This window comes from Ovis aries, chromosome 8 (genome assembly GCF_016772045.2).
Source record: "Ovis aries strain OAR_USU_Benz2616 breed Rambouillet chromosome 8, ARS-UI_Ramb_v3.0, whole genome shotgun sequence".
Taxonomy (NCBI): domain Eukaryota; kingdom Metazoa; phylum Chordata; class Mammalia; order Artiodactyla; family Bovidae; genus Ovis; species Ovis aries.
The window spans coordinates 40,107,569-40,179,657 of record NC_056061.1 but is presented as its reverse complement, the minus strand read 5'-3'; the positions used below and the strand labels follow the sequence as shown (position 1 = coordinate 40,179,657).

Here is a 72,089-nt window from a genome sequence, read left to right as displayed (position 1 = left end):
TTAGCCACTAAGTTGCGTCCAACTCTTTTTGCGACCCCATGGACTATAGCCTGCCAGACTCCTCTGTCCATGGTATTTCCCAGGCAAGAATATTGAGTGGGTTGCCATTTCCTACTCCAGGGGATTGTCCCAACCCAGGGAACAAACCAGCATCTCCTGCTGGACAGGCAGATTCTTTTACCACTGAATGACCTGGGAAGCATACCTGGTTCAAAATTGGGAAAGAAGTACATCAAGGCTGTATATTGTCACCTTGCTTATTTAACTTATATGCAGAGTATATCATGTGAAATGCTGGGCTGGATGAATCACAAGGTGGAATCAAGATCGCCAGGAAAAATATCAATAACCTCAGATATGCAGATGACACCACCCTTGCAGCAGAAAGTGAAGAGGAACTAAAGAGCCTCTTGATGAAGGTGAAAGACGAGAGTGAAAAAGCTGGCTTAAAACTTAACATCCAAAAAACAAAGATCATGGCATCCAGTCCCATCACTTCATGGCATACAGATGGGGAAACAATGGGAAAAGTGACATATTTTGGGGGCTCCAAAATCACTGCAGATGATGACTTCAGCCATGAAATTAAAAGCTGTTTCTCCTTGGAAGAAAAGCTATGACAAATCTAGACAGCATATTAAAAGCAGAGACACTACTTTGCTGACAAAGGTCCATCTAGTCAAAGTTATGGTTTTTACAGTAGTCATGTATGGATGTGAGAGTTGGACCGTAAAGAAGGCTGAGCATCGAAGAGCAGATGCTTTTGAACCGCGGTATTGGAGAAGAGTCTTCAGAGTTCCTTGGATTGTAAGGAGATCAAACCAGTCAATACTGAAGGAAATCAGCCCTGAATATTCACTGGAAGGACTGATGTTGAAGTTGAAACTCCAATACTTTGGCTACCTGATGTGAAGAACCAACTCACTGAAAAGGAAACCATGATGCTGGGAAAGACTGAAGGCAAAAGAAGAGGGAGACAGCAGAGGATGAGATGGTTAGACAGCATCACCTACTCAATGAACATGAATCTGAGCAAACTCCGGGAGACAGTGGAGGACTGAAGAGCCTGGTGTGCTGCAGTCCATGAAATTGCAGAGTCAGACACAACTTGGTGACTGAACAACAATAGCTATTTTCTACAAATAATTTGAAACTCAGATTCCTTCTCTGAATGTTTCTATCAACATCCATTTCCTATTCATGCAGCCATGCCTTCCCTAACAAGTCTCAAGTTTTATAGTCTCTTGCTCCATGCCTTGCTACTGCAGCTGGAGGGCAGGTTTGTAGGCTCTGAAAACAGGCTACCCTGTTCATCTTCCTGGCTCCTCCTTTAAGCAGGGTGACTTACCTAAACTTTCTGTGCAGTGGTCATGTCATCCTAAAAATGGGGACAAAACAATAACAGTGCCTAATTCACAGAAGGATCAAAGGAATTTTTAAAAAAAATTTTTTTAATTCCTTTTACAAAGAAATGCCTAGCAGATTATAAACCCTTGCCCTTAGATATGGCTATAACTTATAAAAATCAATGGGATTTTAACATTTACAAAGAAAATGTAAAGTCTATAGAATATAGAAAAAACATGTCTTGATTTAAAAAATAAAAATAGCCATTCACACGTTGCTCTGTGACACACATTGGGTAAGTGCTGATACTTAAGTTATTCAGGGCCATCATGAATAAGAGAGTAACTTTTGCCCCTCCTTCAAGGTCATTGTACTTTAGAGAAGCAAACACCTTGACTTCAGGCCTTTCCATGGGCACAATTTCTTGCAACCATGAAATCATCCTTTTTACCAAATCATCCTGGGTCACTGGCCTCAAGAACCCACTTCCACAGCCAAGTTATCTACTGGGCACAAATTTATTGCTTTCTTCCACTTAGCTAAGATTGGAAAAGACCCTGATGCTGTGAAAGATTGAAGGCAGGAGGAGAAAGGGACAACAGAGGATGAGATGGTTGGATGGCATCACCAACTCAATGGACATGAGTTTGAGCAAGCTCCAGGAGTTGGTGATGGACAGGGAAACTTGGCATGCTGCAGTCCATGGGGTCGCACAGAGTCAGACATGACTGAACGACTGAACTGATTGAAGATGGATCTACTGTGCTGATAGTCTACAAAATTTCATTTTCATTCAGAATCAAGTACTTTAGGTTTATAAAAATATAAATGCCATGTTTTAAAAACAGGAATTCAGGAAATATTGAATTATAATATCAGAAAACAGACTGAACCACCCTTGGTTATCCAAAAAGCCAACATATCCAAAATTTGATAGCTCCCTTGCCTTTTGCTTTATGGAGTGAATGAAGGAGTAATTTCCTAAGTGATGATACTACATGACATATAATTTCGGTGACAGAACACATCTGAAAAGGAGAGAATCCAAGAAATCTTGGTTTGGAAAACATGACATCAGAAAAGAAGCTGATATTTACAAAGATTTGCACCTTGGCCATGACCTGTAAAATGTAATTCCTACTATAATAAAAATAAACATTGCTTTCTGTTACAGTACAATTTGAAATTTTCCATTATACATAGACAAGGACTTGAAGATGACAGATAAAAAAGAAAACAGATGGAGATATTGGAGGATATGACTGTGAGAAGATCATTTTTTTCCTTCATTTTTATTTCGTGTGGTTTAGAAAATAAATTTTAAAACAAAATTATAGGAAAACATTGTTTTCTCTTTATTAAGTCAAATGTTGCTTATGGCATTCACTATAAAGGATTGAATATAAATTTAACTGTAAATATTTTAACAATGATCATTAAAAGTCCTCCTAACTGAAAACAGAACTGAGAACATGAAATAGTATTGAATGATTCAGAGTTAAATTCAACCCATAATTCCAGTGGCTTTTTAGACTGTAAGTACCTCCAAGAGTCTATTCATTCAAGAGAAAAAGTGAACTGTCAAATGTAGAAGTGCATGTTAATTGCTTCAGAAATAAAAATAACTTGATAAAATAAACATCTTCAGTTCCCAACTATTAACACTGAAATATTCATTTTAAATGTCCTAAATTTCCCTGTCTTTGGTTAAAGCTGATCTTGTCAGCAAATAAACGTGGAATATAAATACAAAACTTGAAAACAAAACAATAAACTTAAGAAATACCAATCCAATGGAAAATGTGGGAAACACTCAACAGATAAATTACACATCAGCAAAGAAAAGTATCTTCATTGCTACCTCTTAAATTAAAATGAACGTTTCAGCCCCGAACTTCTTTCTCAGCCACATAGTGAAGTTCTTTTTTTTTTTTTAATGAAACAAAAGATGAATATTTTTAATGAAAAAAGGTACAATTCACAAAGAAGATAGACATCATAACCATTAGACACATAACAACAAAGAAACAAAGATACATAAAGCAAAAATCAGAAGAAATATAAGGGAAAAGAAAAAGCATGTAATCACAGTGAGACATATTAACGTTTCTCTGAGAACATTTTATCAAGTGCAGTGAAGTTCTTTTCCAGAGTCTCAAGCAGTCTTATCTCCTTCCACAGCCATTTGCCTACCAAGGATGAATAGGAAGACTAGTGAATATATCTGCTTACTAACGAAATTAGAATGAAGGCCACCCATCAAATACTGTCAGCACAGTGCTGCAATGACTGCTACAGACAGGGCGGCCCTACAGAGATGGTAAATGACTCTACCTGGGGCCTTAGGGAAGGCTTTACAGGTAAGATGGGAAATGAGTTTCCTCTTAAACTATTACCCACAGATGATGGCTCATAGGGAGTCTGTGGAGACAGATTTTGAGGTCATCTCCATAATTAATCAGTGTGTGTGTAGTGGATGGAGGTGCAATTACAGTTTAAGGGCACACATTTTATATTCCTGGAACATCCTCAAGCTATGCCTGATTACCTGCAGTTTCCGCAGTGTGCCCTGTTCTAATGCCTGTGCCTTCGCTTGCGCTCCCCCCTCTGCCTGGTACACGCTCCTGGGTCTGGCTTCACTGCCACGTGGCACTGCCAGTTCCAAAGATGGAAATGTGAGTAGAGACAGACAACTCTCCCCTTTCTGTTCCAGACCAAAACAATTAAGGAAATGTAAACATAGAGACTAAGGATTCCAGCACTGGAAATGAACCACTGAAATAGCAGAAATTTCAAGAGGTATCTGTCAGATGCAAAGCAGACCTGTCCAGACTGAAGAACAGCACAGAATTTGGTTGTCCAATCTCCACATAAAGGAAGAAGCCTGACCTCTGAGAAAATGAAGTGGAAAAAAAAAAACCTCACAAATAATTCCTTGATTGGAAGAGCAAAGCAGGTTGTGGGATAGCGGGAGGTGAGGGAACAGGTCAGCCTGGTTGGTTCTGGGTGTTGGGAGAGAGGGTAGTGGAGGCCGGTAGAAAGTCCCCAAAGTAAGGGCAGCTCCAAGGAGCCAAAAGCCAGCAGTGGAATGGGAACACACCAAGCAGCTGAAACAGAGCTTGAATCTGGGCCAGCCATGTTGAGGGGTCAGAAGCCAAGTAGACAAGGTCTCTACCATTACTTCATGGCAAATATATGGGGTAACAATGGAAACAATGCCAGGAGGAGAAGGGGACGACAGAGGATGAGACGGTTGAATGGCATCACCAACTTGATGGACATGAGTTTGAGTAAACTCCGGGAGTTGGTGATGGACAGGGAAGCCTGGTGTACTGCAGTCCATGGCGTTGCAAAGAGTTGGACATGACTGAGCAACTGAACTAAACTGAACTGATCTACCACCTGTGACACTTGTTTATTTTTTCCCAGAGAAAAATTTTTCTTAATGTTTTTAAATAAAAAAGTTTTGAAAATAAAAGTAATATTAAAGTAAAGGAAAACCAGAAATGTATAAAATACAAAGCTCCCTCTAATTTCTTGTTCAGCATATATATGTGTGCGTGCATGTGTGCTAAGTCACTTCAATGATTTCTGACTCTTTATAACCCCGTGGGCTGTAGCCCTCCAGGCTCTTCTGTCCACAGGATTCTCCAGGCAAGAATACTGAAGTGTGTTTCTACGCCCTCCTCCAGGGATCTTCCTGACCCAGGGACAGAACCCATGTCTCTTTATGTTTGCATGTACCCACCTAATAAATTTTGAAAAGATCACTTTTTATGACCTGCATTATATTACTCCAAACTTGTTTTATGCATATATATCTCTACTCACATATTTAATAAATGGGTTTATACTATTTTACAATCTGATATTTTCACTCAAAACATATTTTGAAAAGCCTTCCATGACAGCACATTTGGATCTTTTTCAAGACTGTAGAGTATTTGTTGTATGAATATAACATGACCTATCTAATTTGTAATATACAAATATATAAGCTTTCCCCAATATTTCTGTAAATATAAACAATGCTTCTGTGGTATATAGTGAATATTTCTAATGGATAAATTTTTCTAAGTAGTGTCATTTGCTCAAAAAACATGCATATTTTCAATTTTAATAGATATTTTCAAATTTACATTCCCACCCACAATATATACAATATAGGAGATCCTTTCCTCACACCATTGACAATAGAGGAATATCATCAATCTAAATGTCTAACAGCAGAGAACTGCTTAAGTCAACTTTATCATACACACATGGGAAAATTGTATGCAACAACTTAAAATTATGGTCTGAATGAATATTTAGTCATTTAAGAATATGCTGATGATATATTTTTAAGGGAGAAAAAAGAACAGTGTAAGAAAATACTACTCCTATGCCTATATTATGATGCTGTTCTTATGAAGCTCTTCTGAACTCTAATTTCTTCACCAATACAATGAAGTCCCATTTTGATAGAACCAAAGTGAGATAATTCTATTGAAAAAGATAAGTAAACCACAGAGTTTCTGACAAATGATGTGTCTCTAGTTGAAGTTAATGGTGACATTTTCCCCAGATCTAATGCAGACCAAACCCACCAGCATTGTTAACTAGAGGGCCAACCAGAGACCTAGTGAATGCACACAAGTTTTGCTCTCTCTGTTGGCTACCTGACATCTTTGACAAACATGGGGACCTTGAGGACTTGAAGACTCAGCATGGAACAGTCTACACAGATTTGCAGAGGGTGTGGGTTTTCCCTCAAGAGCTCTCCCAGGCTCCTTTTCTTCACATTTCCAACCTACCACTTCTAAGAGCATTCAACTGTGCCACAGAACTTTGCCTAACCACCCAAGTCTCAAATTATTGTTTCTTTTTTTTTCCCCATTCTTCTATACTTCTGAACATTCAATTTCTCAATGCCTTGCACAGATACTTCACTGCCATGTATGTCAGCTTTGAGTCAGGCAGATTAGTCTAGATCTTTGTCCTACCTGAGTCCGTGACCTTAGGCTGGTTACTTACACCCTCTGAGCCTCAATTTCTTCATTTTAAAAATGGGGACCATTAAATTTATCTTAGAAAAGATTATTCATGTAGAGTACTTTATATAATGTCTACCACAAATAAGACTGCAATAAATGTTAACACTGTTATTATTGATATTATTTCTAACATACTTAAAGGCATGTGGCCAGATCTTATCTCAACAAGATTAAGTATACAATACTTGTTTTAAATAAAGTTATCTAGATTTATATACCTTTTATAAACTTGGCCCAGTACTATTTTCTTTAGGCAACAACATTTTGTACAGGTTCATGCTCAATATCACTGTATTAAAATAATGAAACACAAGAGATTACAAATGGAAAGGCAAATGCTTCTTTGGGCTAGAAGATGGGGGCTGGGAAGCTGAAATAGGACAGGACACGCAGAAGAATATGCATGTTTCTCAAAAAACAGCGTGTCATGGACCTGAATTATTAACCAGACTGACTTGAGTCAGGAGAATTAAAATCTTCACAGCAGGATATAAAACATTGAGAGCTGAGATACATACATATATAAATAGATGATAAATATAGATATAAGTATCGAATGTGGACTATATGCCTATATGTATATCTTAGCCCAAGCTGAACTCTTCAGCATTTGTATCACATTACGAGAGTTCCCAGATATCCTAGTTTCCTCTTAATCAACCAAGTAAGTGTCATTCAGAGTTTAGGTCTCAGCAAAACGTCTGGGCTAAAATTTGACTTAATGATGTCACAGAGTCTCAAAGCAGTTTGCACTGAGTGAAGCAAAACATCGCCTCCAGTCTCCAGGGTGCTAACCCTCAGCGGAGAGGTACTCAAGCATACGGTAACATTTTCAGCAGCAGGTCTCAGTTTCAGAATGATTTCAACAACTTCAAAGCCATCCTTTGTTTCACGTAGCCCTATTTGCATGTTTTTAGCCCAATCATAGGAGAAATGAGCTGCCTGTTTTTAAACAACATCCCTGCTTTGTGACTGGTAACAAGCTGCATCTGGGCAAGACTGCTAATTGGCAATTTTAAAGACACGTGGGGCCAAGAAGGTCTCCTGAGCAGTGATCAACAGACCTGATGTCTAACGGGAAAGGGAACACTGGGGATTCATAGTAGAATGTGTCTATTTTGTCTACTTATCTATTTTATTTATTTTAAAGGGATGAATTTAAAAGAGTAAGCCTCACAAAGATTCCGTTTCTTACAAAAAGCACAACATTTTAATGTCCTATACTTAGTATGAAGTTGCAATATATATAGTATGACATTATTTTAACCCCACTAAGTGCTTTGATGTGGAACTGCTCAAGGAACTTAAATTCATTAAGCTTACCCAATGTTTGTTTTTTCTCAGACTCAGTTAAATTGATATTTCAAATATAAGAAGAACTAGATTTATAATTAGACTTCAGTGTCACATTGGGTACTGATGAAATATGTCTATTTACTAACCATAATCAACTGCAAAAATAAAATTGATGCACTCAGATCATACTCAGAAGTTTAATTTTCCTTTTAGGGTTCAGTTCAGTTCAGTCGCTTAGTTGTGTCCAACTTTTTGCAACCCCATGAATCACAGCACGCCAGGCCTCCCTGTCCATCACCAACTCCCGGAGTTCACTCAAACTCATGTCCATCGAGTCGGTGATGCCATCCAGCCATCTCATCCTCTGTCGCCCCCTTTTCCTTCTGCCCCCATTCCCTCCCAGCATCAGAGTCTTTTCCAATGAGTCAACTCTTCGCATGAGGTGGCCAAAGTACTGGAGTTTCAGCTTTAGCATCATTTCTTCCAAAGAACACCCAGGGCTGATCCAATGAGTCCTTATGCAAGGGAGGAGAGCAGAGAAAGAGAAAGCAGAATCCATTTACCTATATAGGGCCAACATTCCTGGGGTCAGCTTCTGAGTACCATAGCCGCCAAAAAATATTCCACAGTTTTAACATTATAACACCCAGAAAATTAGTAGAATAGAAAAGGTTATATACCTATTTCCCACAGCATTTTGGCCTGGATTTTTGTAGATCCTTTCTCTACTTTAGTAGAAAACTCTGGAGAGGTTATGATACAGGAGGGGGTATCCATCCATACACCCAGTACCATCTTTTACCTGAGGGAAAAGTTTGGGGTCAAGGCTCATTTTTATTTGTGTTAGTTAAACCTATTGAAAGTTTTTAAAGACATACATTGTAAATTCATGTAAGGTTTCCATGAGTGATCCATGTAAACTTTATTTTAAAAGAAAATAATGTTTGAACATAATTTTGAAGGTATAATAACACTGAAAGCATTTATTAATATTAAAATGAATTAGGGAAAATATACCCTTATATATATTAATATAATCAGAGATCACTATAGTATAGTTCTATATTTCCTTTGGGTTTATTTCTCCATAAGTGAGATTTTTATTTTAAAACTATAGGTCACATTAATTTGCAGGGCCACAACTTTGTATATTCAAAATTTAGAGAATAAATCTCATTGTAAATTCAGTATATTGCTTTCTGCTATCATTGTCTTCTTACCACCTAAATGTGGAATATAATTATCTGTTTTAAGGTTAGAAAAGTGGAAGCTGAAATTGAACTATTTTAAGCATAACTAAATTACTGATTAAATTTACTCAAGAAATAACATTTGCTGGAGACTCTATTTGATAAAATATTTCAATAGTCTCCATCTGGAAAAACCTTCAGGAGAATTCATGGCTGTCCTAGGGTTCACCAAGTCATCTGCCTGGATGCAAAGAAGTGAATGAGAAGACCTTTAAGGATCCCTTTGAGCTCCTTGAGTCCATAAAACGTCAACAGTGGAAGCAAACCGTGAATTTCTTACATCTACTTGGAATCACACAGAACGACCTATTCTTATTGAGGACACAGATTCTGACCTCTCTTTACAATGGATATGCCTCTAACAGAGTCAGCAGGTCTCCCTGCTATTATACTAACCTGTGATGAGTGCCTGCTATTATTAACAATGCATACAAAGGCATAATGTTATGGGCAAAAGGGTGTAAAAGATGGACATACTTCCTACCCCAAAGAGGTACAGAGAGTGGGAAAGTTTAATAAAGTATCTATTTTCAGCTTTGCTACATGAGCAAAAAGCTATACAAAAGATACCAGAGACATTGAACAACTAAATTTCTCCTTTATATAAATATACATACAAACAATCCTCTAACCTCCCATAGGGGAAAGTTGAGCAGAACTACAAAATAAACATATAGTTACATACATCACACATATTTACACATATATGTAGGGATATGTATAAACACACACACACAAAACAGAGAAAGAAGGCCAGATGCTCAGAGTAGGAATCCGTATTTAGTCAAATTAAAATTGTTTTTCTTAGGGAACCCTCCTACACCATCAGTGGGAATGTACACTGGTGCAGCCACTATGGAAAACAGAATGGAAGTTCCCTCAAAAAACTAAAAATAGAGCTACCATATGATCCAGCAATCCCACTCCGGGGTATATATCCAGAAAAAACAAAACTCTAATTTGAAAAGATACATGCACCCCAATGTTCACAGCAGCATTGTTTACAGTAGCCAAGACATGGAAACAATCCAAGTGCCCATCGACAGATTACTGGTTTAAGAAGATGTGGCGTATATGATACAATGGAATATACTTTTTCTGTTTAAAAAAATGAAATATTGCCATTTGCAGAAACATGGATGAATCTAAAGAATATTATACCTAGTGAAGTGAGTCAGAGAAATTTAAATGCATTATGATAACACTTACATGTGGAATCTAAATAATAATGCAAATGACTACATGTAAAACAGAAACAGACTCACAGACACAAAAATGAACTTTTTCTTGGAAAGGAAAGTGAGGGGACAGATAAACTAAGAGTATGAGATTAACAAATACAAACTACTATACACAAAATAAGCAGCAAAGATTTACGGTATAGCACAGGGAATTATTGGAGAAGGCAATGGCACCCCACTCCAGTACTCTTGCCTGGAAAATCCCATGGACTGAGGAGCCTGGTAGGCTGCAGTCCATGAAGTCGCGAAGAGTCGGACACGACTGAGCAACTTCACTTTCACTTTTCACTTTCATGCATTGGCGAAGGAAATGGCAACCCACTCCAGTGTTCTTGCCTGGAGAATCCCAGGGACAGGGGAGCCTGGTGGGCTGCCGTCTATGGGGTCGCACAGAGTCGGATACGACTGAAGTGACTTAGCAGCAGCAGCAGCAGCAGCAGCACAGGGAATTACATTCAGTATCTTTTAATAACCTACAGTGGAATACAGTCAGAAAAAAATAACTTTGCTGTACACCTGAAACTAATACAATGTTGTAAATCAATTAAACTTAAATAAAAAAGATTGCTTTTCTCTTTATATTACCATATTTTCTAAATATTCAAAATCATGTGAGGTTTACTTTGATAGTTACAAAAAGCTTACTTGATAATTACACAAATTATTAAAATATAAAATAAATTTAAATCTGGACTTTAAATTTTTTCCATATTTTTTAAAACTCATCTTCTTGGAATTTGAAAGCATATTTCTAGTCTAGAAATAAAATAAAAATATTACTAGTGGAATAAAACCTGCATTTTGGATATCATATCTAATCTACCCTATTAGCATGATGAAAGGAGAACAGAAAGTAAAATTACAATTTGTATTCTAGTCCAAAATTTTTCTGGGCTTCCATACACTATGATGATGAGTACTTTAAATGCATGAATGAACCAAAATTTAACATGAAATCACAAGTGCTTCTATCACAAATATAACCAGCTGTGTTTAGAATTTATGTCTTGATATTTTCAAAAACCAACAAATTTAAATGCACCATAGAAGCTAATTACTTCCACAACCTACTTCCTGTGGCCAGTGACAGAGAAAAATTTGCAAATAAAGCCAGGTTTATTTACTCTGTCTTATTCAACAAATCTTTAAATAATATTTGTTCATGTCACTCAGTATTCCCAGTCACTGAACACAGGGAATTCAAAAAGTAATGTGATTAATTAACAAGAAAGAAGACAATCCAGTTTCTAAAATATATAAAACACTTGAAGAGACATTTTGCAAAAGAGATTCAAATGGCTGATAAGCAAATTATAGTGTTCAACATGATTACTCATCAGTTCAGTTCAGTTCAGTCGCTCAGTCGTGTCCAACTCTTTGCGACCCCATGAATCGCAGCACGCCAGGCCTCCCTGTCCATCACCATCTCCCGGAGTTCACTCAGATTCACGTCCATCGAGTCAGTGATGCCATCCAGCCATCTCATCCTCAGTCGTCCCCTTCTCCTCCTGCCCCCAATCCCTCCCAACATCAGAGTCTTTTCCAATGAGTCAACTCTTCGCATGAGGTGATCAAAGTACCAGAGCTTCAGCTTTAGCATCACTCCTTCCAAAGAAATCCCAGGGCTGATCTCCTTCAGAATGGACTGGTTGGATCTCCTTGCAGTCCAAGGGACTCTCAAGAGTCTTCTCCAACACCACGTTTCAAAAGCATCAATTCTTCGGCACTCAGCCTGCTTCACAGTCCAACTCTCACATCCATACATGACCACAGGAAAAACCATAGCCTTGACTAGACGGACCTTAGTCGGCAAAGTAATGTCTCTGCTTTTGAATATGCTATCTAGGTTGGTCATAACAAAGCCTCATTACATATTCAGCCAAAAGACTTAAGATTAGACAACTGGCCATACCAAGTACTGGTGAAGCTTTGGACCTGCTGCAAGGCTCATTAATGGGGGGACAGTAAAATGTACAATCACTTTGGAAAACTATTAGGTAATTTCTAATAAAGTGAAACATGTCTCCCTATGATGCAGCAACCCTATCTCTAGAGAAATGACTGCATATGTTCTAAACCAAGACATGTACAACCAATGTGAATATCAGCTCTCTTGATAATAGCTCAAAATTGGAAACTCAAAGGAAACAATAAATAAGAATCTGAAAAGCAAGCAACTGATACAGTGATACAAATGAACCTCAAAAATATTATGCTGAGCCAAAGAATGTACACTGAATGTTTCCGTTTATATGAAATTCAAGAAGAGGCAAAGTTAATCTATATAATAGGGATCAGAATAGTGGTTACCTAGAGCAGGGGCAGGAGAAGGCGATGGCACCCCACTCCAGTACTCTTGCCTGGAAAATCCCAAGGACGGAGGAGGCTGGTGGGCTGCAGTCCATGGGGTCGCGAAGAGTCGGACACGACTGAGCAACTTCACTTTCACTTTTCACTTTCATGCATTGGAGAAGGAAATGGCAACCCACTCCAGTGTTCTTGCCTGGAGAATCCCAGGGACAGGGGAGCCTTGTGGGCTGCCGTCTATGGGGTCGCACAGAGTCGGACACGACTGAAGCAACTTAGCAGCAGCAGCAGCAGAGCAGGGGGCATTTTCAACTGTTGACCAAGAAGGACAAAGAGAGAAGTTTCTGAGATGACTGCATATCTCTGAAATAGTCTATATCATAATCTAGGTACTGGCTACATGGGTGAATACAAAAATAAAAGTAACTGAGCTGTACACTACTTACTGTGTGTTTGTTTTACCACATGACAATCATGCCTCAACTTTTTAACAAAATTAACATTAGGTCCCTCCCTTCAAGAAATTAGGGGACTAACTGGGATTTTCCAGGGAAGATTACTGGAATGGGTTGCCATTTCCCACTTCAGAGGATCTTTCTGACCGAAGGAACAAACCCACATCACTTGTGTCTCCTGCGCCGGCAGGCGGATTCTTGGCCACTGCGCCACCTGGTAATGTCTACTCAGTGGCAGTGCACTCTGAAGACATATGAGAAAAAAAAACAACTCTTGCTTACATGTTCTTCAACACTTGTTTTTTAAAGAGAACGTTGAGTTGATTTTTTTTTAATGTGTTGCATCTATTCTAGATATGATACGTGCTGAATTCTGTCTATATGGAAATCTGCTCTGGTCTGAGTGTGTTCATTCATGTATTCACTCAAAAGTTATTTATGGATCATTTCCTCTGTTCCATATCAAAGGAAGTGCAGAAATATAAAAGGCCACTCTACTCTCAGACAGAGGGAAGACCAACATATAAAACTCATAGCTTTTCTTTTTCTTTTTTTCTTCTTCATGAAATCCTTCTTCTCTATAGGGGCAAGCACAGCTAACACCCAGGAGAGAGCTCCTTGGCGCAATCCCAAGGTCCTAAAAAGGACGCATGAAGTGGAATGGAGGAAAGTATGTTAAAGGAGAATCACTTTGCTTATAAAATATATTTTTTAACATATTTTTTTTTAAAAAGCAAAAACTTGAAAGAGTTGATCTGTTGCTCTCAGCCACAGGGACTTTTAGGATAACTTTCTTTCTCTTGTTATCTCAGATTTTATAATCATCATGTCCTCAGATACAAGAATCAAATCATTTTCAAGAACCCAACATCATTATTTAAAAAGAAGGCACTGCCACTGTAAGCAAAAATGGCTTATGTAAACGTCAGTATCTTTTTAAATAATCTGATTTTTTCTTTCCCTAGGAATCATCTTTTTTCAGCATCTACGGTGGGCAATGTTGTCTGCCAAAGAAGTAAAAATATAGTTACCAGATTTGCTTTTCTGTCAAAAATGATTTGGCTGATCATTTTTACACACTTGCCATTGACGTTTTTCATCTTTTTTCTAGTCTGCACTCCAGTCACAGCCTTCTGGCAATATGATGTTTTTGAGCACAGATTTGATACGCAAAACCCATCCGTTTTTCCGGTGATTCACAATCTGTAATTTTAGAAAGACTTGGTTCTTTATCACTTGTCTCACTTTAATAAAAGATCTTTGCTAGTATTCTCTGAAGTCCTTTTGGAAACAAAATTCCCTAAAAGATTTCCAGTCTGTGAAAGTGACAAACTCATTTAAATAATTATTTCAGAACAACATTTCAGTTTATGGTAAGAATGCTGCTCTAATATTTAAAGTGGCTTAAGGAAATTCAACCAGTGAATATAAAATTAAGCATAACTGTCTCTTCTCTGAGAGGGCACACAGGCTGCAGGGAAGCTGGCAACTTAGAAGACATGGAGTGTGTGGCTTTTGTCCAAGGAGCCATGCTGAATGCTCAGAAGGCTTTGCACTTTGTAGCCTATATTTATTAACTGGATTCTCAAGCTTCCTTTTCCCTCTTTCTTGTGGTAACCTGCTTATCTATGCCATCACATTCACCATTCTGAGGCTCCTGATCTTTCACAAAAGTCCATACACAGTTTTACACTAAGAAGAACATTTGAGTTTTGAAAATGTGGAAAACTCAGAAGCTAAAGTTGTACAAGCTGACTCGTTTTGGATAAAATATTGACTGTTCAGTTGATTATTTGAGAAAAATGCATCTGCGGATTCAAGGGCACAAAAGGGAACTACAGGAGATGCAGGTGGGCTTCCCCCTAGCAATTTTCCAGATAATTGAGGCTTGATTGTTGTTGTTTAGTTGCTAAGTCATGTCTGACCCTTTGCAACCCCAAGAACTATAGCATACCAGGCTTCCCTGTCCTTCACCATCTCCCGGGAGTTTGCTCAACTCATGTCCATTGAGTCAGTGATGTCATCCAACCATCTCATCCTGTTGCTCCCTTTTCCATCTGCCCTCAGTCTTTCCAGGGTCAGGGTCTTTTCCAATGATTCAGGTCTTTTCCAATGAGTCGGCTCTTCGCATTAGGTGGCCAATGTATTGGAGCTTCAGCATCAGTCCTTTCAATGAATATTCAGGGTTGATTTCCTTTAGGATTGACTGGTTTGATCTCTTTGCTGTCCAGGGTACTCTCAAGAGTCTTCTCCAGCATCACAATTTGAAAGCATCAATTCTTTGGTGCTCAGCCTTCTTTATGGCCCAACTTTCACATCTTTTCATGACTTCTGGAAAAACCATAGCTTTAACTATATAGACCTTTGTCGGCAAAGTGATGTCTCTGTGTTTTAATATGTTATCTAGGTTTGTCATAGCTTATCTTCCAAGGAGCAAGTGTCTTTTAATTTCGTGGCAGCAGTCACTGTCCACAGTGATTTTGGAGCTGAGAAGAATCCCCTAAAACACCTGGGAAAGTTCTCAATTAACTAGGGCTCTCCAAAGCAGGCTCTTCCCAAATGATCTGACTCACTCAGAAGGGCAGCAACTCCAGGGCCTCAAGGGGAGACACATGGATTAGAGAGGAAGCTGCCCCAGGCCTCTTAACATAGGAACCATCTCCCTCTAACTGTCCTCCTTCTCTAACAAAACTCCCATCTCGAGAAGGGGAAAGTGCTGTGACCTAGGGCAGGGATGGATCCTGTCTGGGGAGTCCCCAGGGTGGAAATTCCGGCCCTGCTCTTGGGGATTCAACTTCATCTTCATGGAAGTTTTCTTGCCATTTAGCAGGAGGTAGGCATAGCAGTCAGTCACTCCAGCAAGGCCAGCTGCTTGGCCTGTTTCTTTCCTGGATCAGTACATTAGAGTAACAGCAGTCTTTTTCAACTGGTTTTCCACATTCTGAAAACCACAGCCATCTTTCTGCCTCACTCACATTTGTTAAAAAACTCACGTGGGTGGCCAGCACAGATGTAAATTACTCTGTCTCTAATTCCATTTTCTTCATCAAATTCAACAATGACTCATTATGGGTTGAAATGTTTATTCAGAACTGGTGAAAGATTACAGCTGGTAAGGCCAGAGGGCCTTTTTCATCACAATGAGAAATAAACACTAAATTCTGATGGTAACAAGCCATGTACTGCCTTCAAACAGGCATTGCAAGCATCTGATTTCAGGAAAGTCTGAAGTCCTTTTTCAGGTTAAAGTGAACCAGAAATGTAACAGCTCAGGGCTGCGTGCAATTTTAGATTGAGTGTCCTCATTATAGGGTAAAAATAGAAATACCCAGATATTATTATTGTGTTGTTCTGAGGTAAAGTGGGAAATAAGCCTGTGGGACTTCAATGTCTTCTGGAATTCTAAGAATGAGATATTTATGAAGACCTTAAGTATACAAAACAATGAAGAAGATAAATGATGTGTTAAATTGTACACTACACTGAAAAAGTAAACAGGGATTTGGGATTTTGCAAAAATACAAAATAGACTTCTGGGAAAGAGCTTGAGTCCTAGAGGAGGAAAACAGCTTAATCTCTTTTCTCCGTGCCCTCTGCCATGACAATGAAAGTAACTCAAGACTGCAGCAGAGAGTTACACTACTTTTAAATTTTCATACTGGTATTTTTATCTCTAGCCTGCCCTTTCTCAAAAATGATCATTTTCCTCTTTGACTTTTAGATGATAAGTATTTATATGTGCAAATACTGTTTTTGAAAATCCAAGGAAAACCACAATTCAAACCATCTTCTTCAAATTCTTGCCAACTTTGCCTTGTTTCCCTTTTCAAAAAGGGACCTGTACTGATGAACCTATTTGGAGGGCAGCAGTAGGGATGCAGAAGGAAGAAACTTGTGGACACATTGGAGGAAGGAGAGGGTGGGATGAATCGAGAGAGTAGCATTGACATGTATACATTAACATACGTAAAATAGATAGTCAGTGGGGATTTACTGTCCAGCACAGAGCTGGGTGCTTTGTGGCAACCTAAAGGGGTGAGATGGGGTAGGGGACATTTGTATACCAATGTCTGCTTCATGCTGACGTGCAGCAGAAACCAACACAACATCGTAAAGCAATTATCCTGCAAATAAAAATAAACAGAATTTTTTAAAAAGAGAGACCAGAGCTTCTTACTCCTAACTGACAATGGGCAATGAGTGTAGGGAATAGATAAATGATAAATTACATGGGTGTTCCAACCTTCACCTTTCAACAAAAGTTTTCTCATATTGTGGTGTCCAATTGCTTTGTTTTACTCTTTGATGTTTCAAATAGGCCAGAAGGAAATCTAGGCCAACCCCCTGTCTCCCCAGATCTTGAGCTAATATAGCAGACTGTGTGCAAGGAGGCTATTCATCTTTCATACCCAAAATTGTTAGCAGTGCACTCCAATGTCTGATTGACAGGGTGTCTTTTTAAAAAGACATTCTATCACAATCAGCTGGGAGGAGAGAAGCCCAGGTAAAGTTCATTATGGTGTCTGGCTATTCAAAACCCTCTCAGTCAAAACTGCTACATATGAGCAGGAAGAGGGTCAGTGCAGTTCAGTTCAGTCACTCAGTTGTGTCCAACTCTTTGCGACCCCATGAACCGCAGCACACCAGGCCTCCCTGTCCATCACCAACTCCCGGAGTTTACTCAAACTCATGTCCACTGAGATGGTGATGCCATCCAACCATCTCATCCTCTGTTGTCCCCTTCTCCTCCTGCCCTCAATCTGTCCCAGCATCAGAGTCTTTTCAAATGAGTCAGCTCTTTGCATCAGGTGGCCAAAGGATTGGAGTTTCAGCTTCAACATCAGTCCTTCCAATGAACACCCAGGACTGATCTCCTTTAGGATGGACTGGTTGGATCTCCTTGCAGTCCAAGGGATTCTCAAGAGTCTTCTCCAACACCACAGTTCAAAAGCATCAATTCTTCGGCACTCAGCTTTCTTTAGAGTTCAACTCTCACATCCATACATGACTACTGGAAAAACCATATACTTGACTACACGGATCTTTGTTGGCAAGGTAGTGTCTCTGCTTTTTAATATGCTGTCTAGGTTGGTCATAACTTTCCTTCCAAGAAGTAAGTGTCTTTTAATTTCATGGCTGCAATCACCATCTGCAGTGATTTTGGATCCCCCAAAATTAAAGTCAACCACTGTTTCCACTGTTTCTCCATCTATTTACCATGAAGTGATGGGACCAGACGTCATGATCTTAGTTTTCTGAAGAGGGTCACATTCGCCAAAATCTTAACCAATTGGGTGGATTAATTCTGCATAGAGAAGTTAATAACTGAGCCTTGAAAATTTGTAAGGATCAAGTGTTTACTTGATTATGTTTTTTATCATAAGTGTTAAAATCAGATACCTGAGCAACAGAACTAGAGAAATAACTTTGACAACTTTAAATGCTGTTAACATATAAGTGACATATCAATATTGCTTTCAGGACATGACTATAAATATGAGTCAAGAGGTTTAAGTGATGACAGACACTAGTCAAAAAGTCAGAAAGTCAGACTAGACTAGAAAGAAAACAAGAACAAATATCATAATCCTTTTCTTACTTTTCCAGTATTCTTAAGTATATCCATTACGTGCAGAAAACATACCAGCATCACAGACAGAGGTAACGTGATAGCCAAGGCCATTTACTAAAAGTGAGCTCTGGTAAAAGATGCTGAAGCCTATTTCCCTCCCCTCAAAGCAAATCTTCTACCACTCCTTCCTTGCTAGGTCTCCTCTCCCTTTATCATCAGAACAACCAACTGAGCTGCCATAATTAACATAAGATGTTGTCAAGAGAGGAGAGAATATCTGGTGCATATCTTTAGGAATCTCATTTAAGGAGCTGACCTTTCTTTTCTGAGCCCTTGAGATGGCTGAATATGAAGGTCCAGTTAATCAGCATTTGAAGCCTGTATCAGCATCTCATCACCAAGGATACTGTGCAGGACCATGTGTGTGTACCTCAAAGGCCAGCACTGATTCATCAAAGATGAGGCAAACAGCAAGGCCACAAAGACTCTCAAGACAGAGCATGATGTTAGAGAAGCTCTAGAGATACAAGATAGTCGAGGTCCTCTAAATCTGTGAAAATAAAGAAATCAATTCTCCCTAGGGGGACAGAAGCAATGTAGGAGAAAAGAATATAAGGCAAACTACTGACCCATACTCAATAAATACATAAACCCTGGGTAAAATGCGTATTTCCAGTCTGTATACATTATTCCCTCTCTCTACACTAAAAAAAAGAAGTGCAAGTGTTAGTTGCTTCAGTGATGTCTGACTCTTTGCAACCCCATGGACTGTAGCCCACCAGGCTCCTCTGTCTATGGGATTCGCCAGGCAAGAATACTGGAGTGGGTTGCCACCCCTTTCTCAAGAGGATCTTCCCAACCCAGGCATGAGAACCCAGGTCTCCTGCATTACAAGCAGGTTCTTAACCACCTGAGCCACCAGGAAAAGCTTTCCTCCAGATTCCTAGCTCTCCTTTTATGTGCAGCCCAATAACCATTTTCCTGTAAGATTCATTGTGGCATATCACTTCACTCTGCAATTTATCTTTATGGGAACCCTTACTGTAGGTCATATTTGTTTCCAGCCTCAAAGTTAAAGAGTCTTGCTTGTGTGCTGAGCATGACAAGTAGAATCTAGGTGTGGTGATGGTAAAGCAACCCACCACCCCCACTGTGGCCAAGGCCAGGGCTTTGGACCAGGACTTGCATCTGGGATAGGTCCTCCCCCATCAACTTACAACATGAGTGACCATCAAGTAGATACTTAGCACTCTAACATCCAGTTTTCTCACCTGCGACCTGGGGATAATAATTTTTTTAAAAGCTACCATAAAGACTTCCCTGGTGGTCCAGTGGATAAGACTCTACACTTCCAATGCAGGAGGTACAGTTTCCACCCCTAGTTGGGGAACTAAGATCCCGCATGCCTTGTGGTGCAGCAGAGGGAAAAAAAGGCTATCATATAGAGTAACTGGGAGGATAAAATGCAATAAGAAATGTAAAGTACTTACCACTGTGTCCAATAAATAATAAACACTGTAAATATATGCCGCAAAAATATTATTATCAACATTAGCATGATGAACTCAGTGGTTCACATATTTGTAGTACTCTGCAAAGGAATATTCCCTGGAGAAGGGCACGGAAACCCACTCCAGTATTCTTGCCTGGAGAATCTCATGGACAGAGGAGTCTGGCAGGCTACAGTCCATGGGGTCCTAAAGAGTTGGATACGACTGAAGTGACTTAACATGCATGTACAAAAGAATAAGGGCTTCCCACATGGTGCTAGTGGCAAAGAACACACCTGCCAATGCAGGAGATACAAGACACGTGGGTTCGATCCCTGGGTCAGGAAGATCTCTTGAAGAAGGGCATGGTAACCCACTCCAGTATTCTTGCTTGGAGAATCCCATGGACAGAGGAGCCTGGTGGGCTACAGTCAGTCCATAAGGTCACAAAGAGTCGGACAGGAATGAAGCAACTTAGCATGCATGCACAAAGGAATAAAACATTTTACTTTGGGGTTTCCTACAGATTATTTCATAAAAATTTACCATCATTAGAGTTAGATTGAAATCTCCCTAATCAAGCTGACAAAATTGGTAAATGCACTAATGATAATATTTTTAAGGAATTCCTTGCAGTCTGGTGGTTAGGACTCAGCGCTTCCACTGTTGGGGATCAGTCCCTGGTTGGGGAGCTAAAACCCTGTAAACTGCAGCGCAGCTAAAAATATTTTTTTTTCTTTAAAGGCACGCAGTTTTTCTCTCGTAAATTCACAGGACAAGCAAAGATATGTAAACATACACATTTTTTAAATAGAAGTAGTGTTAGAGAAAAATAATCACACTTTTGTAATTAGCATCATCTCCTCAAATACATAGCAATATATTAAGTCTGTACAGCAAATTTTAGTTTTAAAAGAAATTTATTCTCCAGAACAAGTTAAATGTGTCCAAAAGTTTGCTCAGCAAACTATCATTTGCTCTCTTCTTAGAAATCACTTTTATTTAATGGTCTGCTTCTGTCCAGTACTGGCAAATAATAAAAATCCCAAGTGATAGAGTCTGATTATATTACACTAAGTATCAAGTTAAATAATTAAGAATTAATCTTCTTTCTTATGTCTTTTATCTCATCAGTTCAGTTCAGTTCAGTCGCTCAGTCGTGTCCGACTCTCTGCGACCCCATGAATCGCAGCACGCCAGGCCTCCCTGTCCATCACCATCTCCCGGAGTTCACTTAAACTCACGTCCATTGAGTCAGTGATGCCATCCAGCCATCTCATCCTCCGTCGTCCCCTTCTGCTCCTGCCCCATATCCCTCCCAACATCAAAGTCTTCTCCAATGAGTCAACTCTTCACATGAGGTGGCCAAAGTACTGGAGTTTCAGCTTTAGCATCATTCCTTCCAAAGAAATCCCAGGGCTGATCTCCTTCAGAATGGACTGGTTGGATCTCCTTGCAGTCCAAGGGACTCTCAAGAGTCTTCTCCAACACCACAGTTCAAAAGCATCAATTCTTCCACGCTCAGCCTCTCTCATAACTCATCACAAATCAAGTTTGGCATTCCTCTTAAATTAATATTCTTTTACAGAATTCTCTTTCCTTTTAATTAATTAAACTCTCAATTAGTAAAACAACTTTTATTTTACTTATAAACTGTATTGTCATTTCTCAAAAAAATTCAAAATTATGAAAAATGTTTATAAATGTGGAAACAGATATGAAGTAGGAAGGATTTAAATTTACAAAGATATAAATACAATAATAACATGAAAAAAGAATTACCACAGGCCCCAAAACCATTTTTTAATCATTATCACAGTTATGGTAGAGAAACATAAAAATGATACATTGCTATGATAAGGGATTTTTGTTTTATTCCGAAGTTTACAAAAATTAGACATTTTATTTCTTATTTTGATATATTCTCACAGTTAAACTGTAGGGGAACTTCATTGCTGGGGGAATGAAACTGAAAATGTTTAAGTAACTTCCCAGTAAGTGGTAGAAGCTGACACTTGAACACAGCTACACCTTGCTAATATGCTAAATAACCTCTAGTTCACTTATGAACAATTAACAAGGGTATTCCATACAGAGTGTAAATATTTTCAAAGCACTAAAATGCAATTAAATGCCTTAAGCCTAAAACTAGAACTATTACTAATTTTATTTCTGATGACAATAGAGACTCTTACAGTGTCTCCAGATCACCTTTAGGAAACTAAGTAATATTACAATGTAGGTCCAATACTGCATGGTGAATTGGGGAACCAGGACCCTGAATTCCTAGACTCTGCTTTGAATTGTTTGACTTTAAACAGTGAACCTGCAAAATGAAGGCAATGGACCCAATTCTGGCTAAAATACCATCCAATGCGATAGGATGCTTCAATGGACTAAAATCCCCACTATCATTAATAGAAATGTGCATTCTAAACTGCTGCATAAACCAATTTGATCTTTATGCAATGCAAAATACACCAAGATTGAATTATGTCCTTAACAAACAATTATATGCAACTAAAATCTGACAGAGGTTGCTGTTACTGGTTGAATTATGTTTCCTCAAACTTCATTTGTTGAAGTCCTAACACCAAATACCTCCGAATGTGACTGTATTTGGTGTAGTGGTGGTTGTAGTGGTAGCTCAGTCGCTAGGTCGTGTCTGACTCTTGCAAGCCCCATGGACTGTAGACCACTTGGCTCCTCTGTCCATGGATTCTCCAGGCAAGAATACAAGAGTGGGTTGCCATTTCCTCCTCCAGAGAATCTTCCCGACCCAGGGATTGAACTCACATCTCCTACACTACAGGCGGATTCTTTACTGCTGAGCCATTAAGACAGGGCCATTCAGAGTGGGCCCTAATCCAATGAGACTGATGTTCCTATAAGAGGCAATCAGGACACAGAAAGGCGCAGAGGAAAAACCTTGTGAAGACACGGGGAGAGGATGGCTCCCTTCAAGCCAAGCAGACAGGCCTCAGGAGAAACGGCCATGACAACACTTTGCTCCCAGACTTCTAGAATCTAGAACTAGGAGAAAGGTGTGTTTGTTTCAGCCACCAAGTGTGTGGTATATGACAACCCTAGAAAATGAATACAGTTGGTTCTTCTATAGCAGCTATATAATCAAAGCATTCCAATATACATAAATACTGTATGCAGGTCAGGAAGCAACAGTTAGAATTGGGCATGGAACAACAGACTGGTTCCAAATAGGAAAAGGAGTACATCAAGGCTGTATATTGTCACCCTACTTATTTAACTTATATGCAGAGTACATCATGAGAAATGCTGAGCTGGAAGAAGCACAAGCTGGAATCAAGATTGCCGGAAGAAATATCAATAACTTCAGATACGCAGATGACACCACTCTTATGGCAGAAAGTGAAGAGGAACTAAAAAGCCTCTTGATGAAAGTGAAAGAGGAGAGTGAAAAAGTTGGCTTAAAGCTCAACATTCAGAAAACAAAGATCATGGCATCTGGTCCCATCACTTCATGGCAAATAGATGGGGAAACAGTGGAAACAGTAGCTGACTATTTTTCTGGGCTCCAAAATCACTGCAGATGGTGACTGCAGCAATGAAATTTAAAGACACTTACTCTTTGGAAGGAAAGTTATGACCAACCTAGAGAGCATATTAAAAAGCAGAGACATTACATTGCCAACAAAGGTCCATGTAGTCAAGGCTACGGTTTTTCCAGCGGTCATGTATGGATGTGAGAGTTGGACTATAAAGAAAGCTGAACGAGGAAGAATTGATGCTTTTGAACTGTGGTGTTGGAGAAGACTCTTGAGAGTCCCTTGGACTGCAAGGAGATCCAACCAGTCCATCCTAAAGGAGATCAGTCCTGGGTGTTCATTGGAAGGACTGATGTTGAAGCTGAAACTCCAATACTTTGGTCACTTGATGCGGTCAGCTCAAAAGAGCTGACTCATTTGAAGAGACCCTGATGCTGGGAAAGATTGAGGGCAGGAGGAGAAGGGGACAACAGAGGATGAGATGGCTGGATGGCATCATCAACTCGGTAGACATGGATTGGGGTAGATTCTGGGAACTGGTGATGGACAGGGAGGCCTGGCGTGCTGTGTAGTTCATGGGGTCACAAAGAGCTGGACGTGACTGAGGGACTGAACTGAACTGAGCTGAGTAGAAGGAACACTAGGAATCTAATGAAATGTGAAGGTCTGAGAGGTCATAGCTTCTCCATAAACATTGAAATAATCCTTCTCACAACAGCCCACTCGGCACAAAAGCCCTCTAGTGAGCACTGCAGAGGGTGAGCCTGCACTGCATCGGCCACAGCAGTGTTCTGCAAGGAGAAAATAAAAATGGAAACAGTAACTGCCAGCATAAGGAAATAGAAACCACACAAAAGGCACATACTTTCAATAACCTCTCAAGAAATGTGAAAGTATGTTACAGGGAGTGAAAGACCTCCTGTTTGCACAGCCACCAAATCTACCACCCACATCAATGGACTGGGCTCTCTGGAACCTAAATTTTTTTGACTAGCTGATTACTTTTATATGATTTTCCCCTTCATTTTCCTTGAGACAGTAGCATTAAGACAAAGAAACCTTGCTCAGCAGGGTTCTCATCTCTTCCTCCTATGAATTCCCATTGCATTTTATTTATAATTATTAGGGCATTTATTAAATTCTGCCCTATAGTGAGAGGGATTTGTACACTTCTCTTATTCCAACAGGAAGCAAGGACTTCATTCATTCCTTGTCATAACTCTTACCTCTACCTGTGTCAGAGACTTGCACCCAATTAACACTCGAGTAATATTTATCAAACGGAAGTGACTGATTTACCATTCAATAAACCACTGAAGTGTTATTTTGCCTTTTAGGTCATAGACAAATAGTACCTCAGTAGGAAATTGAGTACAGAAGACTGTGTTCACACCAAAAGTCAAGAGAAATGAATTTAGAGAGATTAAGCAGGCATGGAGCTCCTTAAAATTCAAGGAACTTGCATTTTATCCTAGGGGTGATGAAATGAATTTAAAGTAGGGGAACAACAGTTTCACATTTGCATTTTTTAAGAAAAATGAGTCTGGGTGTCAGTTGGAAAATGAATTATAGTCATGATGGAGGTTGGAAGCTGCAGGCAGGGCTGAATTAAAGAACAGTCAAGAGAGGTCTGAGTGTTTGGGTCTTTGTATGGGAGACTAGTGAAATCATTGTCAAATCAACCAAAGTACAACCAGGCAACATATATAGATGAAGATTTAAGACTTTTTGTTTTTACTGAAATATTAAGCATATTACACTGAAGTATGTAAAATGCTTTATTTTGAAATGAATGGCTTGACCTTCATGTTTTTGTACATAGGTATATACTAATGCAATGTCCACCCAGATCAAAATAGAGAATACTTCAAGTAGCTCTCATTCCCTTTCCTAATCAATAACTTATTAATTACAAGGGAAAAAATAGTAATTTTACAGACAAAATATGGCAGATCCCACCTTAACCAAGCTGTCAAAGTTAACATCATCCAAATGACAGACTGACAGTATGCACTTCCAGATATGATGCACTGCAAAGGGCAAAGATGACAACAAATTCTTTGACACTCTCCCATTGGGAGGTATGGCCAGTGCTCCCTACCCCTGAAACCTTACCCATGCTTCCTACCCATGCTCTGTGACTGCACTGACAAAAGAAGTGATGCTCTGACAGTTTCTGACAATTCTTTCTTTGTGCTGTAATATTTGCTTTTGGAACCCAGTCAGTCACCATGCTATAAGAAGCCCATGCCACAGAGAGAGCTTGCCTACAGATGTGTTGATCCAGTCTTAGCTGAATTCTCAGTCAACAAGCAGCAGCAGCTGCCTGCCCTGTGTGTGGGCCACCTTGGACGTTTCACCCAGGTCAGCCTTCAGATGACACCAGTTCCCACTGTAATTACACGAGAGATCACAAGGGACAACTGCCCAGCTGAGCTCCAACAATCTGCAAAACCCTGGAAGATAATAAGCAATTGTTTGGTTTTTTTTAAGCTGTTAGTTTTTTAATATAGTCATTTATTTGCCTGTGCTAGGTCTTGGTTGCGGCACATGGAATATTCATTGAGGAATGTGGAATCTTTAGTTCTGGCATATGAACTCTTAGTTGTGGCATACAGAATCTAGTTCCCTGACCAGGTATTGAACTCAGGCCCCCTGCACTGGGAGCCTGGAGTCTCAGCCACTGGACCGTGACGGAAGTCCCTACGCTGCTAGATTTTGAGATGATTTGTTGTAGAGCTATAGATAACTGAAAGAGCAGCTAACATCGTAAAACCGTAAGCTCCATGAGGTTATCTTCCCTGTGTTCCTAGCTTCTCGAACAGTGCCTGGCACACAGTTAAATAGAAAACTAAATATTTGTGGTGATGAATAAACAAATAAATAATCAGCAATATTACTGATTTGAGGAAATGATATGAAAAGCCACTTCTCTATTCAACTCTATGAAGCAAAGGTGAAATGTTTGTCTTCTCTCGCCTTAATAAATTACTTGAGCAAGCAAAGTTTTTTTAAAAAATCATGCTATTAATCTTATATCTACATTCAGAAGTGGGTCACCCATTTGACCTACCTAAAAGTGGGTCCTTTAAAAAATAGAATGTGCAACCTAAATATTTAATAAAGACCTCATTAAGGATGCTGTTTTAAAGGCTTTAGAATCCCTTAAAATCTTTTATCTTACCTTTTGTTATTCCTCCTGAAGCACCATGGTCAGCAACAAAAGGAAAAGATGCAACAAGAATAACCAAAGAGAAGAAAAGGTGTTCATTTGCTTTGGTGACATTGTGATATAAGTGTTTTTTCATTTCTAAGTACCTTATCTGAACCAAAAGCATCACTGTGGACCAACACTAGGGACAGGAAGGCTGAAATAGAAATGATTGTATAACAAATAGATAATAGCCTGAAGCACAGAGTTCATAAGAGTTGAATATTCTATGCAGAAGTTTCCCCATAGTAATAGTAATTTAAGTAATATAGAAGTAATATTAAATTTGATATTAAAATAAATAAAATAATATTAAATATAAGGTAATATTAAATTTAAGTAATATATAGTAACACAGTACAAATATAGCCCATTTGTACTGTTTCTTAATTGAATAATTAAAAAGCAGCTTCTGTTTACATACTCACCAATTCATAAAAATTTACATGAACCATATGCCATATATTGAAAAAAGCAAGGTAAAAGGGAACTACAACTTAAATCTTGCAGAAAAACATACTATTGTGTAATAAGCATCACTGAAAATTGAAACTATATTTACAAAATAAAATAATCTTCATTACACATTTCATTTAAATTATTATTTGCATTATTATACCTTCCTAGAAATGCAGGAAGGCATTTAAAGAAAAATCTGGCTATAATATTTCCCATACATAAAGTATACTAAAATAGCAAATTTGCTCAAAATCATTCTAAGTGGAATTTTTATGACAAAACATACATGTATTAAATAATCATTACTTATTCTTTTGAAGAAAAGAAAAAGGCCTGAGGCTTATTTTACAAATGAATCAAATACTACTTATTTTTTCCCTTAGTAGCCCCACTGCTTCCAGATGTGAATGTCAGTAACCAATCCTATGCATAAATACTTTTATTTTCCTTGGAACCAGAAGCAGAGTTCATTGTCATTCACGTGGCCTTGTTGCAGCTCTCTTCTTTAAAAATGCACCTTTCCAAAGGTTATATTCTCTCAAATAACCAAGAAATCTTTCTGCTCCTCAAGACCACACTGCTATTTCCTCTCATCTCAGGAATTACTTCTCAACATCCAAGTACTAGCTTATCTCATTTTGACTGAATTCTTATCTCCAAATTATTCATCTTTATAGTAACCTACCCATTGCCTTTTTCCTCACAGGAAGTAAGGAAGAATCAATTTGGATGTTACCTGCTATGTAGTTCACAACATTAATACATTAAAACTTATAGAACCTCTTCTCTGCTCAGGATTCTGTTCTTCTAACTCCTACAGTTCTTCCCAAATCACAGTTCTGTCGGAGTGCAGACAACAGCAGAGAAAAGCCACAGAATTAGTCACCGAAATGCGCTGAAGGTAAAGCTTTGAGTTTTTACATATGGACTTAGATCTAAGAGCTTCTGTTATTTCACCATTTCTCCTAACAAGTAACTCAGTTCTATTATAAAATTCCTAAAGCAGAAGAAATGGAGTAGCCACATCAACAAATGGATAGTCCTCTCAAAAGATTTAATGGTCTGTCAAGACAAGTAAGCTAGAGTAGCTTTAAAGTGATGAGCTATATAATGAGTGATGGCTATTTGAGGTGAATAAAATCATTTTAATCCTTTGTGTTCATTTCTTATATATTTTCAGCTTGTACCCAATAAGCCGTCTTTAAGCTCAGCCTCAATTCAGGGCGCTTTGTGCCACTTCAGTTCAGTCTCTGTAGGGATGAGTACAGAAGCGTCATCATACTAACCTAAACCTCCAGGGCCCCACCCACCCCACTTTCCTTGGGATTATGGGTGTTTTAGAGCACGGGGTAGATATGGAGGAGGGGATATCCGTGCATAAGCATTAGTTGGGACCAAGAAAAGCCTTCTGGCACAGACAGGAGCCACTCCTGATTGGCTAATGGTGAGGTACTAAATGTTGACCATGTGGAGCTAAACGGATTGCAGCCAGATCACAGGCGGCCAAGCTCTCCATTCATGCCTTTTCACTGTATCTCCTAGCTTGTCCAAGACGTTCCAGTTTATGCCTATTGTCCTAATGTAACTGGTGCCCTCTTCACTCTCGAGGGTCTCAGTTTGAGCAACAAATTATACGGTGACCCTGTTTATGGCAGAACTTTGCCAAATCCGCCCAGCTGGGCAGCTTTTCTGTATCAGCTTCCTGAATCCCAGTTCTGTTCATCCAATGATTGAGCTCCCTGTGTCTTCCCCTAACCCTGCTAACCACAAACCTCCAGGAATTACTCCCTTCTTCCTTTTTCATGCCCAATAAAATTACCCTCCTATCCCTTTTCTTCTTTCATAGGAAATTTTAGACCCAGACAATGTTGATATTTAAAATGCACAGATCGTCAGTGCAGCACACTGGTCATTAAGGATTTTTAAAACATCCCTGATCCAGAGCTCATCAACAAAGTCGCTTAGCCTTACTAAAGCAGTCTACCACAGCAGAGAAGGCCCAGATGTGTATTTTTCCAGAGGTCCAGAGAAGATTCTCATACTCAGGGCACTGAGTAGTCCTGGCTTCACACAGCCCAGGCACCTTGCATGCCATCACACTTAATTTTTATAATCCCACAGAGAAACAACGAAGGTAGTGCTGCGGTCAGGGGCACAAGGTTTTGAAAATAACTTATTAGAATTTAATCTGGGTTCCAACATTTGTTAGGCCATCTTTTATAGATCCCTGTACTTCAATTTTCCTTGTAAAATATAGTAACAGTACTTATCCTCCTACCAATGGTAAATATTAAGCAAGTTAATACATGTAAAGCACCTAGATCAATGCCTAGTACAGTAATTGCTTTGAAGATGCTAGCAATTATTACCTGTTTTACAATTGAGGACACTGCCAACATCACGTGGCTAGAGGTGATGCTGAGATCTCCATCCAGATTTTCTGAATCTCAACTCCATGCCATCTGTGACACCACTACCACCCAACCCTCTCCTACACATAATACAAAGCAGTAATAGGCTAATCAATGATATGGGAAGGACTTTATCATGCGACACTACATAACCACAGCCATATTTACAGCTACCTATCCACAGTGTAGATCTGAATAGTGAAGATGGCTCAGAAATAGCATTACCATGATTGAAGTACAGGTATTGACCTTTATTTGGTATAGAAAAACAGTTTTGATGATTTACCAGAGTTTTAAAACACAATTTTATAGACAGAATTCTTGTTTTCTTTAAAAAAAGTTTTGAAACAAATATGGTCTAGTTATAGTTTATTCACATAATGAAACTGCATCTAAACACAGCTTAAAATTCTCCCATCTCCATCGGTTTTTCTCTTCTCAGCATTACAAAGGCCTCATTCCATCATCATGCTTAATTCCTCAGCACCTTCCGTATTATTTCCAGGGGAAATCCCTGGGAAGAAGGGGATGCCGGTCTTCCCTCAGAAAAACACTGATAACTTGAAATTTTTCTTACCACATTCTGAGTATTCCCACAGCTTACAGAAAAAATATACCACTAGGACTTTAAAATCCTAAATTCTGGGCCTGACTATGTCATAAACTACAGAATAATCTTAAATAGGTCAGGAAACTTCCTCAGGCTTCTCATCTCAACTGCAAAAATTCAAGTCGAATTTGTTCCATCCTTTGTAGTTATTATGCATCTTCGCAGTAACCTTTTGACTTAATAAAGCAGCATTATATTCATTTTACAGAGGAAACAATCTCAAAGAGGTTATGCAATCTACCTAAACTCCCAGAGGTAGTAATATGACAGAGCCAAACTTACACAATCTTGCTGAAGACCCTAGTACTGACTCACGCTGTGCTCCTAAGTTTGTTAAATGATTGAGACAGCAATTTTCCAAGTCTTTTCCAGTGATCACACGTTTTATTTCTACTTGTAATTTTTTCTCTCTTTTTTCAGCCAGTATTTAAATCGGAAAAAAAAAAAACACATGTATTTGATCACCAAATTCAATTTACCATGTTCTTTAACTATGCTTTAAAATTATCTTGTACTTATACATTAAGTCCACAGAAAACTTTTTTTTTTTTTTTCAGAGTTTCTACTGCCTGCCTCTCTGAAAGCTTTTGGACTTACCTGTTTAGTTGTCAAAGCACAGGCTGACAAAATTTTATAAACACCAATTCTTGCTTGTATTTTTAAAAAGTTATTTTATATGTAAAATTCATTCAAAACGAAGTAAGGCTCCACTAGTTCTTTTTCCCTGGAACAGTAATAAAAATATATTTTCTACTGTTTTGTATCCAGTCTCCTGTCTGCCATTACTCAGGAAACACCGTTATTGGACTTCAATGTGAAGCGTCCCTTTCCTCAACAAAAAAAAATTCACAGTCTTAAAAGTCAGGAAAACTCTTCCTTTCACTATTTCACAGGAAGAATAAACCAGCCACCTACACTGGAAGATGAAGCTCTGAATGTTAAACAAAGGATTCAGGATATTTCCCAAGAGGTTACATGACCAATTTAAAAGCTGATGATTGATTTGCTTAAGATACAGTAACTTTTATTTACAGTAAATTTATACATGTGCTGATTAGTCATGCTGATATTACAAACTAAACCAAAATTTAAAAGAGAGAAAAGTCAATCCTATCAGCCATCCTGAAAATTCAAAAGAGTTCATAAATAGCAAGCTCTCACAAGGAGGTAGCTCAACACAATTGGTAATTTATATAATTTAACATGCTACAAATGAAGAAAATAAACAAGACATGGGGATGAGGACAGGAAAAGTCCTGTCAAGATTCTCTTCATTTTGATTCTATTGCTTTCTTGCCTTCAGGGGGGAAGATTTTGACTTCAAAAGTCACAAAATATTTGAGAAGGGAATTTACATCTTGCTGTTCTAGATGGTATTCTTCAGCTATTTTCTTAGCAGTCCATGTGTCTGGATAAAGTTTATGATTATTGAGAAGTGTCAATGCCTCTACAATGGAAATTTTGCCTTTGGGAATGTTCTTAACGTTCATCATGTCAAACTGATGGTCTTTCGCCAACCTGAACTCCTTAGGCTTCTGACGTGTTGCGGCATCCTTTCCCTAGTAAAAAAGACAAAAACCAAAAAACAGGCGTTTAGGATGAGCGCAAAGATTTGACATCTACTTTCGTGCCTTGAATCTCTATTTTTCTTCTTCAAACAAATATTACCCATGCTTCTCCAAACTACATTTTCTCTTTATGATGAGTCTTAGTTTCATGGCGCTTTTGCCGTATCACCATTTCACAACCATAGTTCAATCATTAGGTAGAAATCAATCAAATAGATACCATCCACTCACATTATTTCATATATATTAAAAGAATAACAAGTTGGTTGGAAAAAATAAACTGCTTTAGAAGGGCAGAATCCTGATGCTGCTCTAACAGCTTACCTGACAATCTTCATTCTTTTTCCTAGTTTTGTATTCATATTCAGTTCAATCGCTCAGTCGTGTCCAACTCTGCAACTCCATGGACTGCAGCATGCTAAGCCTCCCTGTCCGTCACCACCTCCCGGAGTTTACTCAAACTCATGTTCATTGAATCGGTGATGCCATCCAACCATCTCATCCTCAGTCATCCCTGTCTCCCCCTGCCTTCAATCTTTACCAGCCATCAGGGTCTTTTCCAGAGAGTCAACTCTTCGCATCAGGTGGCCAAAGTACCGGAGCTTCAGCTTCAACATCACTCTTTCCAGTGAATATTCAGGAATGATCTCCTTACAGTCCAAGGAACTCTCAAGAGTCTTCTCCAACACCACAGTTCAAAAGCATCAATTCTTCCCCACTCAGCTTTCTTTATAGTCCGACTCTCACATCCATACACGACTACTGGAAAAACCATATCCTTGACTACATGGACCTTCGTTGGCAAAGTAATGTCTCTGCTTTTTAACATGCTGTCTAGGAAGGTCATAACTTTTCTTCCGAGGAGTAAACGTCTTTTAATTTCATGACTGCAGTCACCATCTGAAATTATTTTGGAACCCCCAAAATAGTCTACCACTGTTTCCACATTTCTCCATCTATTTCCCATGAAGTGATGGGACCAGATGCCATGATCTTAATTTTCTGAATGTTGAGCGTTAAGCCAACTTTTTCACTCTTCTCTTTCCCTTTCATTAAGAGGCTCTTTAGTTCTTCACTTTCTGCCATAAGGGTGGTACCATCTGCATATCTGAGGTTATTGATATTTCTCCCAGCAATCTTGATTCCAGCTTGTGCTTCTTCCAGCCCAGTGTTTCTCATTATGTACTCTGCATATAAGTTAAATAAGCAGGGTGACAATATACAGCCTTGATGTACTCCTTTTCCTATTTGGAACCAGTCTGCAGTTTCAAGCCCAGTTCTAACTGTGGCTTCCTGACCTGCATACAGGTTTTCTCAAGAGGCAGGTCAGGTGGTCTGGTATTCCCATCTCCTTCAGAACTTTCCAGTTTATTGTGATCCACACAGTCAAAGCCTTTGGCATAGTCAATAAAGCAGAAATAGATGTTTGTCTGGAACTCTCTTGCTTTTTTGATGATCCAGCAGATGTTGGGAATTTGATCTCTGGTTCCTCTGCCTTTTCTAAAACCAGCTTGAACATCTGGAAGTACATGGTTCACGTATTGTTGAAGCTTGGCTTGGAGAATTTTGAGCATTACTTTACTAGCATGTGAGATGAGTGCAACTGCGTGGTAGTTTGAGCATTCTTTGGCATTGCCTTTCTTTGGGATTGGAATGAAAACTGACCTTTTCCAGTCCTATGGCCACTGCTGAGTTTTCCAAAATTAGCTGGCATATTGAATGCAACACTTTCATAGCATCTTTTAGGATCTGAAATAGCTCAACTAGAATTCCATCACCTCCACTAGCTTTGTTCATAGTGATGCTTCCTAATGCCCACTTGACTTCACATTCCAGGATGTCTGGCTGTAGGGGAGTGATCACACCATAGTGATTATCCAGGTCGTGAAGATCTTTTTTGTACAAGTCTTCTGTGTATTCTTCCCACCTCTTCTTAATATCTTCTGCTTCTATTAGGTCCGTACCATTTCTGTCCTTTATCGAGCCCATCTTTGCCTGAGATGTTCCCTTCGTAACTCTAATTTTCTTGCAGAGATCTCTAGTCTTTCCCACTCTATAGTTTTCCTCTATTTTCTGGTGGCCTACAGTGCATGGGGTGGCAAACAGTTGGACATGACTGAGCGACTTCACTTTTACTGAGGAAGTCTTTCTTATCTCTCCTTGCTATTCTTTGGAACTCTACATTCAAATGGGTATATCTTTCCTTTTCTGCTTTGCTTTTGGCTTCTCTTCTTTTCTCAGCTATTTGTAAGGCCTCCTCAGACAGCCATTTTGCTTTTTTGCATTTCTTTTCCATGGGGATGGTCTTGATCCCTGTATCCTGTACAATATCACGAACCTCTCTCCATAGTTCATCAGGCACTCTATCAGATCTAGTCCCTTAAATCTACTTCTCATTTTCACTGTATAATCATTAGGGAGTTGATTGAGGTCATACCTGAATGGTCTAGTGATTTTCCCTACTTCCTTCCATTTAAGTGTGAATTTGGTAATAAGGAGTTCATGATCTGAACCACAGTCAGCTCCCAGTCTTGTTTTTGCTAACTGTATAGAGCTTCTCCATCTTTGGCTGCAAAGAATATAATCAATCTGATTTTGGTGTTGACCATCTGGTGATGTCCATGTGTAGAGTCTTCTCTTGCGTTGTTGGAAGAGGGTGTTTGTTACGACCAGTACATTCTCTTGGCAGAACTCTATGAGCCTTTGCCCTGCTTCATTCTGTACTCCAAGGCCAAATATGCCTATTACTCCAGGTATTTCATGAGTTCCTACTTTTGCATTCCAGTCCCCTATGATGAAGAGGACATCCTTTTTTGGTGTTAATTCTAGAAGGTCTTGTAGGTCTTCATAGAACCGTTCAACATCAGCTCCTTCAGCGCTACTGGTCGGGACATAGACTTGGATTACAGTGATATTGAAGGTCTGCCTTGGAAATGAACAGAGATCATTCTGTCGTTTTGAGATTGCATCCAAGTACTGCATTTCAGACTCTTTTGTTGACTATGATGGCCACTCCATTTCTTCTAAGGGATTCTTGCCCACAGTAGGAGATATAATGATCATCTGAGTTAAAATTCACCCATTCCAGTCCATTTTAGTTCACTGATTCCTAAAATGTTGACGTTCACTCTTGCCATCTCCTGTTTGATCGCTTCCAATTTGTCTTGATTCATGGGCCTAACATTCCTATGCATAGGTTCCTATGCAATATTGCTCTTTACAGCATCAGATTTATATTATGTGCCTCCAAACACCTTGAGTGAATTCAAATGTTGCTAGAGATCTTGCCTCTTCAGAGGAAATGAAATAATGCCTCCAAGACCTCAACAAATATAAATAAAACCACCTATCCACACCCATCTTTCCACCTGTCCGAACCAAGCTTAATCCTCAGGTTTGTGCTCTGTATTTCATTCCTCTATCAGCTACATCAACTACAGCCCCCTGCCCCTTTACTTTTCCTTTCAAACGTGCCCTGCTACTACTGCTTTTTGGTAAAAATATGAAAGTGCCCTGGCTGGTGCATAAATAAATTAAAGAAAAAGAAAGTGCCCTAGTCACCAACTTTTACAAACACTCTTCTTTTATGACCAGCAGCAACTCTTCTTTTATGACCAGTTTCCTTCTTTTCAGTTCAGCTTTAAAAAATAGTACTTGTGATCTCAAATCCAGAGGATTACATCTTAATCCAGAGGATATTTTTTAAGCAAACACTGCTGACCACTCCCACATACGCACAACTCTTTTTTCTTTGGTTTCCATACCACCTCTCCTAGTGTTCCATCTGTCTCTGCAGTGGTTCCCTCCTTGTGGTCTATTTCACTTCAGCTACCCTGTAAATGTTAGCATGCCCCCAAGTTCTGGCCCAGGCCCTCTTCTCACTCTACACATTCCCCCCAAAGCAATCCCACCACCCCCTTATTATTATTATCCACACATCAATGGCTCTCAAATATGGTCTCAAACCTTGACCTTTCTCCTGACTTTCAGATCCCATTTCCCAAATGACTAACTACATTTTTACTTGATAACCTATAAGTACCTCAAAGATCAACTTGTCTAAAGCTGAACTTGTCCCTTTTCTCTGAAAATACAATTTTGTCCCCATATTCTCTAGCTCAGGGACCAATTCCACACACCTCCCATAGCCCACTTCAAAACTCACAGTTTCTCTTATGTTATATTTGACATTTCCCTCTCCTTAGTCATTACGACCAATCAATGACCAAATCCTGCTCATGCTTCTAAGTCCCTCTCAAACCTGTTCACTTCTCTCCCAGTCACTAATTACCCTTGTCCAAGCCAATGTCTCTTACAGGAACTACTGCAAAAGCCTGGTCTCCTCTTAACTGGATAAAATGCCTTTCCCTCCCAGCCCACCCTCAAAACTGCCCTCAGAATGAAGCAAATCTGAAGTCACTCATCCACAGGAAACTCTTCAATGACTTCCAACTGCCCTCAGGATAAAACTCAAATTCCTTAGCAAGACAAATACGACCTTCATGATCTGGCCCCTAGTAACTTTCCACCCCACCCCATTTCATCGACCCAGATTCATCCCTCATACTTTCTTCTAACTGTGGGTGTGTGCATTCTCAGTGGCTTAGTTGTGTCCAACTCTGTGCAACCCCACCAGGCTCCTCTATCCATGGGACTTCCCAGGCAAGAATACTGGAGTGGGTTGCCACTGCCTCCTTCCTCCAGGGGATCTTCCCCACCCAGGTAACAAACCCAAGTCTCCTGCAGCTCCTGCACTGACAGATTCTTTACCACTCAGCCACCAGCTCCTAACTATATTGAACTCTAAAGGCACCACACACTCTCTTACCTTCATATTGTAACTCTGGCCTGAAACACTCCTAACAACTTCTTCGCTTTCCAAAAACCCAAAACTCCCTTATCTTCCTAGTTCTGTATCTTCCTACCACATAATATATACTTTTTTAATCCCTTCTGATTAATATTAAATACTAAAATTAATATTATGACACTGAAAAATCTGATAAATTCAACATCCTCTTTCAATTAAAAAAAAACTCTTAGCAAATTAAAAAAACTCTTAGCAAATTAAAAACTCTTAGCAAATTAAAACATCCTGTGATAAAAGTATTTTTCAATCAGACCAAATCACTTTATTTTAATTAATTACAGGCACCCTATGCAAGGAAAGAACAGGACAGAATAATAGACATAGTAAGAGGAGAATTAAGTATAAACACTAGAAAGAGAGAAAATTGTAATTCCATTCCAATGGTATGAGAATATCTTTAGAAAAATATAAAAGAATCAACTGAAAAACAAAGAGAAATAATAACCTAGCAAAGCAGGTACCTGCAATACAAAAATCACTTTTTTGTGTGACATATTAGCAATAAATAGTTAAAAACTTAGGCATATGTATACTATCATGTAAGAATCGAATCACCAGTCTATGTCCGATGCAGGATACAGCATGCTTGGGGCTGGTGCACAGGGATGACCCAGAGGGATGTTGTGGGGAAGGAGGTGGGAGGGGGGTTCATGTTTGGGATCGCATGTACACCCATGGTGGATTCATCTCAATGTATGGCAAAACCAATACAGTATTGTAAAGTAAAATAAAGTAAAAATAAAAATTTAAAAAAAAAAACTTAGGGAGAAAAGAGATCCCATAGTAATAATCTTCCCTCTACCCTTCAAAGACTCAATAAAACAAAAATGTTAATTCTCCTCAATTAATCTATAAATTCCAATTCAATTACACTCAAAATCAAAATAGGACTTTTCAAGAACCTGTTCATATGGGTAAAAAATGTGTGGCAAGAGCCAAAGAACTTCTGAAAAGAAAGAAAGATGATCATAACAGGTATCAAGATACTTTACAAAGTTTTATTAATTAAAATAGTATAATTCTAGTGTAGACATAGAAAAATAAATAGAACTGATGAATCCATTAAGACTTTTAAGTGTATGTATTAGCATTTTAAATGAGTGGGAAAAGGACTGGGTTATTCAATAACCAGTAATAAATAAATAAATATATTTAGACAACTGACCATCCAGTTGAAAAGTTCTCCTTCACCAAAAACTTCATTCAATGCCAAACAAAGATTTTAACATAAAATATATAATCATAAAAGTACTGAGAAAATATAGAAGACTGTCTTTATGTTAGACTGAGTCCATACAATGAAAGACAAAAAGGCTAATATATTCCACAAAATTTTGAATAGCAATAGATAAAAAGTCAGACAAAAATAAATTATTTGACATATGATAGCCACAGCATCACTGATGTCTAAAGACATCACAAATCATTAAGAAAATTATGAACTGCCCAAAAGAAAAAGAGACAAACATAAATAGGCACTTCAACCTTTTCTTTACTATCACTTGCCCATGAGTCTTTTCAGATTTTTTCCTAATACCCCAAGAAATTTTAACACCACTGTGTATCTCCTAAGTATTATATTTACATTTCTATATTTTATACATAAGAAGTATTAGATGGTTTTTGTTCCCCAAGAGTTAATTTTAGAATGAATAAGTACATGTGAGAGAAACAATACCGAAGTATTATCCAACACCTGTCTAAAGATAATATAAAGAACACAAACATCAACCCCTATATATTTGCCTGTGTGTGTGTGTGTGTGTGAACATCTGATAACCGAATCCTGTAACTGTTGTTGTAACAAGTTACAAACCTTATTTTACATGTGTTTTCTCTTCCCTACTTAAAATTATACTAATAACTATTAACATATCTGTGCAGTTTATTGCCTATCTACAGAGAAAGACATTGGAGAATTTTAGACTGAAAAGGGAATGGCCACTGGCACTTCCCTCTCCTTTAATCAAACTCTTCTCCCTGCTTAGACGCTTCCTGCCCCCATGAACTCATCTGGCTAACACCCAGCCGTTGTTTAGGCCACTTCCTCAGAAACCATCCCTGGTCCTTCTGTCTCAAACAGCTCCCTCTGATATGTACCTCCCTCAATTATGTACCTGAGGCTGCTCATTTGTTTCATGCCTGTGTCCCTCACAACACTACAAGCACTGTGAGAGCAAGGACTAGAACTGCTGTGTTCATCACTGTACACAGAGCACTTGTGCCTGATATTTACATACAGGTTCCCACTCCTAGTTTATTCTGCGATCTCCGTATTTTTATAAATCCTATCTGAATATTTTCTTAAAAAACAAACAAACAAAAAGCCCACCAACACTAAAAAATGTTCTGATATCAGAACATACCTCAAACCACTGAAGGAAAATAGTATTAAAGCTCTCTCTTGGTGTCAAATGTCATTCAAGTGACCAATTGTCATTTGGTAGAAGTTCCCTACCAAATCCTATAAATTCTGAAATAACAGAGGTGCATTCAACTAATACTTTCACAACTCTGTTACTTATTTTTTCACAAGTCTTTTAGATTTCAGTAAATATCCAATGAACAGAGGCATCTGTGTCTTGCTTAGACCTCTGTGCTTCAACTTTACCAAAGCTCTGCATTCTGGTTCAGAAGCACACTGACACTTTTACATTTCCAGAGCCTTCACTCTCTTTTACTATTTGCCACACTTCTCTACGTGATTCTCCCGGAGCTCGAAGGAGTTATATTATATATTTACTTAGTGAAAACACACATTACCTGCAAAGAGGACACGGGATCTTGGGAATCAACATACACGTCTTTTAGTAATGACAGCAATTTGTCATCTTTCCTATCAATTTCTCTCTTAATTTCTGGATGGCCTAAAGAAAGAAAAAGAATGTTACAACCGTAGACCCAAAGAAAATTTCCTATAAGATCCTAACACTTAAAACAGTCACTTTTTTTCCCCAAAAACTTTAAAATTTTTATTTTGTATTGGGGTATAGTGGATTAACAATACTGTGGTACTTTCAGGTGAACAGGATAGGGACTCAAGCCATACATATACTTGTATCCATTCTCCCCCAAATCCCCTTATCCAGGCTGGCACGTAATATTGAGCAGAATTCCATGTGCTATACAATAGGTCCTTGTTGGTTACCCATTTTAAATACAGCAGCGCATACATGACATTCCCAAAGTCCCTAACTATCCCTTACACGGCCCCACCTCCCCCAGGAACCATAAGTTCGTGTTCTAAATCTTTGTGAGTTGCTTTCTGTTTAAGACACTCACTTCATTTTTTGCTTAATCAACATTCAATAGGATGTGTTTTAAATGTAACTCATAATGCTAGGTCAAGTTCGGTCTCCACTGTTCTGCGAAGACCTCTAGAGAATTCTCTTGCATACGATTCCTTCTGATTTTGATTCCTTGTATCATGCTGCAAAGTGTTAAAGCCGGCGAGGGCGAGGTCAGCATGGGCAGACGCCGACACCTCCAAGTCTACGAAGTAGGCGGAGCCGCCGACTCCGCGGGAGCAAGGAGACTGTCTCAATGTCACCAGCCCGGTGGCGCCACCTTCCCGAGTTCGGCTGACCCGGGTGACTGCAGCTGACCCCGGTCACCCCCACCACTGCACCAAGGTCCACCACTCAACCCACACCCGGAGACCGAGCGCCGGGGCCCGAGGCGCCCCGGCACCACTTACTGCTCATCTGCTCTCGCAGGAGGTTTTTGGTGGAGGGGTGCCTGGGAGCGGGGGAAGGCTTCATTCTGCTGATTTCCCGTTCCGCCCGATTCTCTAGGTTGAAATTCCTGATTGCGCGAGCCACCGCAGCCCCCATGTCTTCACAACATGATGCCCTAAGTTACACCACACGTGGTTAAACACCCGCGCGAGCGACCTCCGGGACACACCGGAGCATGCGCATATCTGCGGGTGACCCGCGCTGGAGCTCAAAACGTTAGCTAAATGCGTGCAGTTCGCCCCCTAGCGGTCGGGAGGGCACACGCCGCGTCTCCACCCAGAGTATCTCAAAGGGAGCAAGCACCTCCCTCTGGGGCGGAGACATGCTCCCACCTGCGGCTGCTTCTCGGAATTTGGGGCGGGATTGAGGGCTTGGGCGCACCTTGTTTTTACGCTCTACAGCCTGGTGGAGTCAGGCAGGAAGCTTTAAAACAATTTTCTTGCCGGGTTTTCCCCCAGGTTTTCTGATTTAATCCCTCCCGAGGGAGGCCTGGCGTTGGTTCAAGTTCCTCTGCTGCTGTTGCTGCTGCTGCTGCTAAGTCGCTTCAGTCGTGTCCGACTCTGTGCGACCCCATAGAAGGCAGCCCACCAGGCTCCCCCGTCCCTGGGATTCTCCAGGCAAGAATACTGGAGTGGGTTCCCCACGTGATCCCAAAGTTGCAGGCTGAGAATCAAAGTCTAAGCAAATTGACCTTGAGTCCTTTCACAGGTCGGGGCAACGAGAGAGGAAGACAATAAAAATGGAATTAGTGGCTAAAAGAAGGTTCTAAACTAGCCCTTTCCTCCTTTTGTGAAAGGAAAATAGTGAAAGTTTACTCATTCTCGATGAATATTTGTTCTGTCGCTCTTTTGTTTAAATGTCACTTATTTCCCTGTCCCCTTTCCTGTTGCGTTTGAATCTGAGCCCTGTTCTCTTTTCCCAGAATCTTTTACATCGCGCTCTCCTAACGCATTTGACCTGTCGATTTCCATTATGCTCTCCTTTTCCTTCTGTGTATTTTTAATGCTAATTTGTGTTGTGTCTCTATGCCATTAAATATGAGTCATTGCGTCATTCCTTAGCCTATTTCTCCTTTGTTCTATACCTTTCTTATTCTTTTTAAGCCACGGAGACTTCCTTGTAATTTAGTGAAAGGAACAGCCAATAGGAAAAAAAAATGGACTGCCGCCTACCAGGCTCCTCCGTCCATGGGATTTTCCAGGCAAGAGTACTGGAGTGGGTTGCCATTGCCTTCTCCAAGGAAAAAAAACCAGACAACAAAAACGCGAGGGGTTTCATGTTTTCTTAATCTTCCTCTTTCTCTCTCTCTCCCTCCCTCTTCCTTCTCCCTCTGAAAGGATTACTGTGTTGCTCTTAAGATTCTTCAAAAATAGTCATTTATTCATAAAGAACCCACTAAAAAGCAGCAGAGTTTCCAAAGTTACAGCATTTTTCAGACTGTGGCTGCAAGATCGGTTTTTAGGGTTCTCAGCTCTCCTTAGCAAAATGAAGTTTAAAAGCAATGAAATGATAAAACAGTAAGTTAAGTAATGATTTTTAAAAGAATCTCAAACTAAAGAAAGGGCTGTTTTCTTTAAAGAAAACTAATTAAATTATTGCATATAGTAATCATAGCAAAAGTTCTACAAGGAACATAGCCACCATTAACTATCATGAAATGTTTTTACTGGAATTGGTATTTGAAATTTACAGAGGCTAAAACCAGTGTTCCCTGGTAGTGTTAATTGTGAAGTTATCCTGAAGGTGGCAGGCTGCTCCAAGAGTTCCATCTTTGAGACAAGCATGCCTACAAGTGCTTTATAACACAGGAATTCATATTTCTACCTATATACATCAAAACATTTTCCTTTGCCTCACACATCTATGTGTTTCAACAATTATGGTAGTAATTCCATTCACTGCCTGTTAAAAATATTTTTAAAGTGAAAAATTCATTTTCATGGAAATTCCACTGTACTTCTGGCACAATGGAAAAGTAATGTGAGACAGAAGTTATAAGAAGTGTAGGGAGCTATGGGAATTACCCACATGAAAGAATTTATTGAATTTCCACGTTTAAGGAGACTTTGGATTCAATACATCCGTATCAGGTGGCTCAGACAATAAAAAATCTGCCTGCAATGCAAGAGTCCTGGGTTTGATCCTTGGGTCAGGAAGATTCCCTGGAGTAGGAAATGGCAACCCACTCCAGTCTTCTTACTTGGAGAATTCCATGTGCAGAGGAGCCTGGCTGGACACAGTCCACGGGATCACAAAGAGTCGGACACAACTGAGAGAATCACACACACATACTGGGATTCAATATTTAAGGAACATCCAGTCCAGGCCAGCTGCCTTGCTGGCCCTGGAGTGTTCAAGTCCTTAAAGAGCAGGACAGAAGGCAGAGGTACTTGAGAAATACACAATTGCCTGTCATCCCTTGGGAGTCATCTAGAGATAAAATCTGAATCACAAATGCATAATTCCAGCCCTTCTTGTTAAATATGCAAATTAACATGAAGTGTGAACTCAAAACTCTCTCTGGGCTCACATTAAGGATGAAGTCAGGTGCCCATGGAAAGTATAACTAGGATGCTGCTCAGAATTAATCGTCTCTCTGACTGCCATATGATATATTTATATTGCTAAATATCCTAGGGAACCAATGAAGTAAACCTAGAGTCTTGCCAACACAACAGAACGTATATATTTTGAGGACAGTAATTATTGTCTTTGTTCACTGCTTGTTCACTGCATCTCACTGAACAATACTTGGTACAAAGTAGGTACTAAACAAATGTCAGGTAAATATTGGTGGGTGGTGGTGGTTCAGGCACTAAGTCACGTCCAACTTTCGCAACCCCATGGACTGTAGCCCTGCCAGGCTCCTCTGTCCATGGGATTCTCCAGGCAAGAATGCTGGAGTGGGTTGCCAGTTTCTTCTCCAGGGGATCTTCCTGACCCAGGGATCAAACCCAACCTTCTGCATTGCAAGCAGATATTTTATTGCTGAGCCACTAGAGAAGCCAAGATAAATATTAAATGAACCCCAAAATGAACAGGGGCTTCCCTGGTGGCCCAGATGGTAAAGAATCCGCCTGCAATGCTGGAGTCCTGGGTTCAGTCCCTGGGTGGGGAAGAACCCCTGGAGGAGGGAACAGCTACCCACTCCAGTGTTCTTCCCTGGAAAATCCCCATGGACAGAGGAGCCTGGCAGGCTACAGTCCATGGGCTGCAAAGAGTTCGACACAACTGAGCAACTTTCACTTCACAAAGATGAGCAGAGCCCTCGAGAGTCAGCCCCTCTACCAGAAATGAGTCCTTGTGAAAGTCACTCACTCTGGTTATGCTCACTTCATCTTAGAACTGGGGCAATAGCAATTATCTAATGGATTTCACATCATTTAAAAATATGAAGTGTCTGATACAGTGCCTAGCTCAGAATATGATACTGAGTATTTGCATTGGTTTCCATTTTCCAGAGGAACAGAAAGAAGTTTGGAAAAGGAGCAGAGGTGAGTAAAATGAATACAATAAATATCTGAAAGTAAAGTGATTCAAGTTCTTCAAGAATTTAATTTTTAAAAAAAATAGCTGTTTCAGTTTCTATTCTCTAATTAGTGTGCTCTGAACGCAGCGTTGCTGGGCCCATTAAGGTGGAAGATTGGGTGGGCGTCATTAGCTTGCCACCAGGCTTTGCCTGGTATTGGCAGCAGAAAGAGTCCCTCCTTGCTTCCTTTCTTCATCCTCAATCTTTCTCTCTCTATCTAGATTTTTACCTTCCTGCACTCCTTTCTTTTGGAGGAGGAAATGGCAACCCACTCCAGTATTCTTGCCTGGGAAATCCCATGGATAGAGGTGCCTGGAGGGCTACAGTCCATGGGGTCACAAAGAGTCAGACATGAGTAAGTGTGCATGCACGCCTTTCTTTGAACATAATCCAAAGGCATTCTGTGTTCTCCAAAGGATGGCAGTCACTAAACCCACGTGGACAAGGGACTCAAGATGCTCAGAAAAGTCCCCAGAGGTTTCATTGACCAAACCTCAATTACAAGTGAGCAGCATGGCAGATTTGTGGAGGAATGGCTCATCCTGGCAGAGATGGCCAGGTTCAGATGGAACTTCTCCAGGCCCTGGATTCCAGTACCAGGGGCCAAGGAATTTGTGAGTCCAGCTGAGGTCATTTACCAGATTCCGAAACTTCACCGGTTCCATTGTGATGTAGTGTTGTGCATTTGTGAGACCTAGAATATTTCAGAAAAAAAATCCTGAAACCCAGAACAAACTAGGCTTTGGTAGATCCAGTATTCATATTGAGAAACTCTAGGTTTCATAGATTAGAATTATCAACCGGCAGTTATACCCAGATGCCTGCTCTGTGGCCACCACACTCATGACTTTTGGAATTATATTATTTTCCTATCGCATCTAACAAATTACTGTCAAATAGTGCCTTAAACTGGAGGAGGAAATGGCAACCCACTCCAGTATTCTTGCCTAGAAAATCCCATGGACAGAGGAGCCTGGCAGGCTATAGTCCATAGGATCTCAAAGAGTTGGACATGACTAGAGACGGCAATGGTATCCCACTCCAGTACTCTTGCCTGGAAAATCCCATGGACAGAGGAGCCTGGTAGGCTGCATCCCACGGGGTCCCTGCGAGTTGACTGAGCAGCTTCACTTTCACTTTTCACTTTCATGCATTGGAGAAGGAAATGGCAACCCACTCCAGTGTTCTTGCCTGGAGAATCCCAAGACGGGGGAGTCTGGTGGGCTGCCGTCTATGGGGTCTCACAGAGTTGGACACGACTGAAGCGACTTAGCAGCAGCAGCAGCAGAGCACTGCACAGCAGCAGCAGTGCCTTAAAACAGAGCAAATTATAATCTCGCTCTTCTGGAAATCAGAAGTCGGAAAGCTGGAAATGGGTTTCCGGAGCCTAAAATCAAGGTGTCAGCAGAGGTGTCTTCATGCTGGAGGCTCCGGAAGAGAATTCCTTTTTTGGTCTTTTTGGGCTTCTGGACACTTCTAGCGTTTGACAACCAGCAAATTAATCATTTCATTGTATTATCTGCTTCTCTGACTATGACTCCCCTGCCTCCCTTTTCCCTTTATTATGCCCTTTTGATTACATTGGTCCTAATGTGATAATCCAGGATGATATCCCATGTCAACATCCTTAATTCAGTTACACCTGCAAAGTACGTTTTGCAGGTTCTGGAGTTTAAGAGATGGATGTCTTTGGAGGTCCATGTTCTGCCCAGCAGTCACCGTCTTCAGAACATCTGTATCTACCTCTGTGTCTATGATCAAATTAGTAAAATTAAAAACTAGAACAATGGAGAGAATGGCTAGCATTCTCTGCTCATCCCCGCGATGTGTATATTCCAAAGAAACAACCTAGTTGTTGAAAGAATAAAACCATTTTGTTCAGGCAGTTGTGTTCTTTCTTTTAAGAGTTTGTCTAAGACCAATGGTAAGCTTACTGGAAAATTTGTCATACCTTGCCAGATCTCTACACTGCACTGAGAAGCAATTCTTCTAGGGTCCCATTCTTTCACCTTCTCCGGAGCACCTCTCTCTGACAAGCTTCGGTGAGAAAGAGTGTGTATGGGGTTGGCCAAAAAGTTTGTTTGGATTTTTCTGTAACATATTATGGAAAGCCCTGAACAAACTTTTTGGCCAACTCCATCATCCCCCTTGTGTATAAAGCAGCATGATTGGTTTTCCTAGTTATGACACCTTAGAGACACCAGAATTCTACCACCTTTCTCTCCTTCCCACTCAATTACTTCCCTCTCAGATTAGAATTTCACAATCACTCACCTATTCCTGGGTTTGCATTAAGTTTTTTTTTGAACCTTTTCTCTACCTAATCCACTTTTAAAAGGCAGGTACTTTGGGGGAAGGCAGGCCATTTGTGGAAGAGTTTATCAGTTCTTTGAACTTGAACTGGAAGAAGAAAACTGTTTGAAAAGTGGGAGAGAAAGAGAGTAGTGGGAGAGGCTACTGGAAAAAGTAGGAAAGGGAAGGAAAGAAAGGAACCAAAGAGTAATCAGAGCAGAAAAAAGGTGTCTACAACCCTCCATGGGGCTGAGAAGGCTCCACACCCAGCTCCTCTCCCAGTAGCTTTTCCTTCTGCCTGTCTCCTTGTATAAACTCTTTATAAATGAACAACATTGAAAGAAACAATTATCCAAACCTGTGGGATGTAGGTAAAGCAGTACTTTAAGAAAATGTGTGTGTGTGTTTTTATTACATACATATGTTAAAACACTAGAAAGATTGATGATAAATGAATTTGAGATAGATGATCATTTGAGATGATTTGATAGAATCAAATAGGCATAGATATCCCCTGGAGAAGGAAATGGCAACCCACTCCAGTATTGTTGCCTGGAAAATCCCATGGACAGACAAGCCTAGTGGGCTACAGTCCAGGGGATTGCAAAGACTCAAACACGATTGAGCAAATAAACAGCAAATAGAACAGACAGACTATAGAATAGAATACATCACTCTTATGATAACCCTACATAAAGTAAGACTCCATCTGAGGAATCAGGAGTAAGAGCCTTCTGTTGGCTTTAGAAAAGCAAGCTGCCATGTTGTTAGAGGGCCTTTAGAGAGCTTGTATGGTGAGGGATCATAAGGAAGGCTGACTGCCAAAGAATTGACACTTTCAAACCATGGTGCTGGAGAAGACTCTTGAGAGTCCCTTGGACAGCAAGGAGATCAAAAAAGTCAATCCTAAAGGAAATCGATCATGAATATTCATTGGAAGGACTGATGCTGAAGCTGAAGCTCCAATACTTTGGCCACCTAATGCAAAGAGCTGACTCACTGGAAAAGACCCTGATGCTGGGAAAGATTGAGGGCAAGAGGAGAAGGGGGAGACAGAGGATGAGATGGTTGGATGTCATCACTGACTCAATGGATATGAGTTTGAGCAAACTCAGGGAGATAGTGATAGATGGAGAAGCCTGGTGTGCTGCAGTTCGTTGGGTCGAAATGAGCTGGACATGACTTAGCGACTGAACAGAGAACCTATAAGAGCCCACATGGGAAAGAACATCAGGAGCCTTTTGGAGATAAGGGCAGCCCCCAGGTGACAATGAACTGAATTTCGGCAACAACTGCATGAGCCCGAAAGAAGACCTCCAGAAATTAACACAGCCCAGTCAGATACTGTATTTCAACTGATTCACAATATATGTTTGGTTAAATTCAATACCCATTAGTAATAATATGGCTAGTCGAGAATAGAAGGAAGCCTCCTCTACTTGATAAAGAGTATATATCATCAAAAAATTTTAACAAATATAATTTGGAATGGTGAATGTTAGAAGAAAGACCAGTAAAGGCAGTACTTTTTGCTACTAGTCCTATTCAACATTTTGCTGGAGGTCCTAGCTAATAATGAATAAAGGAAGTAAGAACTATTTGTTCTTTTGAACAGTCAGTGTCTCTGTCGTCCCAGAAAATTTTGGAAATCATTCAAAGAATTATTAGATCTTAAAAAGAATTGAGCTAGCTGTTCTGTACACCAGTGAGAGACTAGAATGGCCAAAAAATTTCATGTGCAATGGTCACAAAAACTATTATGTATCTCGGAATAAACTTCCAAAAACGTGCAAAACCTGAATTAAGTAAACCACAAAATTTACAAAAAGACAAAAAAGAACAAGTGGTAGACAAAGCATGTTCCTTGATGCAAAGTCTCAACAGTGTAAAAACGTCAATTATTCCACAAAATAATCCATAAGTTTGATACACTTTAAACTTCCCTGGCGGCTCAGATGGTAAAGCGTCCGCCTATAATGCGGGAGACCTGGGTTCAATCTCTGGGTCAGGAAGATCTCCCAGAGAAGGAAATGGCTACCCACTCCAGTATTCTTGCCTGGAAAATCCCATGGACGGAGAAGCCTGGTCGTTCATGGGGTCACAGAGTCCCTGAACACAGTCCATGGAGTCACAAAGAGTAGGACATGACTGAGCGACTTCACTTCACTTTGATATACTTTCAATTGAAATTTTAAAGTGAAACTTGACAACTCATAAAGTCCATCTGGAAGAGAAAAATGTGAAAAAATAGCCAATAATATTTTTTCACAAATGTAGCATACAATATATACTGTTTTGCCCATTTGTTCTTTTTCTTTTAAAATAAATTTATACCAATTCTCCCACTCCCCACCTCCTGCCTCTAGAAACCACCAATCAGTTCTCTATATTTGTAAGCTTGTGATTTTTGCTTTGTTTTAAGATGTTACATATGAGAGAGGTTGCATGGTATTCGTCTTTCTCTGACTTGTTTCACTTAGCATAATTCCCTCAGGGTCCATCCCTGTTGTTATAAATGATAAGATTCCATTCTGCATCTATGGCTGAGTAATATGCCATTGTATGTATATGTACATGATTTCTTTATCTGTTTATCCATCAATGGACACTTATATTGTTTTCATATCTTGGCTATTGTAAAGCTGCAATGACCATGGGGTGCATATATCTTTTCAAGTTAGTGTTTTCATTTTCTGTGGATAAATACCCTCAAATGGGATTACTGGATCCTATGGTAGTTCTATTTTTAATATTTTGAGGAACCTTCAGTGTTTTCCGTGGTGGCTGTACCAATTTACATTCCCAAAGTCAATAAACAAAGGTTCTCTTTTCTTCACATCCTCTCTAACACTTGTTATTTCTTGTCTTTTTAATAATAACCATTTTTACAGATTATGGTGATATCTCACTGTGGTTTTGGCTTGCATTTTCCCCTGATGACTAATGATAGTGAGACTCTTTCGATATACCTGTTGGCCTCCTGTATGTTTTCTTTGGAAAAATGTCTGTTCAGATCCCCTGCCGGTTCTTAAATCAGATTGTCTGATTTCTTTGAGTTGTATGGGTTCTTTATGCATATTGGATATTAGCTCCTTATTACATATATGATTTACAACTATTTTCTCCCATTTAGTAAGTTGCCTTTTCATTTTGTTGATGGCTTCCTTTGCTGTGTATAAGCTATTTATTTTTGCTTTTGCAGCTTTTGTTTTAGGAGAAGGCAGTGGCACCCCACTCCAGTACTCTTGCCTGGAGAATCCCATGGGCGGAGGAGCCTGGTAGGCTGCAGTGCATGGGGTCGCTAAGGGTTGGACACAACTGAGCGACTTCCCTTTCACTTTTCACTTTCATGCATTGGAGAAGGAAATGACAACCCACTCCAGTGTTCTTGCCTGGAGAATCCCAGGGACGGGGGAACCTGGTGGGCTGCCGTCTACGGGTCGCAGAGTTGGACATGACTGAAGCGACCTAGCAGCAGCAGCAGCAGCAGCAGCAGATTTTGTTTTTGATGTCAGATTCAAATAATAATCACCGAGACCTGTGTCAAAGACCTTACTGCCTATGTTTTTTTTCTAGAATTGTATGGTTTCAGATCTCATGTTCATGTCTTCAGTTTGTTTTAAATTTTATGTATGGTGTAAGATTGTGTTCGAGTTTGATTCTTTAGCACGTGGCTGTTCAGTTTTCCCAACACCATTTATTGAAGAGACTGTCCTCTCCCCGTTATATATTCTTGGTTCCTTTGTCATAAATTGACCATGTATATGTGGGTTTATTTCTGGGCTCTCTATTCTGTTCCACTGATCTGTGTACTATACTGTCTTCATTACTATAATTTGTAATAATGTTTTGAAATGAGGCAGTATGATGCCTTCAGCTTTGATGTTTTTCAGCATTGTTTTGGAACCAATGCATTTTTTAAAAACAGCAATAGGGAAGTCCTACCCTACAAGATATCAAAATATAGTATAAAAACCTTAAAGTGTGATATTGATATAGGACTAGGTAAATAATAATATAATAGTGACAAGATGGATTTAATTACATACTACATGCCATTTAAAACCACCCAGTGATATAAGGATCTAACATTTTCCTCTCCTAAACGGATGGCCAGACTTCCAGCATCATTGATTTACCAGTCCTCCATTTCCCCTTCTCTATGATCCCACTTGTCGCTTGCTTCCTTGTTTCTTAATTAATTGATTAATTTTATTGGCTGTGCTGGATCTTTGTTGCTTTGTGGAGGGTTTCTCTAGTTGCAGTGGGTGAGCGGGGGCTACTCTTCTTTGCAGTGTTCGGGCTTCTCATTACAGCGGCTTCTCTTGTTGCAGAGGACGGGCTCTGGGGTGCACAGGCTTCAGTAGTTGTGGTGCACAGGCTCAGTGGTTGCAGTGCTTAGACCCTAGAGCATGTGGGCTCAATAATTACAGCTAATGAGCCCTGGAGCATGGGCTCAGTAGCTGTGGTGCCCGGATTTTGTTGCTCCGAGGCATGTGAAATCTTCCCAGACCAGGGATCAAACCCTGTCTCCTGCGTTGGCAGAAACATTCTTGTCCACTATACCACCAGGGAAGTCCCCCTGTCTCCTTTTTTTTCCTTTTCTTTTTCCCTAGATGAGGTAGCTTTCATAGTGTATCTATCCTTCAAATATCCACTGTTTTGCTGCTTATAGAAGTAGGGAACATTTAGTCATGGCTAGGTTTTGGTTTAATTCCAACAAGGTATTTTGTTCTGTCCACATCAATTTAATCAGTACAGTAATTCTCCATCTCAGTCCCAGCCACAGAAGGTACTCCTGACAATTTTGGAAGGGAAAAAAAGGCGGGGGGAGAGTCAAAAAGAACAAGCAAATACTCAAGAACTAATTTTCATATCAAACATTATGAAAACAAGGTATATGAAACAGAATTTCAGAAGGACTGTGAAAAGTAAATTGCAGCTAAAGCAGGTTACCTAAGCTAGTGAGCCCAACCCAGTAATTCCAGAGCTTGGGCCCATGTATCCTCCATTTATCTGTCCATCTTCAGGTCTTTCTCCCAATTGCAACTGTCTCTCTGACTCTTTCCTTAGTGGCCATAGAAAAACACTGATCACAAACAGGCATAACACTAGACGGACCTGCATTTAAATATTGGCTCTATCTTCCCGAATTCATGCTTCGGGATTCATAATTTTTCTGGTCACCAGTTTGCTCATCAATAAAATGGAAATAACAATACTGCTCAGCAGAGAAGTTTACTGTGAGACATAATCCTTGTGAAGGTGTAGGACTTGACATATAGCAAACCTTCAAAACCTGTTAGCTCTTCTTTTACATAACAAAAATATTAATAAAATATGAAACATTTGGATAGTCATAACATCATTTGGTTCATTCTTCATAGTTTAGAAGTCAGTATTTTCAGATACATTATTTCATTAATACGTTCTGGCAACACTCTCTAGAATTTTATTCACATTAGACATATTTTAGAAGGTGAGTTTAGCTGCTTGTTATTTTTAAAGTGGTGGGTATGGCCTTCCCTGGTAGTCCACTGCTAAGACTCAGCACTCCCAATGCAGGAGGCCGAGGTTCAGTCCCTTGTTGAGGAACTAGATCCTGCAAGCCACAACTAAGAATCCCATATGTTGCAACTAAGACCCAGCACAACAAGTAAATAAAGAGTTTGTTAAATAAATAAAGTGGTAGGTATAGGAAGTACATGAAATGCTCTTGCCCATGGGCTTTGGAGAACAATTTTTCATTGCCAGTCCTTGCCTTTGCAGGCACAATTCTATCTTTTTACCCCAATAGGCTCTGCTTTTACTAGCTTCGCTCCCTAAGCTTTAGTGCACACAACTCCCTTCTGAATCTCATTTCTGTTGGATGTGACACTGTTAGCAGGGAGGCAGGTGGGGGAGGCAGAGTTCTGTGACCACTGCTGACCCTAAACAGAACCCAGGCAAGCCGGCCTGGCCTTCTCACCTACAGAACAACGAGATAAGAAATGGATATTATTTTAAGCTTCTACATTTGCAGTGACTAGTTATGCAGTGATAGAAAATGAATATAGTAGGTAGTGTGAAAGTAAGGTTGGGGATGAAGTAGGTGGTGATGGATCCAAGCAATCCTAAAGCCTGACGAAGATGTGCCCCAACCCTTGAACCTACAAATCCAAGAAAATTCAAGGACTGCATCCTGTCCCCCACATCTCACGCAACACATCAGGTGCCTGACAGCTTGCCAAAGCACTGTATGGGGCACTAGGTATACAGTCAAGGTCAGATCTTGTGACCAAAGGTGACAGTACTGTGATCGAGTGTTATCACCTGAGACTGGTAACGGAAAGAACAGACTAAAAGCCGAAACACAAGATGGTAGGGATAAGCCTACATAAAGTTACACAAAGGTTTGCCAGTAGAAGGGGTCAACCATGACTCATGCTTTATATAAAAACACATGTCAGTGATTTTGTTTAATTCATAAATGAGGGAACCAGAAAGATTTATGACCAGTTTAAATAATCAACGCATGTCATCAGGGATTTAAAATACAAAAGGAGAGAGGGGTTAGGAATAAAGAGGAAGGGCAGGACAATGGGAAGAAGCTATTGTTGAGGTCATCACAGGTCAGCTAACAGACCTTTATAAAAGATGGAATATAGAGTTTAGTCTTCATTCTTTTTGTCTTAAGTTCTCTTGAAGGGAAGTCAGAGAGTCATAGACCTGTTTTAGAAAGATGACTGACATCCACATAAAGGATGGTTTGTAACAGAGAGACCAGATAAGATGCTGTCTTTATCGTCCATATGGTAAGCTTTTTTGGTCTGGTTTTCTTAGGGATACCTATTTTACAAGGGGTCTTTGTAGGGGCACTGTTTCCATATGTCTTCCCCTTAATCTGGATGAATAGATAGTATTCAGAGATAGGGTTCAGAGGCTGGAGCATGAAATGTAGTCCGCTATTTTCCTAATCTCATGCCACTCTTGCTGTAAAAGAGCTTTTGATCTAAGAGAATCTCAGAATGTACCACTATGATCCTGTTGACTTTCAGGTTCCCAACCCATGGCTTCAGGCACATAACCCTTACACTTCCAGAGAAAGCTAAATACGTCAGTTCTGTCTACAGGTCTCAGCAATGTGATCTAGTAAGCTAGTATATGGGGTTTCTCTTTTGGTCAAAAAAAATTCATGCACCTGGCTACATTTTGATAAGGAGTTTGAATATGTTTACTATAAGAAATTTAAATGTATGCAAGTAAGAGGTAAACCTGTTTTTTTACCAGTGTGGTTTTATTATAAAACTAGTGGTAGCCCTTTAAAAAATAACTTTTGATTATGAAGTTTCAAACGCAATTAAATATACAGTTAGTATAGTGAATCAACATGTGACCATTAGCCAGAATCAATCATTATCAATTCATGGCCAACCTATATACACCTTCCCATTTTCCTATGTTCCGCCATTATTTTGAGACACATTCTTTTCATCTTATCACAATAATAAGGACATCTTGCCAAACAACCATAAAATAATGGCAGTCTTTTTCAAAAAACAGCAAATGAGGAAAAGGTGCAGACTTTTGGGTGGGTTTATATTTGGTAAATTTGTTACTATTTGCTTTCAACGATATCTTTATTGACTTGAACAATAAAGTCATAGTATGACTGTTAAACACTGCGTGCATCTGAAGCTCTTGAAACTGTGTCTTGTCCTCTCTGCATACCTCACTGCCCACAGGCTTCCCTTTCACTGGTTTTCCTCCCTCGAAAAGGCTCTAGAGTTGGCTGTTCATCAGAAGAGTGACTCTGTAATCACATGATGCCCAAACTGAGCTCACCCAGCTCATCTCTGTCCTGCCACAAGGCCATTTTTGCTTTTAACTGGTTTGTTGATCCGGATGACAAGTGAAGAATGATTCACATGAATGTCAACATCCCATCCCTGTTTCCTTGCCAGCCCCCTAACTTCACACCCTGAAATCAGGGCTTACGTTAGTGCCTAAGGTGTACAGCAACAGCTCTACTTTGCATGTGAGTGACTAATCAACTCTTTCGTTAGAATCCAATAGAACAGATAGAAGATTCTTGTCCTCACAAATAATAAATCATAAAGCAGAATTCCTAAACTTAACACACAGGTCAATTAAGATCTAGAGGTGTGGTAGCTGAATAATGACCCCAAACACATTTAGGTCCTAATCTCTGGAATGTGTAACAGTACCTCGTCTGGAAAAAGAGACTTCGCAGGTGTGATTCATTTAAGGCTCTTGAGATGAGATTATCTCACTGAACCTTAAATGCCATGATAAATTTTTGTAAAAGAGGAAAACAGAGGAAGGTTTGACATAGAAGATGATATGATGAGTGAAGCAAGATGCTATATTGCTGGCTTTGAAGATGGAGAAAGAAGCCATAAGTCAAGGAAACAGATTCCTCCCTAGAGATTCCAAAGGGAACATGGACTTAAAGACACCTTGATTTTTAGCCCAGTTAAACTGATTTCAGACCTCCAGAACTGTAAGTTCCATTCCACTATTCCAGTGCTTTCTAGGCAACTCCAAGCCTTGCTTGTAAAAAGCAGGATGGGATATAAGGAGTTTTCACAAAAGACACACAAATAAGGGAGGTAATAAGTACATATTAATAAACAGGGCACCCACAACGTCCTGGTGTGTACGACTGTGACCCAGAGTTCATCTGCAAACTGCTTCCCGCCTCTCCCAGCTCTCAGGAGCAGCCTCTGATTGGACAGTTTGGCTTTACTATTTTGCCTGTCAAATACCCAAAATATTTTTACTCTTTAACCGTGTTATGTTTCTTGACGCTCACAGATGGACCCTGTCATCTTTTGCTAAAGCAGTGGTCCCCAACCTCTAGGATCTAATGCCTGATGATTTGAGATGGAGCTGAGGTAATAATAATAGAAATAAAGGGCACATTAAATGTAATGCGCTTGAGTCATCCAGAATCCACTGCCCCACCCTCAGTCCATGGAAAAATTGTCTCCCATGAAACCAGTCGCTGGTGCCAAAAAGGTTGGGGGCTGCTGTGGTAAAGAATAGCCTTACAGAGTTGGGGTGAGAGAAAATCCTGAAGGTCAGGCTCATCTCTTACAGCTTTCCCGTTCCCTGTGGCTCCTCAGCCACTCCTTCCCTTGCCCGAGCCTGCACTAACCTCCGAGGGGTGAGCACCCGTGTGGTCTGTCCCAGGACACCTGTTCCAGGCCTGACACCTTTCATGTGCTCTCCTAATGCTGAAAGCTTTCCTGAGCCCTGATCCTGTAGTCAGTCATCTTATCACTCGCTCTTAGATGCTCACAATGAGAACTCTGTCCCAATAGACAGGAGACTTTGAATCAGGGATGAAATTTCTGATGGTGGGATTTCAGCCTATCAGACAGACTGCCCCAGGTATACCTTGGAAGGAGGCTTGCTTTACCTTCTCAGCTCTCTTGTGGAATGCAACCTTGAGGCTGAGCTTTGTCATGTGCCTTTAGAAATATAAACGAAGACAACTCTGAGATGTCTCAGCAGGGGGTGAGATGTCACCATCTGGTGACTCATGTCCAGCTGTCTTGTGCTACTGGACTTTTTCCACCCCAGGTGTAAATTCCCAACAAGACCTTATGCAGGTCGTGAAGTGGGTCATAGGGTATTGGGCATCCGTACCTGAACCTTATGGGCTTCCCAGGTGACACTAGTGAAGAACCTGCCTGCCAATGCTGGAGATGTAAGAGACGCGAGAGACATGAGTTTGATCCCTGGGTAGGGAAGATCCCTGGAGGAGGGCATAGCAACCCACTCCAGTACTCTTACCTGGAGAATGGCATGGACAGAGGAGCCTGGTGGGCTACAGTCCTGGGGAGGGGGTCCCAAAGAGTTGGATACAACTGAGCATGCGCACGTTCCAGAACTTCATGGAGGCGGGGGATGTAAAGACTGGCACACTGCCTAGAGGAAAACAGCTCCTAAAATTAACTCTCTGCTCCCTGGTTCTCTGACAGTAAAGAACCCGTGCAATGCAGTGCAGGAGACCCAGGTTTGATCACTGGAAGAGCTTGATCAGTTTGATCCCAGTTTGATCCAGGGAAGAGCCCCTGGAGAAGAAAATAGCAACCTACTCCAGTCTTCTTCCCTGGAGAATTCCATGGACAGAGGAGCCTGGGGTCTCCTGGCAGTCTCCTCACAGACAATCCATGGGGTCCCAACGACTCAGACCTGACTAAGTGACTACCACTTACCCTGGGGTCTCACATGTGTCACAGAGGCTTATTTTGGAGCCCTTTATGGCTTTAATGACCTGGTTTTTGACCTTGCATGATTGGTCTTGATTTTCGTTCTGGACTATGGCTAGCTGTAATCCAGTTTATCCCCCAACTTTAAAAACAGCCAGTCTTCTACTGCCCCAGTCACCTTGTTCTGCGCTAATCTTTAGCTAAGTCAGTCCCATCTCTGAGCTCCATAATCAACAGCTGGAGAGAAAGGACTCACAAGAGATGAGATCCTATGGATGGTTAGGGAAGGCTCAGAACTGGAATCCAGTATACTGATTAGCCATCCAGTGCTCTTTCCTTCCGCATGGACTGTCAGTCCAGTATTTGAGAGCTACTCATAAGAGGAAACCAGACAGAGCTATTGCCAGGACATCAGCCTGTTGAGAGGAGATCGAAAGTGCTGTGTCTTTTGTGTGCAGGCATGGGATCGTAATCTGGACATATTAAAACTGAGAAATAGGAACTTCTCTAGTGTCTCAGTGGTTAAGAATCTGCCTGCCAATGCAGGGCACATGGGTTCGATCCCTGGTCTGGGAACTAAGATCCCACATATTGTGAGGCAACTAAGCTTATGTGCTACAACTACTGAAGCCTGTGTGTTCTAGAGCCATTGCTCCACAACAAGAGTAGCCCCTGCTCCCTGCAACTAAACCCTGCACGCAGCAATGAAGAGCCCGTGAATGGCCACGAAGACCCATTGCAGCTTTAAAAAAAAAAAAAAGTGAGAAATAGAATAACAACCATTTGTCCTGCTGGAATTGTGTAATTATTAAGAAGATGGATGACAGTTTTGAATCAGAAGATTTAAATGACTTTGCACTTTTCCATACGTGTGACAGTGGGGAAAGAGGAGTGGCAGGAGGAAGACGAGGTGTGTGCCGGGAGTTCAGAGACAAGGCATATGTAGCCAGTTTGGGAAGTGAGCCAGGTTACCGAAGCCCACTGCAACTCTATTCTGAGATGGCACTTTTGCCAGACCCTGCAACAGCAGCCTCTCACTTCAGGAGTGAAGAGCTGTAGCAGGTTCCTGCACCCTCAACAGACCTCTCCACTACCTACAACATTCCTCTTTCATAGAGTCTCTTTCCTTTGGAACCAGAGAATGGCATCTGAGAAGTTCCACACCTAGGACCTTCCTGTTTTTAATGACCCTGGTCCTACGGAAGATATGCAAAAGATAAAGATTTCCTTTTCTTTTTTCCACAGTTGTCAGAGAGGTTTCTCAAAGGACAATATCCAAGGATAAGTTTGTATGAGAGAAGATTGACTCCCTTGCTCTCAACTGCAAATACTGTTACAAAAAATGTAAGCAGTATTTAGGTAAGCAGCAGCATTTCGTGTGACACCCTAACTTGTGTTGCTTATTGTTTCTACTTTTGCACTGGCTTTCCCAGCTGTATTGTAGGACCCATGGAGAGGTATCTTCGTCACCTCCCCGTATACCTCCATCACTGTATATGGTGATCTGAAATATACGCTTAATAGAGATCTGTTCCTGATAATAAAATGCAAGTTTATAATTTTTGTTTATTTTAAAAGATCAATTTTGTCTTAATGGGAGTTACTGATTTATTCCTCAGTCTTTGCTGCAGTTGCTCATGTAATCCGTTAAGCCTTTTAGCTAAATCCTCAGTTATTAATAGAAATATGATTTAAATCTGGATTACTATGCAGCAATTAGATTTGGCAGTTTGTTGATAAAATTAGAAAGACACAAAACCAGAAGAAACTCAAGCTTTGACACTCAAGCAGGTGTTTGTGCAGAGTATATAACTGTTTATTTAAAATACTACTATTTGATAAAGTTATAATTATTTATATATTATATATGATTAATTTGGTATGAATATGACTCAGGGAGCCCACCCTGGTGCTCTGTGATGATCTAGAGGGGTGGGATGGGAGGAAGGGAGGGAGGCTCAAGAGGCTGGGATATATGTATAGTTGTATAGTTGATTTGCACTGTTGTACAGCAGAAACCAACACAACATAATAAAGCAATTTTCCCCCAATTGAAAATAAATTTTAAAAAATAAAAATATAAGATACAACTATGTTTTAAATATATTTTTAAAGCTACGTTTAGTGCTTTGACATGCTATATATAGTGTCCTAGGGCTGTCTTAGCAAAGTACTGCAGGATGACTTACACAACAGAAAGTTATTGTCTCGCAGTTCTGGAGGCTCGAAATCCGAGCTCAAGGTTTGGCAGGGTTGATGCCTTCTAAGGGCTGTGGGAGAATCTATTCTAGGCCTCTGCCTGGCAGCTGGTGGTTTGCTGACAATCCTTGGTATTCCTTGGCTTGCAGAAGTGCCGATCTCTGCCTTCATCCTCACGTGGCACTCTCCTGTGTGTGTGTGTCTATATCCAAATTCCCTCTTTTGATGAGAACAGTGCTCGTATTGGATTAGTCACTGGTCCCACTGCAGGATGACCTCACCATAACTAAGTATATCTCCAGTGACTCATCTCCAAATGAGGTCATCATATTCAGAGGTATCTGGAGTTAGGGGACACAGTTCAACCCACTACACATTCTTCAGTCAGTTCAGCTCAGTCGCTCAGTCATGTCCGACTCTTTGAGATGCCATGGACTGCAGCACGCCAGGCTTCCCTGTCCTTCACTATCTCTAGGAGTTTGCTCAAACTCACGTCCATTGTGTCAGTGATACCATTCAACCATCTCATCCTCTGTAGTCCCCTTCTCTTCCTGCCTTCAATCTTTCCCATCATCAGGGTCTTTTCCAGTGAGTCAGTTCTTTGCATCAGGTGGCCAAAGTATTGGAGTTTCAGCTTCAGCATCAGTCCTTCAGTGAATATTCAGGACTGATTTCCTTAAGGATTGACACATTCTTACATTAAGAAATTTTTCTTTGTGTCTAGGGACTTACCTAATGTTCCAGTGGTTAAGACTCCATGCTCCCAATGCAGGGGGTCCTGGGTTCAATCCCTGCTCAGGAAACCAGATCCCACATGCTACAACTAAGAGTTCTCACGCCACAACTAAGACCTGGTGCAGCCAAAGAAATATAAAAGTAAATGTAAAAAAGAGATTTTTCTTTATGTCTAACTAAATGATTGATTTCAAATCAGGTCCCATTTCTTTTCTTCCTGGAAAGCAGACCTGATTCTGCTCCTTAACTATGGCAGAGAAGATGAACTGTCTTTCTACCCCATTTTTAGCTCCTGGGTAGGAACAGGAAGAATGATGAAAGTAATTGATAAACATTCTTTAGGTCACATTCTTTTGGATGAAGCTATTATGCCTTCAAGGCAGGACCCAAGCCTGCAGCTTCCTCTTTCCCTGCACTTATAGATATCATCCTGAAAACAGACCAGCCAAACATCTGCTCTTTCTCCTAGAGGAGGCAGTTCTGGCCAGCTTTCCCGCCAGTAGTTCCAGCTCCTTGGCCAGGATGCAGCCAGCCCATTCCCCTCCCTGACGGATGTCTTCATGTCACAGGGTTAGAGAGGGAATCTGAAGCTCCTGGCAGGCACTGCAGCTCCTGAGTGCTTACCAGTCACTGTATGGGAGATGAGGGGAGGGGATGGTTTTTATCAGGGCCTATTCTGCCAATAATGACCCCTAGCCCTGGTAAGTGTGCTTCAGATTGGGCTTTCTCTCAGTTATTGGTGAGATCTCACACTTAAGGCTTAGGAGTCAGATGGGCAGATTCAGGGGAGAAGACATAGGATGCCCCCATGTAACCTTAAATACGAGCACTGTGTGCAGCCTCATGTTTTTCTTCTGCTTTGAAATTTCTTGGGCACTTGATCAAACATTAAGAAAGCTGGTATGTTGTTTCACTGTGGCTCTTTGTTTTTCTTGAATGTGCCTCTGATACAAGCAACTCAATGATGTTAAGTCTGTTGGCATCTTCCCCTCTTCTTCCCCCATGCTTTACTGCTGGAAACAAGTGGAATCATTCTCCACCAAGAATAGCACTATGAGGGTGGGACAAATTGAGAGAGTAGCATTGACATATATACACTACCATGTGTAAAATAGCTAGCTGGTGGGAGGCTGCTGAATAGCACATGGAGCTCAGCTTGGTTCTCTGTATTGACCTTGAGGGGTGCAATCAGGAAATGGGGGTGGGAGGAAGACTCAAGAGGGAGGGGACATATGTATACTTACAGCTGATTCATATTGTACAGCAGAAACCAATACAAATTTAAAGCAATTATCCTTCAATCAAAAATAAAATTTAAAAACATGTATTTCAATAAAAAGACAAAAAAGAAAAAGAGCTGGACTGTAAAGAAGGCAGAATGCCAAATAATTGACACCTTTGAGCTGTGGTGCTGGAGAAGACTCCTGAGAATCCCTTGGACAGCAAGGAGATTAAACCAGTCAATTCTAAGGGAAATCAGCCCTGAATACTCCTTGGAAGGACTGATGTTGAAGCTGAAGCTCCAGCATTTTGGTCACCTGATGCAAACAGCCAACTCATGAGAAAAGACCCTGATGCCAGGAAAGATTGAAGGCAGAAGAAGAAGAGGGCGCCAGAGGATGAGATGGCTGGCTGGCATCATCAATGCAATGGACACGAACTTGGGCAAACTTTGGGAGATGGTGAGGGACAGGAAGGCCTGGCATGCTGCAGTCCATGGGGTCACAGAGTCGGACATGGAAGGGCGACTGAACAAAACAACAACAGCTCTCCAGCGTTCAGCCAAAGTTTCCTGCCACTTCCTCACTGGACCCATTGCTTCCTGTTCTTTTCAGCAAAACTTTCCAATCCCTACCGCCATTCCTATCTTTTGATGACTGTCTCTGCTCTTAGATTTGTGATTCCAAGGGACACTTTCCATGATTCACTGATTGTAGATTCCCATTTAACTCTCTGCTCTGAACATTCTGTCTGATGCTCTGGACAGTTTAGGAAAGCCTTTAACTTAGAGAAACTCAGCTGTCAGGCCAGCCCCCCTTTTCTGTAAACCAGGGCAGAGGGATGCGGGGCCTCTGCTGTAGACCTCTATACTGAGTCTTTTGACACTAGGAAAAAACAGGTTAGAGAAGCTACGTCTGCACTGTATAGAATGACAGTGTTCAGTTTCCAGCACTCATGGGTCAGCTTGTAGAGGGGCAAGTGGACCCACCAACACGTGCACTCACAAATGGCCATCAATCAAAGCCTTTTCCACACCACTGTTACTCCCATATTCTGAGAGATGACGTCAGCTTTTTCTAACACTTTCCCACAGTGTTATACCTATACAATCCCAGTTTGATTCCTGGGTTGAGAAGATCCCCTGGAGAAGGGATAGGGTACCCACTCCAGTATTCATGAACTTCCCTGGTGGTTCAGATGGTAAAGAATCTGCCTGCAGTGCAGGAGACCTGGGTTTGATCCCTGGGTTGGGAAGATCCCCTGGAGGAGGGCATGGCAACCCATTCCAGTATTTTTACCTGGAGAACCCCCATGGACAGAGGAGCCTGGAGGGCTACAGTCCATGGGGTTGCAAAGAGTCGGACATGACTGAACAGCTAAGCACAGCACAACATACCTGTGCTTACACAGCATACAATATTATTTAGAAACAAACCCATTGAGCCATCTGCTTCCTGGACACTTCCTCCCAGGTGTCCTATAGGCCTTTCAGATGTGTTTTGAACCTGAACTTATCTTCCCCCAGAAAATCCAGGTGGCAGTTACCTTTCCTCTTGTGTGATCGCATCACAGTGATGAATGTAACCACCTCTTCAGTGATCCGAGGCAGACCTGGGCAGCATCCTCAGCTCTTACCCCCCTACACTCCCTTCATCATGCGTATTCATTCCTTCTCATCTCTTTCCTGGATTACACATTCCTCTCTGGCTTTTCTCCCTCTGCCTCCATACTTACACTGCAGTGATTCTTTTAAAATAAACCCACTTGCTTGTTACCTGGAAGCAAACAAATAAACGTTATTGCTTATTAGGTCCTTTATGATCTAATCTGCTTCTAAGCACGCTTTTCTTGGTTGCTTTCATAGTTCATCACCCTCCACTTGAATGTTTAATCAGATAAACTTGCTTTCTTTTCCTAGAACCTATCCTCACTTTCCATATGCTATTCTCTTTACTGGAACAATCTTCTCTCCAACATCCCCTAACTCATACTCTCCCAGTCCTACTCCCACTATAAGACCTTGGGCCACTTTATTTAACTTCGCTGTGTCTCAGTTTCCTCATTTATAAAATGAGGATAATAATTATACCTACTTCATGGGTGTCAGAATGAAGTAAAATGAGTTTAAGACCTTAGGGCTTAGACTGAAGCATGGAAGTACTCAATAAATATTAGTTATTATTGGTACTATTACTACTACTTGTTGGATTCAGCTTATATGTTACTTTATCCAGGACTTCTTGCCTGACCCTGGGCAACCTCAGTAAGTTGACCCTCATAAAAATTGAGTACTTCCAAGAACCAGTCACTCTGCATTGTAATTACTTATTCATTTGTCTGTTTTCTCCTCTACCCACTGCCTGTACGCATGCATACATACACACACACAGACTTCCCACCAAGGTAGCCTGTGACCCTTCTGTCCCTAATACAAGCTCAAATTTTTTGGTTGACTGAAAGAATATGGATGAAACATGATTCCAATGTAATACTGGATTACATGATTCCATATTCCAGTGGAATATTGTCACCTGTTCTGCTAATTCTCTACTTCCTGGATGAGCATTGATGTGCTTGAGCCCTCGTGAAGGGTGGATTTGTGGGTGTTTGTAATCTTGTTAAGATCAAGATGTACCAATATTATTCATGGAGGAAGGCCTTCCTGGCATGCCCACCCAGCTTAGGTACATCATGACTCTGATTGCCCTTGGCAACACCCTAGCAACTAATAAACTGAATTCTGAGTGTCCTACTGGATAGCAGAAGCTCATTAGACAAAATTGTAATATATGGTTTTACTGTTTGTCTGGGAGACCCAGACTAATTGCAGCAGTCAGCTAACTATCTTTGAAATGATGTGAGTCCCAGCCTGATTGCTGATGATACTCACTTTTAAGTTCAGTGGTATGGCAAATGTGTAATAACTGTATCTCCCAGGGCAAAGGCCCTCATTTGCAGGGTTTACTCATCACTGTGGTGTTAATAGTCCTACCGTAGACGATGTCACCCTGATGTTGCAAAATTCTTGAAAATGCAATAAAAGCTTTTTACAATCTGGCTCTAGCACACTAGTCTGGATGAGTGCTGTAGAGGAAATGTGAATTCTATTTCCACAAATAAACGTTCATCATGACTGGGAAAAAAGTCTGAGAGAAAGTGTGATTTTTGAGACTGGCCTGGCTCAGATGGTCTCTAGGGTTTCCCTGGATATATTTGCCCCTCAGCAAGTAGGGCTCTTATCATGCAATCAAAGACTGATGCCGTCCCTTCCAGGGAAAAGAGTGTGGTAGATAGAATAATGACCAACCCAGGTGCCCATGTCCTAATCTGTGCAGTCTGTGAAGATGTAATCTTATGTGGCAAAGGAGAGTTAAGAGTACGGGTAGAATTAAAGCTGCTATTCAAGTGACTTTAAAATAGGGAGATTATCCTGGATTATCTAGGGGGCCCAATGTAATATCAAGGCTTATTAAAAGTAGAAGAGAAAGGCAGAAGAAAGAGAACCTGAGAGAGGGCATCCTAAGCATGAATTGCCCCAGGGTTCCTTGCTTAGAAGATAGAGGAAGGGTCCAAGAGCGAAGGACCATGGACAGCCTCATGGAAGCTAGCAGAGGCCAAGAAACAGATTTGCTCCTAGTTCCTTCAGGAAGGAACTCAGCCCTGTTGACATCTTGATACTGGCCCAGTGAGACCCCTGTTGGACTTTCAACCTACAGAACAGTAATATCATGAAGCTCATGTTGTTTCAAGCCTCTATTTTTGTGATCATTTGTTACTCCAGCAATAGGCAATGAATACAAAGGAATAGCACTATTAAACACTACCAAGGACCCCCTGCATCTGCTAAGGGCTTGTTTAACTTTGACTCCATATCCTGTGACTTTGCAACCTTAACTATGATTCTGCCCTTTGGCCTCATTTGTACTCCATCTTGCTGGCATTTGAAACCTGGCTTGATAGACGAAGTGTCTAACTCCCTGCACCACTGCCCACGTACCAGGTACCAGTCTGGTGACCTTGCATCATGTGCTCACGAGAAGGGCATTTATCTAGTGACAACCCCAACACTGTTCCTTCCCTGTCCATTTCCTCAGCCCCTGCAGCCACACACCCAGCACTTAAATCCTAGACAATTATACAAACTCTTCCTCCAACCCATTAGGAAGGTCAGCCCTCCAGAAGAGACAGAATTAATATCACCCGTGCCTCTTGGCTAAAGTACAAACACCCTGAGTTGGCATTCACAGCTTCCTATAGTTTTGCCCCAATATACATTGCTGAAGGGATTTCTCAGTATTCCTCTACTGAGTTGTATAGTTCAATCACAATGATACCAAAAGTTGTTTTGTATTTCACCGCTTCACATCCATGCATTCATCTATCTACTTATCATCTAACAAACATTTACTAAGTATTCTTCTAACAACTGTCCTGGGCATGGGAAAATGTAAGACCAAAAACAAAAGGGTAAAAATTACAGCCTAATGGAGGATTTTTAAATATACACACGAAAATTCAGTAACTCATGACAACAAATGCTAGGGATATATAGCAGGTTCCCCGGGATATCAGTGGCCAAGATGACGGGGAGATGCAGTGAGTAGCCTCATCTATCTTCTCAGTGACTTCCTCCTCCCATTCAGAAGCAGTTGCACCTCAATGAAAAGGATTTTGGGTTTGTAAGCTGGAAACCCGATTTTGGCCCCAGTTCTGTAATTAATTTCTTGATGAATTAAGTTGAATTGCCAAGTATTTATTCATGAGGAAAAAAATGGGGTAAAGAATATTTATAGAACTGTGTGTAGTAAGAGTGAGAATTAAGAATGCTCTTTCATTTGAATAATGTAAATAAGATTCCAGCTTACTTATGAAAGGAATCAGAACATGCCACCCCCAAATATGCGTCTTTGGCCTACGGATTATTTTTTGCTGAAAGCAATTAAGAAGCAGCAAACACAAGAGTTCTTTTCCCTCCATCTGCTCAAATTTTTCTTTGTGACAGTGTTTCCCCTCCCCTCACTGACCAGGTGTTGACTTAAAAAATAGTCACAACCAAGAAGTTGAGAGTTCTGTTTCATTTGGTGGGAATGTTTAGAACTTCCAGCCCAGGAGACAACATCTCAAGTAATCCTGAGAGAACTGCTCTGAGGAGGCAAGGGGAGGAGCCAGGTTATATAGAAGTTTTGCAACAAAAGGCAGGTAATCTGAACATCAAAAGATTGTTAATTAAAGAAAACCAGATATCCCAAGTTAAGGAATTTAGGCTTTTCTATGTATGGGAAGATGTAAGAATCTGGGCTCACTGAAATTGTTCCTTTCATGTGCATCTCAGCTATCCTGGGCCAGTATCAGTGTTTTTTCACATCCTGAGCTCCCTTGGGGTTCACCATGGGGAGTCACTGCGGTGCTGATGACTGCTACATGGCAGGTACTCATCCCCTTCCTAAGTGCCCTTAGGCTTAGGAACTCACATTGGAGGGCTGCAATTGCTGATGACTGTGACATCCTTGTTTACTGATACGGCAGGAAACACTCCATTTCTCACAGGAGAACAAGGCTTATCACTGGAGCCAGAAAATCAGCTCAGAGATGAGTCTGCACAAATATACTTCACTTAAGTGGCCCTTATCTTCCATTTGTTCCCCCAATATTTACCTTCCCACCCTGAAAACCCAAACCCCCTTTCCTTTGTCTTGTCTACAATTTACTGTCCTTTGTTAAAAATGTTACATAGCCCCCAGGTGTAACTAATTCTTGTGTCTTCACTCTTTTCTATGAGGACCTCCATATGCATAGAAATTAAAATATTAGCATCAAATAAAGTTTGGATGCTTTCTCTCCTGTTAATCTGTTTTTTGACAGTTTAATTCATGGATCTCAGGCATATAACAGAAGCAAGTAGAGGAAAAGATCTTTTATTTTTCCTCTTCTACACTTATTTAAATAAAACCCATTATTAATGGCTGAGGTCAGATATAATTTCTTTTTTCTTTCCTTTAAATTCCTTTAATTTGCTATTTAGCCCCCTTGTGGCTCAGCTGGTAAAGAATCCGCCTGCAATGGCGGAGACCTGACTTTGATCCTTGGCTTGGGAAGATCCCCTGGAGAAGGGAATGGCTACCCACTCTGGTATTCTGGCCTGGAGCATTCCATGGACTGTATAGTCCATGGGGTCGCAAAGAGACGGACACGGCTGAGCAAGTTTCACTGGTGCTCATCAAAAAGGAACTGCTTTTTCTATAAAACAAATATGCAACTCAATGAATCGTTGTAAAGTGAACAATCTTGAATCCTGTCTAGAGTGCAAAACATAACCAGAACCTCAGCAGCCCTGTATGTACTTCACTGGGGCGCTTTTCATGCTGCACTAGCTGAAATTTGGCCTCTGTACACTGGCATACAGAGTTGAATCTCAGAGTTTTGGGTAAAGTAAAAAAAGAATAGCTTTATTGCTTTGCCAGGCAAAGGTGGGGGCCACAGCAGGCCAATGCCCTCAAAATTGTGTGTCCCAACCTGGAGGGTGGTAGTGAGGAGTTTTACAGTAAAGAGAAGAGCATATCATCTTGTAGACATTCTTCTGATTGGTTGGTGGTGAGGTAATTTGTAGTCAGCATCATCAACTTTCTGTTTCCAGCCAGCCTGGGGTCTACATGCTCATGTGTATACTCAGTCAGGTCCAAGTGAGGCGCCCTGCCAGGGTAAAGCAGTTGGAGATTCATTCCCTGTGGACTGAAACTCCAAGACAAGAATAGCATGACAAGTAAGGGAGAAGGCTGGGCCCTGGCTAGACCATGTATTTCTTGTTTGTAAAGCCAGGAGACCTCCCCAACCACACATGCACAGAAAAGGCTCCTGGAAAGCTAAAGGGGAGTTATGTAAAGGGGTGTTCCCTACCCATACGCCTTTTCAGTAAGATCCATCTTAGCTAAGAGACTCATGTACACACATGGGAGGATCCTGAGATATACCAAATATGGACTGTCAACCAGGCTATTGTAGCCATGTGTTCCGGGAAACAAACTCACTCAGAAGGACGATGCAGATAGTGGAGTACAGTTTATTACACCGGCGGGCCTAAGGCAGAGTCTCCTCTTAGCCAAGGACCCCAGCCAGTTTTTGTGAAAACCTTATATATGTGCCCAAACCCACCTCCCCAAATTCCCTGAAACTAGTATGAACAAAGGAAAAAAAAAAAAAAAAAGATACATCAAAGTTAACCTGTGATTCATATCCCTTAAGCCTAGGTGGTTAACAGTAGACAATTATCAATAGGACTGTGGTCATACCCCAATAAGCATAATAGAATATATGATTCTATTTGGTTACACAGATAATTAGGGTATTCTTTTAAGCTACGGAGAGTCTAGGTTTGAGCCCTGGAGCTCTTCCTTCTGGGGGCCTGGTTTCCAGTTGTTATGTCATTTCCACAGATACTGGGCATATAGCTCAAAGTCCACAGTCCGGCCCAAGATGGAGTCCTGCTTTCAAGAATGAGCCTGTTCTGTTTCCTCCTTCAAGGCAAATGATAATGACTGGCCAAAGGAAACCTGGGAGAAATACCCCATAAAAGTAATTCGAACTGCCATGAGGGCACAACTCTGGGACTCTCCCTTTGAGCCTGCCTGTGTGTCTATCCACATTTATTGTACTCTTTTTCCTCTTAATAAATTCTACGCTTGTTTCATTACTTTCTGTCGTTGTGGGAATTCTTTTCTGAAAAGTTAGAAGGGCCAGGTCTAGTGTGTAGAATCTTGTGCTTTCACCGCACAACCCAGCCCAGTCTCTGGCTGGGAACCCAAGCCCTGATCCAAGCCGATGCAGGCTGAGGCCATCCAAGATCACAGCCATTTGCCACCCCACGGACTGCGGCCTTTCAGGCTCCTCTGTTCACAGAATTTTCAGGGCAAGAATACTGGATTGGGTTGCCATTTCCTACTCCAACATGCTTATGGGGAGCATATGATTAACTTTTTCCACCTGGTGGCAGTTTCAGTATCTGCAAAACAGCTCAAAGATATTTTTACCTGTCTCCCTTCAGAGTTAACCAGGACCCCAAGGCTGCAACACTGTTTCTTGATTGCTTCTTTCTAGTCTCAACAGGCCCTCTCTTTCCTGATTAGCAACTGTTTGAACCTGCCCTTTGGAACTCAGGGAAGGTCATGGAGGCTGAATGAAGCGTGTTTCCTACAAGCAAGAAAGGGTGGGCACAGAAAGACTTTTGTGCCCAGGAGCTCCACAGGGTACTGCTCCACTTTCATCTGCTACTCTATACTGCTGTACTGAATTATAAGGATTTTGAAGACACGTGTATTAGCCAAAATTCTTATGCTGGAAGTGATAAAAACCCTGATTAACCTAGCTTAAACAGAAGATGAAAACTGTACATAAAATCAAACGGTAGGACGTATGGAAATGGAACTGGACTTGGGGAGACCTGGGATGAAAGCGCTTACTTTCTCTCACTTCCTCCTCTCTCCTTGCTTTCTTCCTCTCTGGTTCTCTCTGTAGGAGAGCCTCATTATCTCAAGATGTTTCCCCCCAGAGCCTCTTACTATATAGCCATGAGACCAGAAAAGAGATTCTCTTTCCTCAGCTTGAATGAAAAAGAAAAACCTGGGGAAGGCCTATTGTTTGGCTCACCTGAGTTATAGGCCCACCCCTGGAGGTCAAGGCAGCGGGATCTGTTACCAGAAGGAGGATCGGGCCAGAGAGAGTGTGGTAACAGAAAACAATAGCTATGACGGAGAGATGGTTTCTTGTTCAGTGTCTCAAATGATCATTACATTCTCTGAAGAGGAGGCAAGTCTGCCTTTAATGTGGAAAGAATCCTATCATCCTGAGGAGAGGCAAAGAGGAGGAGCATGTTTAGCTTACAAATACCAGAGATGATTTTTGAGAATGGAAGAGCTACTGTTCCTCGGATTGTCCTGCAGGCCAGCTTTCTGAGACTCAGGTCTTTCTGCCTCAGCCCTATTGGCATTTGGGCCCAGATATTTCTTGTTGTGAGGGGCTGTTCTGTGCATTGCAGAGTGTTTGGTAGCATCCCTAGCTCCATCCTCTAGACGCCAGTAGCATCCTCCTTCTGCAGTCATGAAAACACTAACATCTCCAGACATTATGCCTCTGGGAGGCAAGATTGCCTTTGTTCTGGAAGAAAGGAGGTGTTAAGGAAAAAAAAAAATCAGTAAAATGACAAGAGTTGATGTCCAAGGCATGAGTGGAAGCCGCATATACTGTGTCTGCAGCAAAAAGGCTGCCTCTTCTGTTACCAAAGATATGTCGGGTGAGTCATCAGAGCTCCTGGGTAAAATACCTTTGAGACAACTTAAAGTGGGGCTGATGCTTTCTGTTAAGTGGCAGGCTGAAGCTGGAAAAATATTTTTGTTATTTTTGACAGCTGCACAACCTATTTTACCTTTAGGCTGATGTGACCTGGGAAACATTAGTAATGATTGAATGAAAAGACGAATTTAATGAATGAAGTTAATTTTTTTCTTAATGGCATGCTTAAAGTCATACATTGCTGCTGTGGGATTAGAATTTTCAAAGCATTAGGAACTTTCATCTGCATTATACTACTGTAAGATGGTCTTGAACTTTCTGTGAAAATTGATCCCACACAGATAGTTCTAATATTAGAAACTAAAATTTTGATGTATCATCAAGTATTCCATTTAAATTCCACAATAGGTGGCCTAAACATAAGGGAGAAATTTTTCTAAACAGAGTTCCTGAGCTGTCCTCCTTGTCTTTAATAGGTTACTCTTCACTTTTTAAAGAATTTATATCACTGAAAAGAATTTTGCAGACTTCCCTCGTGGTCCAGTGGCTGAGATTTCACACTCCCAATGCAGGGGGCCCAGGTTTGATCCCCAGTGGGGGAACTAGATTCCACATGCCATAACTAAGAGTTTGTATGCTGAGACTAAGACACAGCACAGCCAAATATATAAACATAAATTTAAAAAAGAACTTTCATTAATTTGCTTAAAAATAGCTTCAATCCCATCTGAAATATATTTTGAAGCAGTTAAAGGGTGGGAGAGTAGATAATAAAAGGAAATAAAAATTCTTTAGTTTTGTCTCTATTTAAAAGGTGGTAGTAACGGACAGTCGTTGGTTTTGCTTGCCCAGCATCCCTTGCCTCTTTGGAGGGTAAGAGAACTTCACTACTCCTTGCCTTTTGGAAACTACTTCTTTCCCATTCCATTCCATATGGTCAAATCCATCCCTCACCACTGCCTCTCCAATCACAAATCACATCATGATGGACTTAGGACCTAGACTGGCTTAATTAGACTCTCCTGGGAATTTGAATCTTGGCTAGAATGATATTATTTTGGTCTGATAGAAATGATATGATTTCTGGTCTTTCAAAGCTTGGCTCTTTGAACTTTCCCTCTAGGCCCTTCTCTATTTGCTGAGTCACCAGTGGCCTTCCAATAAAGTGCATTCTTGCTTAAGTGATTCAGAATCAGTGTCTGCCACTGAAAACAGAATTCAACGAACTGTGACTAATACAGGAGACTCGGAGCAAAATATTGCGATTGGTTTGTGACCATGGCCAAAAAGAAAAGGAGAAAGTCGGGAAAGAGTATGGAATCAGAGTTGAAGGAGAGAAATCTTGGGTCTTTGTTTACCAAGTGTTGGAAGTATAGGGGCAGTTTATATATGTTTGTGTTTCTTTGTGTTTTAGTCTTATATCCTTATCAGGCTTATATGCAGATAGAGTTATGTAGAGGGCTTCCCTGGTGACTCAGCTGGTAAAGAGTCTGCCTGCAATGCAAGAGACACAGGTTCTATCCCTTGGTTGGGAAGATCCCCTGAAGGAGGAAATGGCAACCCACTCCAGCATTCTTGTCTGGACAATTCCATGGATAGAGAAGCCTGGTGGGAATCACAAAGAGTCAGACACAACTGAGTGACTAAGAGACACATAGTTATGTAGTTGCCAGGGTGGCCTGATTGATGTCAAGACTTCCTGACTGCTTGAGATTCACCCTTTTCCACCTGAGCCAGGAAAATGAAAAAATATACTATTATGTACACATCCCTCCCCTTTCCTCCCACTCTTGCTCTGCTTTTATACAAGCTAGTTCATATTATTCCTATTGATCTTCAACTTGCTTTTTTACAGTTAGTAATACATCTTTGACATTAGTGTTTAAAGATCTACTTATTTTTTTAAATAACTATGTAGGGGGCAGGAGGAGAAGGGGACGACAGAGGCTGAGATGGCTGGATGGCATCACTGACTCGATGGACGTGAGTCTGAGTGAACTCTGGGAGTTGGTGATGGGCAGGGAGGCCTGGCATGCTGCAATTCATGGGGTCGCAAAGAGTCAGACATGACTGAGTGACTGAACTGAACTGAACTGATCCTAATAATTTGACTCGTCTCCAAATGATGGATTCCAATTCTCTCCACCTGGCCCCCTCCCTCTCCTTATTTTTTTCTCTTTCCCTGTTTCTTTTGACTATCATGAACATTCTTTTACATAAAGTTTTG

The 72,089-nt window shown here is 40.7% G+C and overlaps 1 protein-coding gene across 1 annotated transcript; it reads right to left on the bottom strand.

Moving 5' to 3' along the window:
• Positions 1 to 29,829: 29,829 nt before the first annotated feature.
• NDUFAF4 (NADH:ubiquinone oxidoreductase complex assembly factor 4) lies at positions 29,830 to 40,554 on the bottom strand. Its single transcript, XM_004011260.6, has 3 exons — positions 40,345 to 40,554; positions 39,411 to 39,514; positions 29,830 to 31,768 (listed from the first exon to the last, which is right to left on the bottom strand). Exons 1-3 carry the CDS (start codon positions 40,478 to 40,480, stop codon positions 31,481 to 31,483), a joined length of 528 nt encoding a protein of 175 aa, XP_004011309.1. The 5' UTR covers positions 40,481 to 40,554; the 3' UTR covers positions 29,830 to 31,480.
• Positions 40,555 to 72,089: the final 31,535 nt, after the last annotated feature.

Coding starts and splice junctions, on each gene's coding strand:
- NDUFAF4 (XM_004011260.6), bottom strand. CDS start 40,480: ATGGGGGCTGCGGTGGCTCGCGCAATCAGGAATTTCAACCTAGAGAAT. Junction 39,515..40,344: donor CCTGCGAGAGCAGATGAGCA/GTAAGTGGTGCC, acceptor TTCTTTCTTTAG/GCCATCCAGAAATTAAGAGA. Junction 31,769..39,410: donor ATCCCGTGTCCTCTTTGCAG/GTAATGTGTGTT, acceptor CTTTTTTACTAG/GGAAAGGATGCCGCAACACG.